General features: G+C 49.6%; 1 long non-coding RNA gene across 1 annotated transcript; it reads right to left on the reverse strand.

Moving 5' to 3' along the window:
* Positions 1–25,282: 25,282 nt before the first annotated feature.
* Positions 25,283–36,485, reverse strand: LOC115937132 (uncharacterized). The gene is made up of 3 exons (XR_004072454.2): positions 33,616–36,485; positions 29,835–30,609; positions 25,283–26,114 (listed from the first exon to the last, which is right to left on the reverse strand). It is a non-coding gene; the product is annotated as an uncharacterized LOC115937132 (long non-coding RNA).
* Positions 36,486–65,996: the final 29,511 nt, after the last annotated feature.

Consider the following 65,996-nt stretch of genomic DNA (forward strand, 5'->3'; position numbering starts at 1 on the left):
TACTGAAGTACCACAAATGCATAAAGCAGTTCTACAAACTAGAATGGCGTTAGATGTTTTAACTGCCGCCCAAAGTGGAACGTACGCTGTCATAAAAACAGAATGCTGTGTATACGTTCCAGATTACCACAAAAATATTTCTGGGTTTCCAACTGACATGAATACTCACACTGGCGCTTAGTAAACAATCCCTCTCTTTCCTTTAATGATTGGTTAAATTCCTGGACTGGAGAAGGATTTTTGTCAACGATCAAAGGACTCTTATTTAGGCTTCTTTTTCTTTTGTTATTCTACTCATGTTTTGCTGTTTTCTCCCATGTCTCTCCACCTGGTGCCAAGAGTCCTTCGCTGCCGTAACTTCCAGCCGACAGATGATCCTTTCCACTCAGGGAAGATCCACACAGTGCGGTCTCCCTTGGATTCAGCTGCCTCTGCCTTCTGTAACTCCTATATAAAAGTTCCCCAACTGACCACTGTTGACCCACAGGTAGAGACATCTCTATGGCCTTATTCAACAGGAAGAAGTTACAGAAGACAAGAACTTTCACCCTCAGCAACCTTAAAGATTTAAGGGTCAAAACTGTTCAGGGGGGAATTATGTGGAGAGCAAAGGCAAAACAACAACAACAAAAAACTTCCTTACAACCTGGAGCCCATTGACAAGTTCTCGGGACAGGCAGAGTGACCTTCTTCCAGCGTCTCAGCTGCCTCGATGTGAATACTCTGCTAGAGGCAAAAGGCAGCCTTAACTTGACGTTAGCCTGAACTCCGGGATCCTGTAAAAATCCCTTTGGAAACTTCCTTTATCTCTATCCCCTCCCCCACAAGGTACACGTTAGCAATCATCCTCTAAGCACATGACCCCCTGATATATATCTGAAGGGTCTCACAACTAAGGATTTACTAGACAGTAGTAAATCACCTTTTTTTCTAACAATAGCCCCTCAAGGTCCTAGAAACCTTACTCCCAAATTCCTTAGAGACTTTCACTCTCCCTAACCTCCTCTCAACTTAAAGTATATAATCAGCCATCCCTTCTCACCCCAGTGCAGCTCGTTCTGCCCAGGGGTCCTGTCCCTGTGTCTTAATAAAGCACCCTCTGCGCCAAACACGTCTCAAGAATTCTTTCTTGATTGTTCACTCCTGAACCCCACATGGTCCTGGTCGGCCAGATTAACCTTCCTCAATATTTTAAAACACAAATTACAAATAAAAGCATGTGCTTTAGAGTTGTAGGAAGAGGGAGGAAAAGAAATAACATGTGAAAGTATTTACATTTCAAATGTGAACCGTGAATAGAAGCATGGGAAGCATCGTTAAGTATGAAATGGGGGGAAAATGATGTTAGTGTGTCCTGGCATGGGGGGAAAGTCAGTAAGAGAAGCTATGGGAAGAGGTGTGGGTCTGAGTCCCTGACGACGGGTGGCCTGCGCCCCTTGTGCTGGGCGCTCTGTTGAAGATACAGCATTAACTGCCCTCCTTTCTGCTTGTTGCCTCACAGAGCAGAAGTGGCTCCGGATCAACATTTTTCACAATTGCTTTTTCTTTGTGTTTCCAGTTTCTATTTCAGCAATGCAAGACATTCACACGCAATTTGGAAAATGAAAGAGAAGGGAAAGCGTTTTTCCTTCAGCACCAGCTCAAGCAGTAGCTGAAGTCATTGACGGTGACTTTCAAAGACCCCCAAATTCCTTGATAATCATCCTCTCTGGTACTGTGAGCAGCTAGGATCTGTGGTGGTGGTTTCCCTAAAATCCTTGCACACGAGATTCTTAAAAAATGGCTTTTTGACCCTTTTTGCCACACTTTCCATGGTTATATTTAATTGCCCATGTTAAATATGTCCTTACTCAAACTATCTAGAGAGGCTTCTGCTTTTCTAAGTGTGTTCTCACTAATACATATTTGGTTTCAGGAGGGATTTTTGTAGGTATCAAGAACCGCAAAAATGGGAATTTGGGATTGATTATGAAACAGGTTCGATTTTAAGAATTACGTTTACACTGGTGGAAACTTGGATACTGGTAATTGCAAGCATGTGGTCACATTAATTGTCACCTTTAGTGGCCTGGGATGAAGCACCAAGGTAAGGCGAGGATTGAGGAGACAGAATGATGAGTAAGCAGTGACAGTGATGAAGACTGTGGGTGGGCAAACTGTCCCACCACCCAAGAGAGCGTAAAAACAGAAAGAAATGAGCTCAAGGATTTAGATTTCCAAAACAAACATGGTTGAAAAAACCGGAGAATTTCTCTATCTGTCCCGAGAAGGTCAAATATCTATTGTAGTTTCAGGTTCAGTGTTTCCAAAAATTTGCACCACATGAGTTGGTTTGATCTTTGAGTTTGCTGAAGTACCACATGAGTTGACTTGGAGTCTTGTCGGACCCCCTACATCATAATTACAGCAGTGGCAGGATGAAGTGAGACCCCGACAATGAGAAGGGAAACATCAGAGCAGTCATCGGGTCTAATTTACCAAGAGAAGCGCTAAACCTAAGTAGGGTGACTGCCTGCTGAACTAAAAAATAAAAATAAAAAAGGACCCAGAGTCTTCTAAAGTAATGGCAGATTATCCAGGATAAATAGGAAAACACCCAATATAACAAGAGAGAGGACGTTTACAGCTGAATTGAGAAAAGACAATCGGTGTCAACATTGAGATGAACCAGATGTTAAGGATTATCTGACAAGAGTTTTAAAGTAATCGGCCTACAAATTATTCAACAAGAAATTACAAATTAAAAAAATGAAAGATAGAAAGTCTTAACAAAGAAATAGAAATTGTTTTTAAAAAGAGCCAAATATAAATCATAAACTGGAAAATGTAATAACAAATACAAACATTGTCTGAATGTCTCACTAGCAGAGTGCAGATAGAGAACAGAATCAGTAAAGCCAAGGACAGAACATTTGAATTTACATAATCTGAACAACAGAGAGAAAATAGACCAGAACAAAGAACAGGGTGGGAAGGACTTTGGGACAATAACACAGAGTCAACATTGCTTCACTGGAATCCTAGAAGGATTGGAGAGACTGGGACAGAAAGATTAGTCAGAGAAATAATGGTTGCAACTCCCCAAATTTGGAAAAAGACACAAATCTATAGATCCAAGATGTTGAGCAAACCCTAAGCAGGATGGACGCAAAGAAGTAAAAACCAAGAACACGTCATAAACTTCAGAAAGCTAAAAGAAAAAAAAAAATGATAAGAGTGTAAGTCACGTCCGGAACGACCGCCAAGAAAACCTTTACAAACAGAAACCTGAAAAAAACACTATAAATGTATTTAGAATACTAAAAGGAAGCAATAATCCAAAAGAACGTAATAAAAAAAATGAGAATCAGAGGAAACAAGGAGGCAACAGATAATAAAGTGGCAGACATAAGCCCTAACTTACCGATAATTACATTAAACATAAACAATATCAATTTTCCAATTAAAAAGTGGAGCTGGGCAAGCAAATTGAAAACACAGCTGATTCTCTATTGTTTATTAGAAATCTATTTCAAACTGAACAGCATGGATTGACTGAAAGTGAAGAGATGGAAAAATATACTATAAAAATGTTAACTTTTATGCTCGGCGGGGGGTCTGCTTCTCCCTCTGATCCTCTTCCCTCTCGTGCTCTCTGTCTCTCATTCTCTCTCTCTCAAATAAATAAATAAAATCTTTAAAATAAAAAAAAAACGTTAACTTTTAAAAAAATGACAGTAACTATATTAATATTAGATAAAATAGACTTCCAAGGAAAAAATTACAAGAAAGAAGGATATTACCTAATGATAAGGGATTGAAACACCAGGAAGACATAAGCTAATGAACGGGTGTGCCCCAAATATGTGAACCAAAACATGCGAGAGCCAGAAGGGGAAATGGACAAATCCGCTGGGGTATTGTAAACTTCAGTACTCCATCTTGGCAACTGTTATATCTACTTAATTAAAAAATACCAAGGGTACAAAAGGTCTGAGAAAAACAATCAACCCATGAGATTTAATATGTATCTCAAACAAGAGCAGAACATGCAGGTCTTTCAAACACTCTGGGAATATTCACCAATATACACCATATGCTAATTCTGGACCGTAAAACAAACCTCAACAAATTTAAAGTAATTGAAATCATACACAGTGTGTTTCCCTAACCACAATGGAATCAAACTAGAAATCATACGGGACGGCAAGTCTTTGAGCACATGCACATGAAATAACGTAGTTCTGGATAGTCTGGAGGTCAAAGACAAGGACTCAAGGGAATTCTATGTATGTGTGTACAGCTGACCCTTGAACAATGTGGGGAAAGGGGTTGCCAGCACCCCCTGCAGGCAAGAATCCATGTATAACTTTTGACTCCCCCAAAGCTTAACTAAGTAATAGCCTACTGTGGACCGGAATTCTTACTGAGCACGTAAACCATCGATGAGCACATATTTTGTAAGTTATATGTAGTGTATGTTGTATTCTTACAATAGAGGAAGCCAGAGAAGAGAAAGTGTCATTAAGAAAATCATAAGGAAGAGGGAATGCATTTGCAGTGCCGTCTTGTATTTATCAGGAAAAATCCACTTATTGGTGGACCCATGCAGTTCAAGCCTGCGTTGTTCAAGGGTCAACTATGTGCATAGAATTGAATGGAAATGAAAACACAACATATCAAAATAGGTGAGATGTAGCTCAAGAGGTGCTGAGAGAGAAATTCACCGCACTTAATGCTCACGTGAAAATGGAAGAAAAGTCTTAATAAACAATCTAGATTTTTGCCTCAAGAAGCCGGAAAAAGGAGCAAAATAAAATTAGAAGTAAGCAGAAGGAACAAAATAGCAAATACAAGACTAGGAAATAAGGAAATAAAAAACAGGAAAGCAAGAGAGAAAGTCAATGAAGCAAAAATCTGGTTCTTTTTCTTTTTTAAAAAGATTTTATTTATTTATTTGACAGAGAGACACAGCGAGAGAGGGAACACAAGCAGGGGGAGTGGGAGAGGGAGAAGCAGGCTTCCCGCCGAGCAGGGAGCCCGATGCGGGGCTCGATCCCAGGACCCCGGGATCATGACCTGAGCCGAAGGCAGACGCTTAACGACTGAGCCACCCAGGTGCCCCAAAAATCTGGTTCTTCAAAAAAAAAAAAAATCAAATAATTGATTAGCTTTTAATAAAAATGACAAAAAACAGAGACAAAACAAACGATCCCCTATATCAGGGATAAAATAGAGACTATCTCTACAGATCTTGCAGCCATTAAAATGATAACAAGCTGACACTGAAAACAATTGCCCCCCCATAAATTCAACAGCTTAGTAGAGATAATTCCTCAAAACCATAAACTGCCAACACTCATCAAAGTAGATAGTCTGAATCATTCTATAACCATAAGAGAAATTAAATTTATAATCCGAGATGTCCCAGAAAAGGAAGGTCTAGGCACAGGTCATTTCACTGGAGAATTATACAAATATTTAAATAAAAACGTAGACTAATTTTACATAATCTCCTCCAAAAAATGGAAGAGGAAGAAACACCTGACAAGTTATTTTATATGGACCATAGTGTTCTGATACAATAACACCACCCATTCCCCCAGCCTCACCCTCCACTCAATGCCTACTCATTCTTTGGAAGGAAGACTCCCTGCCTCGCGGGACCAGGTCGAGCCCCTCTAGAAGGCTCCCTCAGCCTTTGCAAAGCTTCCACAGTGATTTAGTGATTCTGTATCTACTGGTCAGCTCGCTTGCACCCTGCCTGCCTTGTGTGGATGGCTCGCTGCACGAGGGCAGAGAGGGACCCCTCTGTTGGCATTCGGGCTATAATCTCCGTGACACAAGTGAGCACACCCATCCCACAAGTGTGCTTTGGCTCCTTTGGTGCTCTTCCATGCACAGAACATGCACAAATGAGGAGGAGAGAACCATTCAGATCAAGGTTACAACTGGGTTCGGAGCCCTACGGAGGCGGAGAGTGGGTAGATGGTCAAGTTTGTGCTCCTGGGGCCAGGGAGGGAGGCCTCCCGAGTGGAGGGACACTCATTGCTGCAGCCTTGAGAAATGGGTCAGTGCTCAGGACGGTGGGCGGGGGGTGATCACTGAGTTCAGGTGTGGAGGTTGGAATAGTCTAGTACAACCTGGTTCTTGCCTCCTCAGAAGCCCTCAATCGTCCCGACACCCAGCAGGGAGGGTCAGTGAACTGAGAGGCTCAGTTTACAGACCTGGCCTGGGAGATGGGGGCCCGGTCCCCTCTGCTCTGTTCTCTGGAGTCCAGGTACCGGCCAGGATCCCCTGGGGCTCGCTAAGACCTGCTGGGATTTGACACTTTGACACACCAATCCCAATGGTGGTGTCACCATTCCTGTCCTAGAATTGGGGAAACTGATGCTTGGAGGGTGGAGTGTTCACCTGGGGACGCACAGGTAGTCAGACTTGAAGCTTGAGTGTCTTCCATCCTTTCTTATTGTAGGACAAGGAGGTAACTTCTGTTTAATTTTTATAGGACAAGGTGAATTTTATTAGAAGTTTAAGGTCAATTTCTGGAAGACTACAGGAAATTGCCGTCATCCCTAGGGAGTGGGGATGGGTGGAGGGAGGCAGATGCATGCTTCATAGTCAACTTTGTTGACCATAATGTTTTAATAATTTTGCTTTAATCAATAAGTATATGAAGTTAATGCAATTTACAAAGGGGCCACCAGTAGGACAATGGGAATGGGATGTGTTATTTCTAAATCGGAGCAAAATACAACAGGAGATTGTAGTGAAAGACAAGTAAGAAATACATACGACCAGAAATACATGCAGTAAAAGATGGCCTTCCCTTTCCTTGACAGACACCAAAGTGAACCCCCACGAAGGGGGAGCCCTGCTGTGCTCGTGAACAGAGAAGCTCAGTATCCTGAGGAGGTCAGCTCTACTTACCTTGACCTGTACATTCAACACAGTTATAATCGAAATCCCAATGTGCATTTTCCTTGTGTGCATTGTGTGTATGAGCGTGTGACTGCAGCATTAACTGTAACATACATGGGACAGCGAAAGGATGAGAATAGTCAAAACATCTCAAAAGAATAGAAACAGCCAAGTGGCCTACTTGCCTTATCAAATGTCCCAACGTATTTATTACCAATCACAGGAATTAAGACAGAAAGGCATTGGCCCCGGGGATGGACAGAGAGACCAGAGGGACACAATTGAAAATCCGGGAAGCTTGATTTACAAGTGACTGGAGGACGATTCAGGAAAAGGAACGTGGAGAATTGCTTAGCCGTTTGGGAAAAAAGAAAGCAATTGACAGACACTATCACACACACGGTGGACATGCGTGTGGCGTGAGGGGAGGCAGGAGGTGGAGATATGGAGACCCCGCACCCACCACTCCTGCATCGCTGTCCCTGTCGCCACCGCCCACCTCCGATTCCCGTTGGGACAGCGGGGACCCACATGCGGAGTCCCGTCCCCAAAGCAAGCCCCTCAGCTGGCCACCACATTACTGAAGCCAAGGACAAATGACAGAATGAGACAAAAGATAAGGAGCATATGAAACTGCAAACAGCAGTTTGGACCAACAATAAGGAGACAAATAGCCCAGTAAAACAAGACAGAAGGCGCAGATATTAATACTTCTCCAAATGCAAATATCCTATCAAGTAAGGAAATACTCTCAGGCTCAGCAGTAATCACAGAAATAACAATTAAGACAATAACCAGACACTTTTGTGCCCCCCCACTGAGGGGGTAAGCATGGCCACGGTTTGCAGGCCTGTGGCCTGGTGTGGCCGGGCCAGCCTTCCACCCTCGAGGGTGACAACTCAGACCGCTCCTTCCCATCTCCCTGACAGCGGGATGCTGGTACAGGATGCAGGCTCTGCAGATGAGATCTGCCCCCCACGGCCTGGGACTCAGGATCCAGGCAAGCGAAGGAGCAGGCCAAGCTCCTTTCTGCACATGTGGCCACCGCGGGCAAACTAACGGGTCTAGAAGAAAAGCTCCCTCACTGCCACTGTGCACAACACTCATTGCTTTATTGTCCACTACCCCTGATGGAGTGCAGACGATCCAGGTTTATATTGTTTATATATGTGTCTTTGGAGCCTAGTAAGGGCCAGTTCATGTGGTCAGCCCCTGGGAATAATCTTTCATGAGTGAACAAGTGAGAAAATGTGGAAACGATGACATAAACCTAGGGAGGTTTCAGAGTTTATATTGATTTCCTCTTATTATATTTATCATCCTCCCAATGTGCCTGAGAAGTGATGACAATTCTCAACGCCCTGGTTTCTTGGGCAACAGCCTGGGGACTCCTTCAGCTGTGAGGTTCGTGTGTTAGGCGCTGAAAGCAGCCAAAGCACGAAGCCAAGCACGGGCCCTTCTGCTCCGGAGCACCCTGCCCTCGGCCGTTCCGCGCTGGGCTCGGCCAACGGAGCCCGGACGGCCCACCTGCTCGGTCCATCATGGCAGCCCAGCTACGGGCGTGAAGGACAGACTCTCTCTCTGGTGTCCTTCCCTGTAAACCGGGGTCGTTGTATTTACACCGAACCTCTCCTTGCCCCTTTTAAGCAAAGGTATTCTGTTTACCTTTGCAGAACAGTTGGGGCGCCTATGGCCATAAAGATGGCAGCTCATGAGTTCACGCCAGGCCTGTCCGTTGATTTCTCCCCATTGGAGAGAAAGAAAGCCCCCCCCCCCCCACCCAGCCAGTGACAGAGAGCCCCCAAGTGCGTGAGCAATGACAGGGAGTGCAGATTTATGACATTTTCCGTGGCCTGGCTCCCTCTTCTAATGGAAGTCTTTCCAGAGAAGTATGCCGTGAATGCTAACCAGGGGCCAGCAGCCCTAGGAAGAGCCGACCGGAGATGCTTGCTGTCCCTGCCCGCCTCCGCCTTCTCCATCTGCCTTCATGTGGGTTTTGGCATCCACAGCTTTGGCGAGAATGGTTTGGACATGGAGAGACCAAAGGCAAGTGGAGGAATTTGTTTCCTGGGTTGATCTTAGATGCATGAACTTCTCATTTAGGGGGAAAAAGATCAGTAGGTGTGTTTTATTTTTTCTTCTCAAAATACTTTAAACAATCACAGAACGATTTTCCTTGTGTGCTGGTTTCTGTGCTGAGAGGCAAAAGCCCCACTAAACATTCGTTTCTGTCTTCGTATTTTGTGTGTCCTGAGCACCAGACAGGTGGGGCTGTGCACTTGGCAATGCATAATTACGGTGATGCTGATGGCATTGAATCCTCAAGGCTGGGGCCATGGCTGGTTCACAGAGGGTGGGCAGAGCGCCCATCTTTCTCCATGTGGAGAGCCCCGTGTGCCTCAAACCAAGTGCCATGGTTAAATCTGGCTGATCGCCTGAGATCCTGCTGCATATTGATAAAGATACAGGTCTTCTGTCCTCAGATCCATGTTGGCCTTCCTGCTTCCAAGACGTTACTCCCAGAAAGGCATTTATTTTCACTGTTTTATTTAGTAGATATGCATGGATTGATACCAACAACATAGCAAGAGCTAGGGCAATCCCAAGCCTCTCTCTGCTTTGAAATGCACTCCTTCACGTAGGACTGTCACTTCTTCTTTCAAATATGTCAGCTCGGCATTGCTTTTCCCAGTGAGCACAGCTGGGTCTACACCCGCTCACCCTGAACTCCCCAGGTCTGCCCGCCTTTCATTCATCCCACTTCGTGCTTTTCCTAAACCAGCATCGTTCACAGCCTTCTGCAAGTTAATGTTCGCTTCTTAAGTTATAAAACACAAAGTCTCACGTCCAAGACCGCCAACTATTCACTCCTGAGTTTTTTTTTTTTTTTAAAGATTTTATTTATTTGTTTGAGAGAGAGAGAGAGAATGAGTATGAGCAGGGGGAAAGGCGTTGGGGGGGCGGGGGGAAGGACAAACAGATTCCTCGCTGAGCAGGGAACCTGATGCGGGGCTTGATCCCAGGACCCCAAGATCATGACCTGAGCTGAAGGCAGACACTTAACTGACTGAGCCACCCAGGCGCCCCTCACTCCTGAGTTACATCACACATAATCTTGAGTACGTGTAAATATCAAAGGGCTCTGGCACTTCCCAAATTAGAACCTCTCTGTTGCCTTCTTTCCCGTTCCTGTGTGTATCTGTCCACACGGCGGCTTTGAAGGGCAGACATTGCGGTAAGGACCGTCCCTTGTCCGGTCTCTCCCCCCGAAGTTGATTGGGAACAGATGAGTCCCCAGCTTCCCCAGGCCTCCTGAAACTAGGGTGGCTGTGGTAGGGGTGAGAACATGGGTTTCTCCTTATTTGGTGAATGCATCTTTAGCTTTGGGACATTGGCTTCTGGCCTCTGGGTCATGCAGAAGCTCAGGTGTGCTCTGTGCTGTGCCCATGACCCCGCACGACCCAGCTTCTCTCCCCCTCACTCCGTCCGAGGGAGCACCTCCCCGGCTCTTGCAGAAGCAGGGGGTCACATCTGACAACGCTGAGGACGGACGTGGGACAGAAATACAGAGAAGCCGAGATCAGACCCACAGGGCTCTCCTGGGGAATGTGGGTCAGCCCATGTGAGTCTCTGTCCCTGAAGAAGTACCTGGAGTCCGCCTCCCGCAGGGGGCACAGGCCCTTAGCACTTGGGGTCGGAGAAAGAGGACACGTCCCCCTTAGTTTACTTTACTTTCCCTGGCACCGACTTCCAAGCCCATCTCCACCCACACAGCCTGTTCCTGCTGCAGCCTTTCGAGCACGACACCTCCAGGCTCACACACTGACCACCTCCCTCCCCCGGGGCCGGCTGCTCTGTGCAGAAAACGCCAGCTGCCATGGCCAGCAGGCCCATCCCCAACTTGGGCCTCAGGTGTCCTGGCATGCTTTATGGAGAAGACACCGCCGTCCATCCTCCCATCCCTTGTCCCCAGGTCCCGTGACCGAGGGCTCATACACACACATTCGGACCCAGGCCTGCCGTGTGCACCGAATGTTTATGCCTCCAACCCCGAATTCCTAAGCCCTGACCCCCAGTGTGATAGATGCTGTGCCTCTGTGTTGTTCTGCAGAGTACCCGAATAATCCAGTTTACTCTCTTCTCAACAACCTGTTGTTAAGCAGCACTTACTATACGGTGGGTACAGTTTGCAGCAATTTAAAAAATATTAAAAAGCTGCATCTTCATGGCAGACCTACGAGATCCATATGACAACTGCCCCTAGTTTAGAGGTGACCCCGCTGAGCGATTCGGCCACCTCATATCCCGGCGAGCATCAACCTGGGACCCTTGGCTTTGGGGCTGATGGTCCTTGTCACAGCGCCGCCGTGTGATTTAATTTCAAATCAAGTTATATCCTCTGTTGTACAGAAAGAGTGGATGTGAACTTTACGTGCTGGCATCTGATGGCAATGGAGTTTGAGGAACCTGGGGATTTGTGAAGTTCAAACAGAGGAACGGCAGCTAATACCAGCCCCTGCACACCGCGGACGCTGGGTGTGCGGAAACCTCCGGCTATGGTGCGCTCTGCCCACCAACGCGGCCGACACAGTCTTTCACAAATGCCAAGAAGTGACTTTTCAAGTAATGATAAAAAAAAAATAGAGGGGCACCTGGGTGGCTCAGTCGTTAAGCGTCTGCTTTCGGCTCAGGTCATGATCTCAGGGTCCTGGGATTGAGCCCCATGTCAGGCTCCCTGCTCAGCGGGAAACCTGCTTCTCCCTCTCCCCCCCCCCCGCTTGTGTTCCCTCTCTCGCTGTGTCTCTCTCTGTCAAATAAATAAATAAAAAATATATAAAAAATAGAAAGCCTGAAATACAAAGCCTTGCAATTTATCTGGACAATTTATCAAACGTGGTTTATTTTGGGACACAGGTTTTGTTTGGTTTTTGCACAGAGCAATTGACCCCGTTCCTGTCCGAAGGCCTGGGACCCCCCCGACTGCACTTCTGACTCCGTCCTTTGGTGAATTCGCTGTATTTATTTCTGCGCAATGGGCCGGGGCCGGAGGCAAATGAAGGCAAGTCTATTTTTGTTTAGTCTAGTTTGGACCCAGGGACTCTTCTTCGCCGCCCTCCCTCCCTCCTCCTCTCCTTTCCTGAGGGTGCACAGCATCTGCAAATAAACTCTCTTAAGAAGAGCGCATGTAGGTTATTTTCAAGATAAGCATTTTCAACAAAGTGCAGAGGTAAGAGCGTTGGGGCTTAGCACAAGCTCACATGGAGACGCTGTAGGACTTGGGAGGCGTCGGTTCTTACGGAGGCAGCCTTCCAAATACATCGTGGTGATGCTCTACCCGCGTGTGGCTTTATGGAGGAGTCCCAGCACACATCTTCTGCAGGGCCCTGAGACAGAGGTGCCTTCTCTGTTGGAGCAGGGGAGGGCTGGCCAGAGGGGGAAACCAGTGAGCTCCCGGTGGCACAGTCAGGCATGCAAGAGGTCCAGTCCCAGCTTCGTGCACGTGTCACCGTGCGAGGTGCACTCAGCGTGGCCACCAGCCCAAGCACTGGTCCAGAGCCACGGAGGCTGGTGCTGTGTCCGCGGCCGTGTTTCCCTGTGTTAATGCTGTGCCCTGCACTTTTCATCTCCAGCTGATCGCACTCATGCTGGGAGGCTGTGTTGCCTTTTTTATATTTTGCGTGTGCAAATGTATCTTCTCTCTGGTCTTTGGAATACATGGGATACGTTGTAACAGTGGCGTGGCCCTCGGGATCTTCTGTGGTATCATCAGGCATCCGGGTGGTTCTCTGGCTTCTTTATATATCAGTGAATTTTTTTTTTTTTATCAGACGCCAAACATGGTGAGTTTTAGATCTTGGGGGAACTGGGTATGTGTTGTTGCTGGATTGATTTTTGAGATTTGTTCTGGGATGGATGTCATACGTGATTGAACACAGTTTGATTCTTTCAGATCTTTAGAGCTTCGCCATGTGGGGCCAGACCTGGATCTACAGCTAATTTCGGCTCACTTACTGACGTGTTTGGTGCTCACCAGAATGTAAGCCTTTTCACCCTGGCTGGTGGGCAACAGAACTGTCTCTGCCCATCCCTTCCTTGTGAGCTGCGGGATTGTTCCCAACCCGGGAACCTGTGCTCCCCTATGCGTGGGAGGGGCCCCTCTGCAGACCCCTAGGCCTCTGTCTGTGCATTCTTCCCTCCCCGGGACCCTGCGCACAGCCATGTGGCCTCTGGGCTCCCCGCCCTGTCCCGAGCCGGGGACCTGCTGAGGACTCGTGTTCCCACCCTGGGGAGCCTCTCTTCACCGCCGCTTCATGCATTTTGCCAGCTCCTTTAATTTTTTTCAGTTAGGAGGATAAATCTGGTCCCTGTTATTCCATCTCGGCCAAAAGTGGCTTTTTTTTTTTTTAAGCAAAAAACGATTTTTGGTCAAATATTCATACAATGTGTATCATCTCAACTCTATTTCTTCCTTCCTTTCCTTCATGTTAGCAGAAGGCATGTGCGGTCGTATCCCCTCTCCCCACGGACCTGAGGCACCTGTTACAGGTGGGACAATGTCCCCCAAATCCACGGGGTGGAGTCCCGACCCCCGGGACCTCAGGACGGGACTGTATTTGGAGAGGGGTCTTAAAGAGGCGATTGAGGTAAAACGAGGTCACTAGGGTGGGCTCTACTCCAGTGTGACTGGGGTCCTTATCAGAAGAGGACATCAGGATGCAGACATGCACGGAGGGACAACCACATGAGGACCCGGGGAGGAGACGGCTGTCTGCACACCCAGGAGAGGCCTCGGGAGGGACCGGCCCTGCCACACCTGGATCTCGGACCTCCAGCCTCCAGGAGGCAAGAGATAAACGTTTACTGTTTAAGGCGCCCATCTGTTCCAGCCACCCCAGCTGCCTAATGCAGGTCCCTTCCCTGGGCCACCGTCAGGTTCCCCCACCTGCGCGCCTACGGGCAGGAGTCTGGGAGGGGGTCAGGACTGGGCTCTGCCTGCCCAGCCAGCCTGGGCCATGGCATCCCTCGCTGACCTGTCCTTGGGGGCCCCTGTGGCCGCACCCTGTTGAGGATTGTGCTCTAACTCCAAGTCCCTAAGCCCACCATTCTGGCTTCTGCTTTGGCCCCATTTGTAACGGATCCAGACTTGCTTAGCTGCCCTGCCTTTAGGAGTCCCCGGGCTGACCAGGCTTTGTGAAGCCTGAAGTTCGTACAATGCAGAGGGGTCTACTTCTTAAAAAAGGTCACACAAGTACAAATACAAAATTACAAATTCAAAATTAGGTGCAAACCAGAGAATTTATTTAGAATGAAGAAGGAAATCACAGCACGTTTTTAAAAACCTGACAACTGCCCTATATATTTCTCTCAGTTCATTTTCATTTTTTTTTAAAATTCCGGTAGAATTAACATACAGAACTATATTGGTTTCCGGTGTACAATATGGTGATTCCACACTTCATACGACACCCGGTGCTCATCACGACAGGTGCCCTCCTTCCTCCCCATCACCTGTTTCCCCATCCCCCACCCACCTCCCCTCTGGTGACCAGCAGGGTGTTCTCTAGAGGTCAGAGTCTGCGTTTTTGTTTGCCTCTGTTTTCTTTGTTTGTTTTGTTTCTTAAATTCCACATATGAGTGAGATCATATGGTATTTGTGTTTGTCAGCTCATGTTGTTTTAATGCATATGCTTCCTATCATATCTGAATTTTATAATCAGTAGTAATTTTAAGAGCATAAAATTAATGTCAACTCACACATTAACTGTACACATCTTTACGTGCTGCTTTGTTGTTTTGAGCTACATAATTGTGTTGCCAAATTACTCCTACAGGGGACCAGATAGCCTTCCTTCCTATAGGAGTGTGTTCTGAATTCCAGTTCCTCAGGCTTTCCTGCATCGGGTGGAGGCAGCTTGTCGGAGGGCCCGTCTGGAACCAAGGGACTGCATTTGGGGGAGCTGACTCAGATGTTCTGGCCCATTCTCATCCGTCGGGCTGTGTAAGGCGCCGACCTCACACACAGACGTGGCTGGTGCCGTTTGGGGCTGTTGTCGGGATGCTGCGACTCCAGTCGAGACGGTCCGAAGTGTGTGTGTTTGTCCTTAACTGTGCCCATCGTGCGATCCAGTCTGTTCCTCAGAAGGAGGGACTTCTGCGAGCAGGAGCCGTCCTTTGTCCCATGTCCTGGAGCCATGCTTGTTGGAAGAGCGCTTGAAGTCCGCACACCTGCTCTGTCTCCAGGCATCATGGACCTCATCTCCTCTTCCCACAGACCCGGGCCAAGCGACCCCGGGAAGCGCTCATGTCTCTTGTGACTTCTGTCCTTCAGCTGCGGGTCTGGATGCCTGGTCAGAGTCACTGGGGACGCCCTCGTTTGACTCCAAATAGCCCTTCCTGCTCGGGGACGGCCAGCAGGGACCTAGCTGCAAACAGCTTGGGCGATCCTATAGAACTCAGCTGATATCCAGTCCATACTACCTCCCACTTCCTTTTGCTCGAACCCCCAAGTGCCCGCTGTCCTACCAACACAGCTGACACGATGGAAGTGTGCAGAAGTGACCTCAGGGTGCAAAGATTCGGGCTGCCTGACAAACGCAGTTAACATAGCTTCCTTGGCGAATTTTGCCAAATCCACCAGTACAAATCTCAGTGAGTGTACTGGGAGCGGCCCGTGCAGGGGCGGGTCTCTGAGGCTGACATGTCACAAGCTGCCTGGTTCATCTGCCCTAAGGAGGTGCCCTACGCCGCAAGGGACAAATGTCCAACGTGCAGCCCACTGTGCGCCCCCACAGAGAAGCCTGTGGGCAGGGGCTGGGCAGAGGGGCCTCTTTCTTGGACCTCAGACAGTCAGCCTGCCTCAGCCTCCAGGGCGCTCGCTCCAACCTGAGAGCCCCCCGCCCCCCTCCCAGCCCTGGCAGAGCCCCCCCTACGGCCCTCCCCAGAGCTCCTGCCTCAGCTCACGTCCCCGACTACAGCCAGCAGGGCTGGGCCCCTGCTCCACCTCGCAGGGACTGGGGGGCTGGAAATGCCTTCAGACAAGGCAAACATAGACACAAAGTAGCTCCTCTTTAGAGATGAGGATAATTTTCAGTATCAACTGTATATGTTGGCCTTGGAGGTTGACCTCATACTTCCCCGTCTTTCCCCCTCTGCCAGCAACCTCGTGAGGTCGTCCTAGTCAGTTAGGGCCACCTAACAAACACCACCGAAGGGGTGGCAAATCTCTCAGTTCTCAGGGCTGGGGTCCAGGATCAGGGCACCCACAGAGTTGGCTCCTGGCTGTCAGATGCCTGTCTTCTTGCCGTGTCTTGACAGCAGAGAGCAAGAGCATGACCCCTTGGGGGCTGCTTTTCTTATAAGGACTCAGAGCCCACCATGGGGGCTGCCCCCTTGGCTCCCAAAGGCCCCACCTCAAACACCGTTACACTGGGCTTGGGGCTGCAACCTATGGATTTGGGGGCACACAATTCAGTGCATAGGACCATTTCACAGACTTGAAAACCAAGGCTCCGAGAGGCTCATAGGTGACCCGATGTCCCACGCTTGGGGGTGCAGAGCCTTGCCTTAAATTCAGATGCTCGGTCCAGCCACAGACTCCAGCGAGCCTGCCGTGAAGCCCCTTATCCTGGATGTAAGGTCCCCAGGGCAAGGCTCTCGGCTCTGCTGTCGGAGGGCGCCAGGCCCCACGCGCAGGCGTGCTTCATGAATGCGTGTGCACCCATCAGTCTGCGCACAGCCAACTCCCACCCCAGCTGGAGGATTCTGAGAAAAACATCATGATAAAAAATGTGAAATGTGTGCAAACTATGCACGAAGTATGACCTTCAGCTCTCGACGTCAGCTCATTCGGAAATTAAATGTGAATTTTATTTCCTTCCCCTCTTCGCTCCTTCTGATATAAGAAAGGCTCTGGCTCACCAGTTCTGGGAAACGCGCCTCCACGGTCGGTCCGCTGTGTCCGGTGTCATCCACGGTACATCCCCTCAGGAACAGCACACTTTTTAAAAACGTGACGTCATGAAAGCTCCTAAAAATGCAGGGTAACCTTTGGCTTTTTTGGAAGTACACAAAAAAGCTGCAGTGCTCCAGGGAAGGTTTTTATATGAAAGTTCATGGAATTTGAGGACAACCAGAATTCATTTCTTTTCCTAGAAATACCAAATGCGGCAGCCACATAACACACCTATTAAAATGAAGATAGATTTTGTTGGTGAGTCTGCGGGGAGGGACGTCGTGGAAGGTGACCTTTTTAGGAGGGAGGAGAAGCTGCCATGCGCCCGGAGGGTATTATATATACGTGGTGACAGCAGAGAGCGGTGTCACCAGGAAGCGGAGCGTGTGTAGACCGTGGGGCAGCCGAGGGGCTCATGCACGGTTCCTGAGCTTCTACCCGCTGCGTCCTCCCGCGGACGCCGCCCCGGAAGGTTGTGCTGTGATGTCCAACGTCCCTGTTGGTCAAGGTCAAAGTCCTTCCTCTGTGATTTCGACCAAAGCAATGAAATAACCTTCCACTTCCAAGAAAAGCCTCTCTTCCCCCGACCCCACAAACACCCACATATGGAGTCGCTCCTTCCGTCCCGGGGACCCACCAGGTCTTTGGAATTCGAAGGCCAGGAGATGCTAAGGAATGTCCTACTCAGAGAAGGGTGGCTGACACTGGATTGAGTCATAGCAAACAGGCTTGTTTCCAGGAGAATTCTCAGTGCATAACGCGCTGATGTACGGTGGAGCATGGGGCTCAGGCGTGTTGGAGAATTGAGCAGACTATGCATTTAGGGGATCCCAGAGGTGACATGCATCTTGCCCCCCCATCCGGGCCTGTGATGTGAACACGACTTAATGCTGCGAGGTAAACGTGGTCGCTGGGCTCAGGGCAAGGCTGCGGGCATCCCCACTGAACGTTCCTCCCCCATTTGTCCTTGCTCACTGGTCACTGCCTCCATGCCCACCTCCCTGGAGGTCAGAGGAGTTCCCAAGACTGTGTTCAATTCTCGACACGGGTTAAAGCCATAACGTACGTGATGAGTGTTTGGGGGGTGATGCTTTGAGGAGTGCAGCTATTGTTGCCCCTAAATCCTCCCCATGGCTTGTAGCCTTCGGTGGGCCTGCCCACGGGAGCTGTTACCGCAATGCTCGTCCCTTCTGTTCATCGCCTGGAACTGCCCTGCGTCCCTCCTTACTTGTCTGTCAGTCCTTCGTTTGTATTGGTGTGGACTCGTGGGTGTGATTTTTATTCTCTGTGCTGTAATGCCTGGTTTGTTGCAGCTCTCCCCACTGGGAGCTCTCTGCTGGGCTCCTGCGTCCTCCTCACATTCGTGTGCTGTGGTATTCTGAGCATGGACTTACTTTCTGGTGCAGCGAGCTGCCCTGGGCTCACCTGGTACTTCTGCACCTGCCCTCGCATCAGCCATTGCTCCAAGGAGCCCTGATTCCTCTGTGGGAGGACAAGCTTAGGTCCGATCTTTGTGCTACAGAGTTTATGGGTTTTAATAAAACATCGTCACGTGTCAGCCAGCCCTCCCCTTAAGATTCCCGGGCAGCCCCTTGTAATAAGCCTCCCGCCCACCCTCTCCAGCTGCTGATGACCACTCCCGTGTTTCCCTCCCTTTCAGCCATATAAGGGGAATCATTTGGGATGGCACTTTCCACGTCTGTCTTCTCCCATTTAGCAAAATGCACTTAAGATTCTGTTGCATCAAGCAACAGCCTGTTTACCCGATCACTGGCACTTGTCCGGGGCGGGAACCCACCACACCTTGTTTATTTACGCCTCTATGGATGGGCGTCGGGCTCGTTTCCATGCCTGAGTGATTGGGAGGGAAGCCCCCGTGAACTCGGGCACAGGTTTGTGTTGGAAGCTGTGTCCGTTGCTCCTGAATACATACAGAGAGAGAGAGAGAGTGCTGGGTCACATGGTAAGTACGTTTGCTTTTACAAGAAACTCTCAGACGATTTTCCAAAATGGATGCATCATTTTGAACTCACAGTAGCAATAACTGTTCTTATTGTTCTACATGCTCACGATCCCTTGGTATCACCAGTATTTCTTATTTCAGCCATTCTAATAGCGTTAGATACACTATAGCTTTATATGTATATAAAGCTATACATATATATCTATATGTAGCTTTAATTACCACTTCCTTAGCGATGAACGACACTGTGGATATTTTCAGGTGTTTTTTGCCATTCTTTATTTTCTTTGCTGAACTGTTTGTTCGGATAGTCTGCCCATTTTAAAATTGGGGCAGGTTGCATTCTTATTGTTGAGTTTAAAGAGATCTTCATACATTCTAGTAATAAGTTTTTCATTAAATGTGGGATTTTCAAATATTTTCTCTTAGTCTGCGGTTTCTCTTTTCATTTCCTTGAAAGTGTATTTTGCAGAGGAAATGTATGTAATTTTGTAATCAGTTGTCAATGTCAATTTCTTCTTTTATGGATCATGTCTGAGACGCCACACCCGGAGACGCATTTCCAGACTCAAGGTCACACAGACTGGCCCCTATGTGTCCCCATGTCTTTTGGTTTTACATTTTACACTTAAGTCTATGATGCAGTTGGACTTAATTTTTATGTAAGGTGTCATGTTTTTGCTAAGGTTCATTTTTTTCTAGAGGGAGGTCCAGTTACCCTCATACCATTTGTTGAAAAGATGACTTTCTTCATTAGATGATCTTTATATCTCTGTCAAAATTCTCCTTCCAGACTTTCTGCTCTGTTCCACTATCTGTATGTTTAACCTTTCACCAATACGCCACTGAAGTGTTACTACGTTGTTGCTCTCATATTACTGGAGTATTATTGAAGTGAATTATTTGCTTACTGTAGTTGATTACCGTAGTATTTTTTTTTCTAAAGATTTTATTTATTTATTTATTTGAGAGAGAGAATGAGAGACAGCACAAGAGGGAAGAGGGTCAGAGGGAGAAGCAAACTCCCTGCTGACAGCAGGGAGCCCGATGTGGGACTCGATCCTGGGACTCCAGGATCATGACCTGAGCCGAAGGCAGTCGCCCAACCAACTGAGCCACCCAGGCGCCCCTGATTACCGTAGTATTAAAGAGAGTCTTGAATTTGGATAATGTGAATCCTCCAACTTTGCTCCTTTTTAAATGATTCTGACTCTTCTACTTTCTTTGCATTTTCTGTATACATTTTAAAATCAGCTTGTTACTCTCTACCAAAAAAAATTGCTGAGGTTTTGAGTGTATATTTTAGTTGACTTTATTGGTCAAAGCAGGGAGAACTACAATGTTAACAGCATTGATCCTTTCCATACATGAGTACGATATATATCTAAACGAGTTTAGGATGTTTTAAAGGAATTTCTTTTATCTGTATTGTGCAGTGTTCAGTACTGCAGAAGCTTCATATACTTTGTGAGATTTATACTTAAATATTTCATTTTTTTTAAAAAGATTTTATTTATTTATTTGAGAGAGAGCGTGAGAGAGAGAAAGAGCACAAGAGGGGGGAGCGGGAGAGGGAGAAGCAGACTCCCTGTTGAGCAGGGAGCCCGATGTGGGACTCGATCCCGGGACTCCAGGATCATGACCTGAGCCGAAGGCAGACGCTTAACCCACTGAGCCACCCAGGCGCCCGGTTTTTACTATTTTCTACTATAATTATAGGACTTCCTTCCTTCCACTTACTTTAGGTCAAATTTGCTCCTCTTTCTATAGTTTCTTAAGGTGGCATTTTAAACTATTCATTTCTGATTTTTTCTTTCTTTTCTAGTATAGACATTTAAGGCTAAACCTTTCTCACTAAGCACTGCCTTAGATGATTTGCAGAAATTTCAGTGTTTTGTGTTTTCATTAAGTTCAAATGATTTTTTTCCCTGGAGTCTTCTTTGTCCCATGGGTTATTTAGAAATGTATGTTTTTATTGCAAAACATTTATGTATTTTCTCACTTATTTTTGGTATTACCATTTCTAGCTTAATTCCATTCATTCCATTTATATGATCTTGTTCTTTGAAGTTCGTTGAGAGTTGTTTTATTACCCAAATATGATGTATGTTGGTGAATGTTCATGTGGGCTTTAACCATAATGTATATTCTGCGTTGTTAAGTGGACTTTTTTATTAACATCATTTAAGTTGAGGTGGTTGATAATGTTGTTCAGGGGCTGTGTATCCTCTCTGACTTCTTGCCTACATATTGTATGAAATAATGCAAGAAGGGTGTTGACATTTGACCCGTAACTGTGGATTTGTGGATGTCTCCTTTCATGACTACCCATTTTTGCCTCATGAATTTTGAAATTCTCTTATTTGGTGCCTATATGATTCGGATTGTTTTCTTCTCTTTTTTTTTTTTTTGTTGAGTCAACCCATTTTTTAGGTAATGCACATCTTTATCTCTGATTTATCTTCCTTGTTGTGAGCTCTACTTTTTCTGAGATCAATACAGCTCTTCCAGTTTTATTTAACATTTATATGATTTTTTTCATTCTTTTACCTTTCTTTATGCCTTCATATATGATGTGTTTCTTGTGGATGCCATAAAGATAGATTTAGTTTTTTTAATCCTGACTTTTGGGATTTTTTGGGAAGTCTTCTGTTATTCCTTGTTGTCTACTTTCTAGATTCCTCTTGTCTTCTATGATTTTCAAACAGTGTGTCTAGCAGCAGATTTCTTATTATGTGTCTTATATTGCTGCACTGATCCTCACCATCTGTCTTTTTATTGGTTCTGGAAGACTTCCAGCCTTGAGCTCCTGATGCTACCTCTCCTTCCTCTTATCTCAGCCCCCATTCTAGGTCTCTGCTCAGGCAGCTTCTCATTTTACTGAGTGACTGTGGACAAATCATGGCATTGAATTCATTCTACTTTCCTCAAAGTGCAGCAAGTGGGTTGGTGTTGGGTCATTGCTGGGATCACAGGGGGAAGCACCTTGTACTGTCTACTCTCCCCCAGTCTGTTAAAGAAGATTTTTAGGGAAACATAAATTACTGTTAGGAATAAGAGTAAAAACATCAAAACAACTTCTAGGGCAGTGTAACTTCAGAAAAAATACACAACCTTTTAAAAATTAAAATAGGCATTTTTCGTGTTCTACACTTGGGTGTGTCTACTCCCCTAGGTAAGTGTGTGGAGGTCTCCCACCCCCCAGCTTGCAACAGCCTGCCGAGCTCCTGCTTCTGCAGATGCTGCATCTGAGGGGGCTCCAAGCAGCCTCCCTGCACAGTTAGACCCAGCTGCACACACATGCCTCACTCAGGAGGGTCCCTCCGTGATCTCTCGAACGGACTGAAGCCATGATCCAGCAGAACCCACTTCTAAACCCTATAGAGCTCCATCTTCCCTGCAGCCTCCTCTCTGTGCATGCAAGACACTATGACATTAAACACTTGATGTTGCTAGAATAGCTAAATAAAACCCTAATTATTTCTGCAGTGACATTTTGGCTTGTACAAGCATGATAGCAAAAAGCCATCTCCTATATGTGTCTTAACTGGGACAGTGAGATAATTATATTCAACTATTTCTGCTTGTCGAGGAGAAGAAGAAGAAGAAGAAGCAGAAGAAGAAGCAGCAGCTGCCTTGCTTCCTTCCTTTCAGAAGGTTGAAATTGCAACATGAAAATGTAAAGAGGGAGTTTCTCTGTCTTTGTCTTTCTGCAGGATATCTTTGGCCACGGTTCTCACCAGCTGGTCTTTAAAGTACTTAGGTGACATCTGCAGGCTGGACTCTGTGCCAGACAAGGGATGAGGGGAGGGGACATTCACACCCAGCATGTGGAGCGACGGATGGGAGAGGTGTCCCAGATGGTGCCTACGGTAGGACTCGGACGTCAGTTCTGACAGCTCAGGTCACCTGCTCTGGGTCGTGCAGAAATGTGGTGGAGCTGGTTCGGAACTTGGACACGCGGCTCCAAATCCAGTGTCTGGACACAGAGAACACACCAACATCGTTGACCTTACCTTCGCTTGGCGTGTTCTCTTTAAGGACTTATTTCTGGGTAGCAGAAAGAGTGCCTTTTCTGGGCTCAGAGCATCAAGATCGGAGCCCTGCGATTGCACTGTTTTGTGGTGTGATCCAGGAAACTGACTTCCCTGTCCTGGGCCTTAATTTCATTACAAAATAACCTTCAGATGCACTCCCGACCACGTGGCCAGTGGTATGTATGCCTTATGCACGAGACAGCCGAAGCAAACTAATTTTGACAAGTTCTGTCGGATGTGGGGTGCACACACCGCACTCAGATCGAACCTCTGGGGTTTCTAAGCCTTACAATTTTTCTCTAGAAATGTGTGCTTCTGGCAGAATCCCCCAACCACAGACCCGACGACAGATTTTGGTGGGAAGGAGCATGTTATCACTTTTCACTTTGCCCACAAATAGTGATAATAAAACCACCCTGACTTTTCCTGAGCTTTATTGTGGTTCTTAAGTTTCCCACAGACAATGCACCCCTTATTGCTTGCACCCAGGGGGACATTCCCACTGCTTTGCCCTCAGGAGAGCGCGGCACGTAATCATTTTGTACGCTTCCATTTTGATTAAACTGTGAATTGCGGACTTCCCAGGCCAGCTTTCTACCCCTCTGGTGCTGGGTGAGCAGCAACCCCCAAGTCTGGGACCACAGCTGACCTGCAAATTGACTTCTCTCTTCTGTCTGCCGAGCAGGGCTCACCTTCACCTCTGTGATGAGAAGACATGGGCCCCTCACTCTGCTTTTCCTCCGGCAACGTTCAGGCCCAGCAAGGGCAGAGTCAGCCGTTGACTTTGTAAACTCGACCTTCATCAGGCAAGATTTTCTAACCGCTGCAGTAGGAGGGTGCTAATGTTTATCAAATACCCATGGGGGCCATCGTTCCCTTCTTACGATGCAAAGTGGAACCTTTGGTTTTCAGGGAGTCTGGGTGAGCACCGAAGGGACCCCCAGGACATCCAGACCCCAGGCTTCAGTGAGGCCCCCATTCACAGGCTGGATGGGGAGCACATCTCACCCCAAAGGTACCTCTGGGAAGAGCCCTGCGTGCTTCAAGGCGGGGTACAGGGTGTCGATTTAATCTACAAAAGCCGCGCTCCCGCTCGGGGCCAGGGGACCGACCCACCCCACCCAGTGGGACGGGCACGGGGCCACCATTACTCAGACTTCTCCTCCCTGAGGAGCGTCACCCCAGGATCGCTCGACACGCCCAGGCGAATGCACGCGGTTCCCAGGTGACATCTCTCAGGGAGGCCCCGGGAGGGATTTTGTGTGGGGTGGGTGGTGAGGAAGATTACCTGGGGAATTACTGATCCTGGCCTCGTATTGTCACCACCCGGACGAGTGTGTCTCTCCCCGATTGCCCGCGGATTCCACCAGGCGCCAACATGACGCAGCCGCGTGCCCTGATTTTATCTGGCACAGCCTATTTGTTCTAAGAAAAAGATGCCCAGATGAATTAACTGGTGGATCGCTCTTTCCTAAACTGCGTCGTTTGAGGATCCTGAACCCACTTTGCCCTGGCCTGAGGATAAAGCCCCCGCCTGGCTTGTCCATCCTCTGAGCACACCCCACAGGCTGTTTTCAGTGTCATTTGTGACTTCACACTAAAACTTGCTGTGTGATGGCGGTGTACTAATAGTTTGGGGAGCACTGAATCAGCTGGTCGTGCCCCAAGGGCCCAAATCTAAAAATAACAAGCGTGTGTAAGAGAGAATTCCTGACACGGAGAACAAGCTGGGTCTGGCTGTGGCAGCTGGGATTACCCATCCTTCTACTGCAAAGCAGCGTTCCTGTCCCTAATTAACAGGGACTCCCCTGGCCTCCGTCAGCAGGGCTCATCCCCGGGGACCCGCAGGGCCGGCTCCAGCAGGTCAACACGCGTGCATCCCGAGGCGCTCGGGATCTGCCAGGGACTGCCACTCCGAGGGGCAGGGACAGGGCTCCGTGCTGTGTTCCGTCCTCTGTCACTGTTGTGTCTCCATTGAGCAGCACCTACTGAGTTCCTGAAACTCGGACTTTCAAAATTGGGTTGGAATTTAAAAATGAAAGAGCCTCATAAATGAACAGATGTGAGAGATGCATTTTGTGTTAATTGTGTGGACTCGGTTGTTATAGGCAAGAGTATGCTTTCTAAACGGCACAGTTGTAATGAAGTCATGCCTACACGTGCTGGGGCCCCGGGCTTCTCAAACAGCCAATGTCAAGTCTTGTTTAAAATAAGTGAGTTTGGGGGGTGCTTGGGTGACTTAGTCCGTTAAGTGTCTGCCTTCAGCTCAGGTCATGATCCCAGGGTCCTGGGATCGAGCCCCACATTGGGCTCCCTGTTCAGTGGGGAACCTGCTTCTTCCTCTCGCTCTGTGATCTCTCTTATTTCTCTCTCTCCAATAAATAAACAAAATCTTAAAAAAAAATAAAATAAGTGAGTTTGGAAATAGGATCTGTTCTCTGTCTCTCACCTTATTTATTTTCCTCTTATTTTATCTGATGAAGTTTCAAATTCTAGCTGCAAAAAATACTGCATTTTTTAACATATCGTTTTTAATGAAGACATTCACTTGAAGTAGAAGCTTCAGGTGTAGTGAAATGTTGCATGAGGCAAGCACGCCTCCTGGCCGGCCTGCGGCCCCAGCGTCCACCCTGGCTCCCGCCTTCTGTGTGGTGCACACAGAACTCTGCAAGCGTCAGGAAACTGAGGGTCCTGCTCTGCTTCCTGTTTTCTCGTCAGTGAGAGTGCACAGTTTGCACATTTCTCTCATGTGGCTTCTTTCGGGGAGGATCTCTGGGGGGATTCTCATTTCATCACTTGGAGAGTATTTCATGACTATATTATGTTTCATTGTTTCAGTGAACTGTAATTATTTAACCACTATTTATAGCTTGCTGCTGAATATTTACAATGTTTCTCCATCACTTCCTGCCACACGGAGTCCGTGGGTGTGGGTCCCCCTGCACTCACAGTATGTGTGCCCCCGCGGGTTATCAGTCGTTAACAGAGAGCATTTCCAGTAACTTCAAAGCACGCGGCATCACCGAGCGTGGTGGTGTGTGCAGTGTGAGCTGCACACGACAATTGTCCTTGCTTCGATTCCGTCATTGTGAGCGAGGTTAGGGCATTCAGCGGACCCCAAAGGGGCCTTCTGTGAATTGCCGGTTGACCGTGCTCTGCTCGCTTTCCTTGGTTGTCTCGCGGCTCCCCCTTCGAGTATCCGTCACAGCGCGCCCGCACACGGACAGACGCTCTAGCTCTCTCTTCCCCTTTTCTACCACATCTGGCAGGAAGAAATGACAACATGAATCTTATTTATGGAACTGTATAGTTAAGAATATTCCTGGCAGAGGGCGAAGAGGCACAGGGCCTGCGGCTTGCCTGGCCCACAGCACGTGCTCCCTGCTGCCCACTCGAAGCGCTCTGCTTCGTAACGGCTGGACTTTCTGTCCCTGGGCATGGCTCTGAACCCAAGGAAACTCTGAAAGGCAGAGGGAAGGAGGCAAGCCAGACTGGGACCCCTCGGTGGGAGGACGGTATAGCAGGATGTTTGGTGCCCCTCACGGAACAGAGGGGCCACCCAGCCAGGCCTTTGCCTGACTCACCCTGCAACAGAAGGCAGACCTGGCAGGAGCATCCCTCACCGGGACTGAACGGGAGGTCGGCTCAGAGCATCGGGCAATCCTGTACCACTTCAGGGAGACACCGATGGACAGCTCTGCAGCCAGGGGAGGTGTCCTCCTTCCCTAATGGGCTGGAGCCCTATTTTCTACCTGGAGACACCAAGGTGGGCAAGGAAGAGAGTGTGCTATTCACAGCAAGCAGCCTGGTCCATGGGACTGTCCCCTCAGCCCAAGCTCTCCACGCTGTTCAGACAGGAAAGGCGGACCAGGTAGTAAAGTCTCACTTCACCTCTTCCTCCCACGGCTAGACTTGGGGTAAGCACATCTACTCTTCAGGCGGCACAAACGGGGGCCAGTGGGAACGCAGCGGCATCAGATAAACCAACAAGAACAAACACAGAAGGCTCTGAAAATTTAACTGCCATTGGAACCACAGCCCGCAAAGCGGGCCAAGAGGGCTGAGCCAAAGCAGGGTGACTGCCCGCTGAAGCAATAGAATAAGTGGGACCTGGCGTCTGCTTACATAACCAACCAAATATGCAGGACACAGTAAACATTACCAAGAACCAAGGAAATCACAGCACGGATGAGAAAAGACTGTCAACGGATGCCCACACCAAGATGAATCAGTCCCTGGAATTACCTGACAAGGGTTTTAAAGCAGTTTTCAAATTAAAAAAAAAAAGCTACCACAATCTATTGGAAATTCTTTTGAAAAAAAATGAAAAAAAAATCGCAGCAAAAAAAAAAAAAGGCAGTTCTTAATAACAATGACAAAACAACAAAAAGCCAAGGGAAAATATAGAATTGGCAAATAACAAATAAAAAGAGAAGCGTAGTGGGGGGTTCAATAGTGGAGTGGGGATGGTGGAGGACAGAACTGATAGACTTGGGGGTGATCAATAGCAATCAGTCTATCTGAACAAGGCAGTGTTTGGGTGATGTTTGTATCTGGTGAAGTTGACTTCAGAGCCAAGATAATCATCAGCAGCGGAGAGGGATGCTGAATAATGATAAAGGGAAGAATCTTCGGGGGAAAAAAACAACCTAAAAGTGTGCCCCTCAAACGCAGGAGGCACAAGCTGATGGAGACGGAGAACCTGCCGAGTGACCCCTCGAAGCTGGAGACTTGGTGGTGAGTTTCAAGGTGGACAGGGTCCCAACAACACAGGACTCCCCCTTCCCTGGACACAAAAGGACGTTGCACGCACAGCAGGGAGTAGACACTTCTCCAGGTGCCCGAGGACCACGCACCAGGCAGGATGATATCTTGGCCCCTAAATCAACTCCAACAATTTCCAACAATTGAAATGAGGTAGTGTGTTCTCCGAGTGTAATGGAATAGAATTTTAGATCAATAACAAAAGACATCAGAAAACTCTGGGAAATTAAATAATGTTTCTAAAAAAATGTATGAGTAAAGAGAAAGTTTTAAATGAAAACACACACAGTACTGGATAATTATGGAAGCACAGAGTGTCCAAGTTGTGGGAGACCGTAGAAGGAGAGCTGAGAAAGGCCGCAAGAAGTTACCCAAGTTCCCGCTCAAGAAACTAGAAAAATAAGAGTGGCATAAACCCAAAGCGAGCAGATGGAAGAAGATGATAAAGGTAAGAGCAACAGGTCAATGAAATTGAAAATGGGGACATATTAGAGAAAAATCAACAGAACTAAGACCTATTTTCCCCCCAAATCAGTAATTGATACTTGTAGCAACACTAACAGAAATAAAAAGGGACCACACGTAAATCACCACTATCCAGAACAGAATGGGGCAGAGCACAATGGATTCTGCAGCCCTGCAGGAAAAATACTATGGGGAAATATAGGAAATACTATAGGAAATATAGGAGAAATAATACGGGAAAAATGCAAATAATTTTATGTTCATAAGTTCGTACCTTAGGTAAATGCACTGATTCCTTGAGAACCACGAACTACCAAATCACAACCAAGATGAAATAAAAAGTCTGAATAAGCCTTTGACCATTAAAGAAATTGGATTTGTCATTAAATGCTCCTGGAAAAATAATCTCCGGGGCCTGATGGTATCACTGGAGAATTCTACCAAACATTTAGAGAAAAATTGACATAAATTTTATAAAACTTTTTCCGGAAAGTAGAAGAGATGTAGTACTTCTCTACTCAGTGTATGAGGCAGCCTTGCCTTGGTCGTAGAACCAGAAAAGACGGTGAAGGGGAGAGAGAGAGAGACACAGAGAGAGACACACAGAAGGAGAGAGATAGAGACAGAGAGACAGAGACAGAAAGATAGAGAGACAGAGAGAGATACAGAAAGAGAAGGAGAGAGACAGAGAGACACACAGAGAGACATATATAGAGAGATAGACAGAGAGAGACAGAGAAGAGAGAGACAAAGACAGAGAGAAACAGAGAGAGACAGAGAGAGATACAGAAAGAGAAGAAGAGAGACAGAGAGAGACAGAGAGAGACAGAGGGAGATACAGAGAGAGACAGAGACAGAGACACAGAGAGAGACAGAGAGACATATAGAGAGAGACAGAGAAGAGAGACAGAGAGACAGACACACACACACACACACAGAAGGACTGGCAGGGAGAGGGAGAGAGGAGAGCACAGACCATTTGTCACGAACACAAAGGTCTTCAACAACATACTAGCACACCAAATCTCACAATGCCTAAAAAGAATTACATGCCACGACCAGGGGTATTCATTCCAAGTATGCACGGCGGGTCCAACAGTTGGGAATCCAGCAATGCAATCCACCCATATCTTCAAGCTAAAGAGGGAAAATCGCGTGATCACGGTAATTGCTGCACAGAAAGCATTTGACAAAATCTGAAATTCATGGTGGAACTCTCAGCAAAGTAGGGATGGCGGGAATGCCATCATCTGGAGAGGAACATCTGGGAACCGCCTAGAGCTCCCGCCACACTGGGTGGTGACTTTCCCTGAGGACTCAGCACGAGAGGGGGGTGTCCTCACCACTCTTATCCAACACAGTACTGGACGCTCTGGTTGGAGCAATTTAGGTGAAAACATGGAGATAAAGGAACCCAGACCACAAAGGAAGAACCCAAAGTGTCACTGTTGCAGAGGACATGCTTGTCTTCATTGATTATATTGATTATAAGGACTCTACAAAAAGCCTCCACAAAACTCCTGGAACTAAAGAAGTGAATTCAGCAGGGCTGCAGAATACAAGATCAGCACACAGAGAAATCAGTTGTTTAAATACACATTAAAAATAACAATGCCATAAAACCCCAACACCATTTATAACTGCTCCAAGGAACGTGAGATTGTATGTGCACTTAACAGGTGTGAGATCTGTACGACAAAAATGACAAAACGATGAAGGAACAAAGACCAAATTAAAGGGAGAGATGTCTCACGTTCGTCGATTAGGAGACTCCATGGGGTGAAGACATCAGCTCTCCCCAGCTCGACACGTGGGTTGAACGCGAATCTCGTCAAATCCCAGGCCCGTATTCTGAAGACGTCAACTTTTTCTTTAGTCCCCATGGAAGAGCGCAGGCCTCCGAATAGATAAAAACCTTGATCAAGAGGAATAAATGAGAGGAAGCAGCGTATCTTACAGCGTCTTAGGACGTGGCTGTGATAGCCCCGTGTGGTATTGGCAGAAGGACAGACAGACACAGCAAGGGAAGAGCACGGACAGCCCAGGAACTGACCCGAGCAACACAGCCCCACGGGTCTTCGAAGAGGAGCAGAACCCATTTAGTGGAGAAAGGACGGTCTTTCCAACACACAGTGGGCTGGGGCAGTGAGGTGTCCATATGGGCAAGAGACAAGACAAACAGTGAAATAAATCTGGACTTAGCTCTGGGCAGGAACCTCCGGTGAGTGACTGGAACAGGATCCGGTGGGTTCTGACGAAGGTGCAGGGGCATATGGCACCTCTGGGTCATGCTGGAGCGCATGGACGGCTCTGCGCACGCCAGGTCTCACTCCTGACGCGGCGGTTCGCTCCGAGTGCCTCGCGGGCTTCGCCGCACACTCAACGTCAGAAAACTTCGGTAAGATTCCGTCAAGGACGTCTTCGAATCGAGGGCTCGGAAAGAGCTCTCGGACGCGGTCCCGAAAGCACGAGCCGTTAAAGAACGGGCGGAGTGGATCTCATCCAAGTGAAAACCGTGGCTGTGGACACTGGCCAACATGTGACAAGGGATTAGTATATACAGCATGCAAAGAACACGCAAACTCCAACGGCCGAGAAAAGCAAGCCAATTACAAAATAGGCAGAGTTACGCAGAGACGTTTCGCTGAAGAGGGTAGAATGACAGCAAAGACAGCACTACGCCCTTGGTCGCTGGGACACGCACACCCAGCTGCAGTGAGCCGTCACCACACCTGTCTCGGAACGGCTCAGGTGGAAACAGAGACAGCCTGATGCTGGCGGGGCTGTGGGGACACGGGCTGTGCCACCCGCCCCTGGTGGCCGCGCTCAGGGGTGTCTGCACTCCGGGAAACCATCTGCCAGGTTCTCTGGGGACGAAGGACACAGCGGGCGTGTGACCGACACTGCGCTCTTGGCATTCATCCCAGAGGCGTGGAAACGCGTTCACACACCCACGTGCGTGCGAATGTCCGAGGCCGTTTGCAACGGCCACCTGGGAAGCAGCCCCGCCGCGCGCCGACGGCGAGTGGGGACGTGCCGCCCGCGTCTGTGCTCTGGAATACCGCTCGGCAGTAAAGAGCACCCCGGTGACGCCACACAGGGATTTTCAGCAGATTAGGCTGAGTGGGAGAAAAGTCCCAAAGGTCACACACCTTAAGATCCTACTCACGTGGCGCTTTTGAAATGACAGAATTCACAGTGGATGGCCGATGACTTGTGTGCCAGGGGACACGGCCACGGGGACCGGGGAGGGTCAGCACAGGGGGTGCGCAGTGTGGACTGTTCAGCGTGTCGACGGTGGAGCTGAGCACACAAAACTACCCCGGGGGGCACACTGCGTACAGCAGGACACGCACGGACATGCAGACAGACGCGACCCTCTAACACACCCTCTAGGGCTGTGAACCCGGATCGACGCCCTGTGCGAACCTGAATGTCCTGGTGTGACGTGACGCCATATTAGAATTCTGCCGCATATTTGACAAGATATTACTACCCAGGGAAAGTGGGTAATGCGTACGTGGGATGTCTCTGCATTACTTCTTCACCTGTGGGTGCATCTACAAAATCTCAGGAAGAATTTCAGTGGAGAGTGGGTTGGAAAGCACAGCAGTCCTGACCCAAGAAGAAGAGCGCGCAGGAAGAGAGGCATGCGGAGTCGGGACGGTGTCCGTCCCCGGCACGGGGCCTCCTGGCCGCTTGGTGCACCGTGCTTTGGCTGTTGCTGTTTGAGCGTATTCTGGGGGCTGCCTTTGTACAGATGTGTCAGGAAGCTCACATTTTGGAGTTTGGAACGTGCCCGCGAGGTCGCGCTGATCCTCCAGTGTCCGGGGGCTGGGTCTTCTTTGCGCCCCGCCGCAATGTCCACGTGGACCAGGGGGAGTTCGTGCAAGGAGATGCTCTTACGGAAGGGCCAGGTGGGATCGAGAGCCCACGTTTCCGGCAAGCTCCCGGTGAGGCGGGCAGCTGGGGCAGTGGTGTCTTGTCAGCTGTGACCATGAAGACCCTCACACAGTTCGGAGGGCACTCGAGAGAGGCCAGTCCCATTTCCCCCACTGCCCTTCCTGGCAGCTTTCCCAAAGCCCTAGCCGAAGATGCTTCAGGGCGGTAGGGGCTGCCTGGCTTGAACACGCAGTGCGTCCCGGGAGACGGGTCTCCTGGTGATTGGCGGTGGACACGGGGTTCTTCAGCTTGGGGTAAGGGTCTGTGGGGAAGTGGGCTTGGCTCAGAGAAGGTGTGCACAAGGAGAGAAAAGAAATTTCCAGAGGCAAGATGAAGGGATAGGGAAGGACCCGGGACTCAGGTGGGCCAGACCCCGGAAGGCGGTGAGGTCTCCATTAGGAGACGGTGGTTATATTAGCCTCTGACGGCTGCTTTTCCAGTTCTACCCTATGTGTCACATCATCCAATTTAGTTCTGACACTAATAACTGGGGATCAGTGCAGACCCCGTACGTCATCCTCCGGGGCTCATCCCCCAAGACTGCCCTGTGTCGGATGCCGGCCACAAACCTCGTCCTCTCCCAGCTGGGTGCTGCAGGGCCTTTGCACATCCCAGCATCTCGACTGTTGTCCCTCTCTCACTCCTTGTTACCAGGCAGGTGAATTTGGATTCTGCCTTCTGTTTAAGCTCGCACACATCAGAGATGCTTCTGTTGTCTTGGATGGTCAGTGTTCATTCGGATGGCTTCCCACGCCCACCGCTTTCTCTGTTCCTTATTCCTTCTGGTACCTCTGGCCTCCCATCTGGGACTGCTCTGCTCGGCCTCAAGTGTGTCCTTGAGAATCTTCCCCAGTGGGAGTCTGCTAGGCACGCTGTCTCAGCGTCTGCCTAGAAGACTCTCTATCTGCCCCCATTCCTGGGAGATGTTTTTGCCAGGACTCTGGTCTGGCCGGCATCTTCCGTGAGCTCCGTGCAGACACCCCACCTCTGCCTCCCACACAGCCCTTTTGAAGATTTCTCTGTCTCTTTGATTTTTATTTTTTTGCCTGTATTTTGACCAGGCTCTATCTTGGTGGGAATGTCTTGTGCGTGTCCTCTTGGGGATTTGAAAGGATTCTTGAGTCAGTTCTGGAGAATTCTCAACGTTTATCATCATCCATCCAATCCCTGTGGCCACTGCCTGTCTGTCTTCCCCTTGTTTCCCAGCCTCTTCTCCACCCTCGCTTCCCGTAGCTCCTCTCCCTGTTCCTCCCCCCTCCTTCTTGGTCTCCACGCTCCACCCCATAGCTTCCTTCGTCCGGAGAGATACTCACAGGACTCCCACTGGCTTCTCTCAATTACCCCAGAGCAATGCCCCTAGGGGGGCGTTTTCATAGACTGAGAACGTTTTCTCTTTTTCTCCCAAACAACTCAAGTGCTGACATTGGGGACGACACGTCGTGTGAAAGCCACCTTTTGGTTGCAGTCCTGCAGCAATTCCCCTCCCAGCACACACACACACACACACACATGTTTATATACATGCACACATGTGCGTACACCCCCCCCACACCCATGCACACACACAGCTCTGCCCAGGCCTGGAGCATTACCTGTGGGCCCCTCCTGGGCGGGACAGAGACACTGACTCTCCTCAACCTGGGGGAGGCCCTCATGGACCCCCCAGTGGGCTCCCTTCCTGGGCTGTGATGTCAGCGAGCCGGCGCCGCGAGGAGCCACATTTAAGTTCTGGGCTTTCGGAGTAAACACGGCCTCTGAGTCCGAGGTTTCTTCCCTGCCCTTGTGTCTCTGCCTTCCTCCTCCCTTCTTTGCACCCGGTCTTGTCGTGCCTTACGTCTTGTAGACTCTGTGATGTTTATCCTGTCTTTACATTTAATCCAGCATTTTTAGCTGTTCTCGGCGGGAAAATGGGTTTCAGTAACCGAACCCACTGTAGTTCTGGAAACAGACGTGTCACGCCTTCACTGTGGATGCTCTCGTCATTGTCCTTGGTGGTGCTTCCCTGTGCTCACACGCGCCAGTGGGTGGGCCGGGATTTGGCTTCCGATACCTTTGGAGATGCCTCTGCCGGGTTAGTTTCGGGCGCGTACCTGCCAGGCGTCAGGACGTGTGTGTGCAGGAGTCAGGCGAGCACGTGTTGAGTCCCAGCGGTAAACACAGCACTACGGCGGCTCCGTGTGGGACGGGGAGCGTTGCGAGGAGGATGTGCTTTCGGCCCAGGCTGTGTTTAGTTAAGGGAACAATGCTAAGAGGAGATTTTCTAGAAGCCAGCTCGGGAAAGATCCAGGAAAGAATGTGCCAAGTCTTGTCGTTCTAGATGCTTTACACATGCCGTCGGCCCCCACCCGGCAGGAGGTGTGTGTGCGAGATGGAAGACGCCAGCATTCTCGAGCTGGTGCCTCGGCCCAGAGCAGCCCCGGGCTCACAGCCGGCTCTGTTTCCCCAAAGCCCCTACCGGGTGCTCCTCCAGTCACGAGCCTCTGCTTGTTCATCAAGCGCCTTCACGCACGCTGCTGTCTCGTGGGAACCAGGTATCACAGGAACGCCACCTTACCAATCACGAAGCAAAGCTCAGGGACGTGCGGTCACCGGGAAGGTCGCAAGCTTATAGCTAGACGTTCTGCGGGTGTGGCGAGGAGATCACGTCTGGAGCTGCCATGCTGTTCCTGGTGGGCTCTCGGGGTTTGCGGACCCCCAGGTGTTACCTCACCCACGACGGCATCGCCTGGAGCCCTGTGTACCCGAGATCAGGGGATGCCCCCCGGGGCCACCTTGCACCTGCGATGGGCATGACAGAGTGTTTGTACCAACGAGAGGGTCTTTCGCCCCAGAAGGGCCACAGAGAGTCACGAGGGCACCACGGGGAGTAGAGGCTAAGGCTCCGTGCATCTGGGCAGGCTCCGGACGCAGGATCCCCAGGGGACGGCCAGCTTCCAGGTTTCTCTCTGCATGGTCTTGGTGGGACAGTCACCCTCCTCCATTCCCTCGGCAGTAACCTGGGGCATTAACTGCCTACTCCGTAAGGTTTCTGTTACAGATTTAAGTGAGTCAGTGTGTGCAGAGCATTGAGAATCCTGGCTGGCAGGCAGTCGGAGGATGGCGGACATAGACCCCCCTGCTACCACCGCTGGCGTACCTGCCGATGCGATCCCCGAGTCGAGAGTGGTTCTGAGTGTGAGCTCAGCGCACGGATGCGAGGAGCACCTGTGGTCCCTGCTGCCCACGGGCGGGTCTGGTTGCCTCCTTTCAAGGGCGAGGGACAGGGGGTCTGGCAGGGGAGCGGCCGGCGCTCGGGCAGCCCAGCGGCTCGGTGCTCAGTCGGGCTGGTGCCCCATCTCTATGGGCCCTAATGCGGGTGTGTTCCCTTGTGTTTCACAGGTGCTCTGCTCACTGCAGTGGCTGATGGGACACAGTGGCCAGCAAGGGCACCTTGCAGGCGTGTGGGGACACTTCCTGAACCGATGAGACGCATTCTGTTCTTCCAGGGGGAATCAGTGTTTTTAGCCATAGCTGAGACTGTTGGCTGCTGCCTGATTTCCACGTTTCCTCTTGCCCTGGAACACAACACACTGTGTCCTTCAGGCGGCAGTGTCCCCAGCCAAAGACCCAGTGTCACTGATCTGAAGTAAGTCATTAGGTGGCGATTTCGGATCCTTTTTCTAGAGGTCCTGGCAGCTGGGATGTCTGTTCTTCTACCCTCACTCCTTCTTCCTACCTGGAGCACTGATGCAATGGCTGGGGCTCCAGCAGCCACCTTGGAGTATGAGGCAAATGGGAAGAAACCACATTCTAAGCGCAGAAGGTGCCGACTCACAGATGAAACTGTGGGGCTGGCCACCAGCCCTGGACTTCTACCTCCAGACTTCTTTTCTGGGAGTGAGAAACTAACCTCTGCATTTTAGAAACCGCTTAGTTGAGTGTTTCTTGAAAGCCAAACCTAATGTTTCCTGAATACTTTAGCCAAGAAAAATGCCCAGGTTAAGAGTCAACAAGAAAAGCTGTATTTTCTCTTTCTTCTCTTTTAGCGCATCCTAAGATGCAGAGAAAGTTTGCTCAGCATGGTCCACAATCCAGGGTACCCCGCAAAGCTCCCACGCACATCACTGTCATTCATTTGATCACTTCTTGTTATGATGTGCTTTTATTGTCTCTGAGGCCAGTTCCTTCTGGGAGACACAGACACTCATTCCGAGCCCGGCGGCTAGGCGTCTCAACAGAAATGCACGTATACACACACGAAATATGAATATGACAGAATGTAACTCTTCTGATGTCTATGTTATAAAAGTTTTATCTCCTTCTGACCTCTGGGAAGGCAGGCTCCGAGCCAGCATGGGCTTGTTGGAGATACCAGGACGAGAATCTAGGCGGCTCCAGACCAGCTGTCTCTCTTAATCCCACACAGACCTAGAATCTTCTGCAGAATCCTAGACTTCTCGTTTCACGGATATTCCCCAGACATCTCCGTGCTGGCCTGGCATGGGAGGGACAAGCCTGCAATGTCAGATACACCCACGGCTCTCACAGTATTTGATTCAGCCCCGAAGAATGCTCCAAGGTCCGCGTGTAGGGCCCTTCGACTTCCCGTTGTTCCTGGAGAGTCACAGACGGGCCACGATTCCCTCCACCCTCCCTCTCTGACCGATGCCATTCATTCCTTTCACGGCAGTGTGCAAAGCTGAGGTTAAATGTTAGCGATTCTGTCTGAGGCAAAGACAGACCTTCCGGCGTGGGAGGGGGCGCTGCAGATAATTGGATTTGTGGAACTGGATTTGGTCATGATGTTAAATTGTCTAGACAACACACATCTGGCTTATATATCGCTCGCTGTATTTCTCTTGGCCCCTTGAAGTCCCTGTCATTGTTTCCATGATGGTACGTGGTGCATCTGTGGAGCTGGGATGGAGGGTCTGGCACGGAAGGGGCTGGTAGGTCCTGCCTTCAGGAATGCTTGCGTTTGCTTCCTCCAGCCCTCGGAGCCCACCGGGAGTCTGGGCCACAAAGACGATGTGGGGAAAGGGACTCAGCCATCCCCTCATGTTACATGGAAGGAAAGAGTCTGCAGGAGAGACTCAGGTCTGGCCAGTAGATGAACCCAGATCTGCGCTCCATACAGCTCAGCTGACTCCGGACACCTTATTTTATTTACTCTCTGGAATCCTGGTGCGTAGGGATTAACCGGTGTATGGATGAGCAAGGTGAGGTTTGCCTGTGTAACTAAACTGTCCAAGGTCACAGAGCAAGGGCACGTGAGTGTGGGACTCAGTCGGCACCGACCAAGGCTAACTATTGAACAGCTGCTGTTTTTAACCCAGCATCTGTGGTTTTGGTGGAGACAGAAAATGATCTTCTGATTGACTTAGAAGGATCTTTCCATCTGATCCTAGACTTGTAAGGTTCTGTATTCCTATGTACTCATGCATCCAAATTATTTATTTACTGAAGTAGAGTTAACATGCAGTGTAGTATTAGTCTCAGGTGTACATTATAGCGATTCAACACTTCCCTACATCACCCGGTGCTCATCACGATAGGTGCACTCCTTAACCCCATCACCTGTTTCCCCATCCCCCACCCACCTCCCCTCTGGTGACCAGCAGTGTGTTCTCTAGAGGTACCTGTCTGTTTCTTGGTTTCTCTCTCTTTTTTTCCTTTGCTCCTTTGTTTCTTAATTCCACGTATGAGTGAAATCATATGGTGTTTGTCTTTCCCTGACTTATTTCACTTAGAATAACACTCTCTAGCTCCATCCACATCATTGCAAATGGGAAGATTTCATTCTTTTTGATGGCTGAGTAATATTCCATCCGCACATATACGACCTCTTCTTCATTCATTCATCTATGGATGGACACTCGGGCTGCTTCCAAATTCCCTCATGCACACCGTGCAGGGAGCTCTGGTTGCTCACCTCTGTACCCCAGCTCTGTGTCCCCCGCCCCGGTCCCGAACCAGTGCTGTCACTTGCCTGCGTGTCTGGTGATGTCTGGGTCCCACTGACGTAGGTATCATCACCTTCATCTTTGCTCCCTGAATCTTAGAAAGCACAGCCACGGGGTTTACGTGGTAGAAACCAAACTGGCAGCACCACAGTGGAAAACTCAGTGAGTAATCCAGACAGACTTCTGACCACGGCACACTGCGTCCTCGGACGGAGGTAGCAGGTGGCCCGTCAGCGGGCACGGCAAATCCTGGCCGCCAACGTCCGCGGTCGGAGGAAAAGACAGTGTGAGCAACCACGGAAGGCGGGTGATGGATGCCCTTGGTTTGGCGGTAAAATCATTGCTGCTTTCAGCCCTGATTCTGTCCTTCCCTCCGGTCTTCGGCACTGTTGCTGAAAACAGAACTTTTCTCACGGGAGAGGTGAACGTTTCCTTTTGGCGACTCCTGGTGACTGTCTGTAGCTGGAGGCTCTCGGGCACCTACAACTCAGAAACAGCGTGGTGGCTCCCGCCTCAGGGTTGGTTCTACTGCTGCGTCCTCTGTTCACGTCAGCTCCCCTGGTAGCCAGCTGGAAAGCACGAAGATCTTCTTATTGACGCTTGGGCGGCTTCTAGAATGTTCTGTCAAGAGATGACAGCAACTCTGGATGTTGTGCAGGTGGTTCAAGCATGAAGGAGGGACGGTCCAAATGGCCAGGGGGGAGGGTCAGTGCTGGAAACCTCTGTTTCCACCTAAAACTAGGGCAAGGTCACTGTGTCCAGGGTCCGGGGCCAGGAGGGCCAGCAGAGGCAGGAGCCGTTCTAGATGAAAACCCAGGAGTCAGGGCCCAGGGTACCTGCGCCATGCCATGTCATCTGCCTGAAGTGGTCGCGTCCCAAGCAGGCCACAGGTGCCGTGGCCGCCCTGTGACCCTTGGTGGCAGAGGCCCCCTATCCCCACGGCTCCAGAAACACCAGGGAATGAAAGTCAACACGGAAGCTGTACCTGGACGAATTTAATTCCAGAAGGAGAAGGCACAGGTATTGTTTGTGGATGATATCACCATCCTCCTGGAAAACTGGAGAGAAATTTGAGGACAATTACATTGATCAAGTTTAGTAAAACAGCTAGTTGAAAATAAATATTCAAACATAAATAACTTCCTCATGTCTTTGTCATGATCCACTGGACAACGAGGCAATAAAATGATTCTTTTCACCAATAGAACGATACACGATCAGCAGAGACACGTAAAGTATAAATACACATTTCTTTTTTTTTTTTTTTTTAAAGATTTTATTTATTTATTTATTTGACAGAGAGAGACACAGCGAGAGAGGGAACACAAGCAGGGGGAGTGGGAGAGGGAGAAGCAGGCTTCCCGCAGAGCAGGGAGCCCGATGCGGGGCTCGATCCCAGGACCCCGGGATCATGACCTGAGCCGAAGGCAGACGCTTAACGACTGAGCCACCCAGGCGCCCCAATACACATTTCTTGAAAAACAAATAGGATCTATATGAAAAGAAATCCCAAAAGATTTGCCAAGTCCTGTAAAAAGCCAAGGTTTCTTGGTTACGTCTATTATTACTTTGAGGATGGCAGGAAGCATCTGGCAGCGGGGGCGGGGGGGATGTGGTCAGCATGCCCAGGTCGGGACGGGGAGCGGGGGGCAGCGTGACTGCAGGACAGAATCAGTCCTCGCCTGGCAGGGTCTTGTTAACTCGGGAGGGACGGTCCCCTCAGTGTGAAGAACAGTGTGGCTTCAGTGAAGAAGTGACATCTGATTTCTGGGTGTGGCTGCGGGCAGGTGCAGGAGACGACGGGGAGAACATTTGGAAGGAGGATCCGGAGGTCCCAGGGGAGACCAGGTGATGGTCTGGCCCAGGGGGTCGGTGAGCAGGTGCTCCTGTGATGTGCTCACCTGAACAGGTGGGTTAGATCACCAATGACACCAGGGACAATGGTCAACCTGCACAAATGAATTTATTTAACATTACACCATGTACCAAAATAAACTCTAAGTGGATCGGAGATTCAAATTTGATGGCAAAAATACCTGGAAAGCAACGAGAGAAAAACGCATGTTGATATAATCTCGACAGGATGGGAAATCTCTAAATGTTTCTCTAGGTCTCTATGTTGCTCTAAATCAGAAAACACGAGATTAACTATATGAATACATTTTAAAGTAATGCTTCTGCATCACTCAAGATAATACAAAGATAGCAAATATTATAAATATGGAAAATACCCTCGCAACATGTGTATAAGAGACCTGGGGGTGGCAGAACTCCACTTTCTACCTGAACACAGAGCCAACTGGGCAAAGTCTGTTTCCTGAGCGCCGTGGTAGCTGTGAGCACCTGGTGATCGAGCTCCATCCAGGAAGGGGGCACGTAGGGAGGACTCCCAGCAGAGGTTCTTGCAAGAGAGGGAGCAGGCTCACTGTCCTTCCCCGCTCCCATGCTTCCTTCTGCTGGTGTCCTGGAAGGTGGATGTGATGGCTGGAGCTCCAGCATCCAAGCTGGCCCACGAAGAGCTCCTGAATGTGGGAGCCACAAGCAGAGGGCGGTGGAACAAGAAGGCAGGTAGGTGCTGGGACCCTGGGGCCACCGTGTGAGTGGTCAGGTGCCTCCCCCCAGAACTCATTCAGTCCACAGAGAGTTAAATTCCTGTTTTGATGGCGCCACTCACATCTCAGGTCCTTCTGACACTCAGTAAACAAGATGACTAACAGTGGGCTTAGTAATCTTTTTTTTTAATAAAAATTTTATTTATTTATTTGGCAGAGAGAGACACAGCGAGAGAGAGAACACAGCAGGGAGAGAGGGAGAGGGAGAAGCAGGCTTCCCGCGGAGCAGGGAGCCCGATACGGGGCTCGATCCCAGGACCCTGGAATCATGACCTGAGCCGAAGGCAGGCGCTTAACCATCTGAGCCACCCAGGCGCCCCTGGGCTTAGTAATCTTAAGGAATTTTGTAGACTAATAGCCACAAAGCAAGTCTGTATGGAAAAACAAACCAAAACGAGGAGAAAAATTCAGAGAATTATAACGGTACAAAAGTACTCTTCATAGCTAAAAAACTTCAGTGTAAAGCAAAACCGCGTCTTTAAGCAAGTGTGTAAATCCATGTTTAAGTGATGATTTCAAGGTCAGGAAAGACCAGTGCGACCTGACCTTTGTCCCTAACCCACCGTCGGAACTGTCCCTGTCTTTCCGGCTCAACTGTCTGTTGAACTCTCTGGCCACCTGCTCACCCTTGAGCTCTGATGGGCCCCCCCACCCGTCCTGCCACTCAAGGATGATAGCCCCGACCTGCAGGTTCCTGCTCCTAGGACGCCTTCCTCGGTCCCAGCGCGGTTTAATAAAGATCACTGGACATATTTAGACTTGGATGCTTCTCGGAGGCAGGAGAAAGAGGAGGTGAGCCTCCAGGCCAGCAAGAGAGAGACCAGCAGGAGAGTCGGGAGTCCAGGTCGGTACGGAGTCGAGGAAGACGTGTCCACACAGCCCACAGGGGTTATTTGTGGATCAGATAGGAGGTGCGCTGGAGGCAGAGTCAACAGAGGGAATAAGTGTCCTTAGAGAGAGAGAGACGAGAGGAAGAGCAGAACCAGGAGCAGGATGGAGAGAGGGGCAGATACAGTGAACAACATGGCATGGTTGTGGGATGACACTGAGGCTGGGAGAGGGACTGGGCGGGGGGCAGAGACCTCAGGCTGCGGGAGGCTCCGGGTGGGGGCTCCGGGAGCGGAGGTGGCGTGGCCCTGCCCAGAGCCACTTGGCTTCTGTGGAGAGGTGGATGTGGCCACAAGGCCCCAAGGCCCTCATGCACAGCATAAGCATCTTATGAGACAATGGCTGGGGAATTTGGGGCAAATGTTCCAACTGGTTCATCTTCCCGAATCCTAGCACCAAACTTGTTGTGTGTGATTGAAAACATCTGAGCCATAAATTCCAGGGTAGAGGAGCAGGCCTATGAAGAAAATGAATAATTTCATTGTTATGTAGCTAAGGGAACAGAGGCTCACCATACATTTTCTGTGTTTTAAAAATAGAAGCCAAAACGTACCATCTTCGGTCAGAATCGTACCAGAGAAGGGAAACCTCCAGAGTCTGGAGACATCCGCGCCCAAACCTGGCTTTGGTGTTGATTGCTGTTAAGGTGTAGGGCGGACTACCTGTAAACGAGTTTTATGGGCTGTCAGTGGGGTAATGAATGGCCCCCTGCCAACCTAAATGGGTTGTTGTCACAATAAAACCAGCTAATGAGCACGGAAGGGCTGCAATCTGTAGGACTTTTTCCAGGGTTTCGTGCAACCTAGGAAAACCAGGGCTTTTCTAGGGATGGGATTTTTGAGACTTTGGGCAAAGTTATTACTCTGGGAGGTGAGGGTGAAGAGCACTATCTCTCCTCGAACCACATCGTGAATGTTTCCAAGACGCATGAATATCACCATATGGTAGGAGCTGGGGGTTGCAGATCAGCGCCCCCCTGCACCCCCCTGTGCTCTAGAGAGAAGAAAAACACAAGATGAGAATTTCCAGAGCAATTTAGCATTGCACATAGATTAAACAAATCAGTCTACATCACATTTGGAAATTAGGACAGAAACCAAACCTAGTCCCACATCCCAGGTAATTTGGGGGACACGAACGTCAAGGAAACAATGAATGACATTTATACTAAAACACACCGAAAACACAGGTGCTGTGAAATATGTTTTCATCATTGAGGCAATAAAAAAAATCCCATATACTTTTTAAAATAAATTTGACTATATGTTTATATGCAAAACCTTCTGGAATATAAGGAGCATTACATTGAAATGTACAGGGAAATGCTTTGGTGTAAAGGGTATTCTGACTAAAAGGGGCATGTTGAGGACAGGTGCAAAGCTGAATGAGGACTACTGAAACTGCAAGAAACAGCTTGACAAAAGGTATGGATTGATCAATCTCACAAAAAGAGGTAGTCTATTTATGCAAATAGCAAATTATTGCCTAATACTTAAATAACTGTTATGAATTATATTGGAGCATTGTTTTGTGCTTTAGTAAAGGTCAAAGCAATAAAACTACCATGAATTCATGGTGAGGTTTGTACACCTTAGGGAGCCTCAGCATTTTCAGCTCATGTGCCTTTTTGATAAGAAAAAAAAGTAAAAGTTAGGGAAAAAGCACCTTACTTCTCTACTTGCTTGAATTCTGAAAGACACCTCCTACTGCACGGTGAGATTGGGGACTCATCTCGTGGTGGATTGCTTTAGTGTTTTCACTCCCTGAAGCTTTCGTGAAGCTTTACTCCATAAAAGTCATCTTAAAATGGATATTTCCACGTTCTCTAACCATGGGTTATATCAAAACATCAAATATGCTATTTTGCATTTCGTTTTTCCCTCCAAACATAAACACACACTGGACTCATGTGCCACGTAGACCACGGGGGGATCGTGAACTGAGAAATACATTTTGAAGAACTGTGTGTGTAAGGAATTCCCAAATCGTCCATTTTTATTTCAGTGAAATAAGTTTTTTTTAACTTCAATTCTAGTTTATTTATTTTTTTAATTTAATTTTATTATGTTATGTTAGTCACCATACAATACGTCATTAGTTTTTGATGCAGTGATCCATGATTCATTGTTTTCATATGACACCCAGTGAAATAATTTGATGGAAATAACAGAAGACCAAAACAAAGAAAAATGCAAACCAGTCACCTCCAAGCACCTTCCTGTTCCTCGAGCTCTCAGTATCACCTTTGCCAGCAGCAAAAACCAGGGCGTTTCTCGGGACCATGACAGGTGCTGTGTCCAGCCTCTGGGATGGTCCTACCATGGTCCTACCCGGGTCCTACCCGCACACCACGGCTCTTCTCAGCAAGGGGCTCGCTGGGTCAGGGTCCCGTCTGCCCCCATCCCCCAGGCAATGGCATGCACTCACACCCCTTTCTCTTCTCATCTCTTCTGCTCCCTGTCTCCTTCCCTCTGCTGCCCCCTCCCTCCTGCCTCTCCACACCCTCACTCACTGTCACCGTGACTGTCCCACTGTAGGGGGTCCCTTAAAATATGCCCAGAGGTGGATCCACATACACTGAGGACTTACACAGACGCACCTCCTCTGGTTTATTCGGAAAGTCGATATAAAACACACCATATCACAGAATATGCTAATTAAGCCCAAGAATAGATTCAAGCTAAATTGCTAAAACGATGGGTTTTAATATATATATGTGGCCCGTCTGAGTCATTTTGTTTCATCTTGTTGCTTACCTGTATTCTTAAACATTTCTAAAGCGAAGATAAGCTATGTTAGCGTGAAGAAAACCCTGCTTCCACACACGTGTGATCACGAGCTGGCTGGTGTGGGTGCTGCTGATTCTGCTGAGACGTACCCACACGTACTCTGGGTGCTAGAACAACAGGGGTGCTAAGCTGGCTGGGGGTCTACAGAGATGCACAGGCACATACTGTGTCCTCAGAAAGAAAACCGTCTGCTATGTGTCTGCTCGGCTGGCCCACCGCGCTGCAGTGACAAGATCCCTGAGCTTTCCTGAGCCTTAACTACTTCCCCTTGAAGCCTCTCCGAGGGCAGAGCTGGTCGACCCGGCCCGTGGCAGGAAGCCATGTGGCCCAGACGTGGCCCGAGATCGGTGGGCAGAGGCGAGGGGCTCGGACCCTCCTTCTTACCCACCCAGGGGACATGGAGACTAACAGTCAGCTGCTCAGTCCTTGTCTCTCAAGGAGCGTGAGGATTTTTTTGAAATTTCATTAGCACAGCTTTGCTTAATTTGACTTAATTCCCTTAGTTTTACCTTAATTTGACTCCAAGTCAATTATGCTTGGATATCCACGGAAAATATCCACGGAATTTTGCTTCCTCTTTTTATATTTGAAAACCGTCGTACGCTGTTTTTTTCCCACGACATACAAATTGAGTTAGAGACGAATTCATCCCTAGTTATAACCACAACGAGGAAACGTGCCGCGGGCTGTGGATTCCGGAAAAGTGAGTGTGAGCGTGGGAAAAATGGTGAAGGGGGAACCACCAGCCTCCACAACGGGCGCTGTCAGCTCAGCCCCCACTTGGTGGAACTGACGGTTCGAGTCCTGCTCCCCCACGCCTCCTGAGTCAAAGTTAGAGGAGGTCTTGCATTCCCGGGGACGACGCAGCTACAAAAGTATGGAGTCTGATTTTCAGTGTTTCTTTGCGAGGGAAGTGAGTGCTGAGCTGTGACGCCCTGTGCAGCTAGACGACCTTGAGCACGATCCTGGCTGCAGGTGGCCTCCTTTCCCTACTAGGTGAACCCGGGCATCCCCACCCCTTCTGTCTACACAGCAGGGCAGCAGGGAACTGAGTGAATGAGGAGTGTCAGGGGCCGTGTGAAATTTCTCTGCACAAGGCAGGGACTGCAGGTCTCTCCCTGGGGATGCAGTGGAGACCCGAAGAACCATAGCAGAATGTCTAATGCCACAAATCTGGAAGATGGCGGAAACGAACTTGATCCTAAGTTCAATGCTGTTTCTACCACACCGTGTTCACCATGAGCACGTCTCGTGGGATCTTCAGAAAGTGACACACTGGGAGGGACGGCGGCATCACCTCTCTACTGAGCATCTCACGGGTGACGGAGGGGGTGGTCTTGCTGGACAGGGGTGCTGGAGAAACACTTCTACTCCTACCACAAGGACAAACCTGGATAATGTGCTGAGTACAGACTTTTCTTGGACCCGGGAAAGAACCAAGGTCATAGCGCAAACAGCCAATAAGAAACCAGAGCCTGAGCATTGCTCCCTGAGCAGGTGCACCCGATGCCACTAAGACGGGAAGAAGCCTGAACTAGAAATTTTGAATGAACCTCTCAAGTCGCAGTGTGGGCTAGTCTGGTGGTTGAGACCCTGAGGATTTCAGACATAGGGGTTCCTGCCCTCACCCCACTTGCATGCTTTTACTTCAAAGACCCCAAAAGATGGGACACCGGGGGAATCCCAAGAAGCCTCCCTGGCATGCTCAGTAGCCATGTCTCCCCAAAGACCCATCACTCCTACGTCCTCTGAGGACCATGGGAAGGCAGCAAGCCTGGGCCTGTGGGCACTTCGGAAATCCATTCACTTGGAGGAAGACAAGAGGAACCAGCTCTACCCTGGGAAGTCCCAGGATCCGCTGGCCCCACGTTACACCTGGATGGGACTCGGGAACGTTGGTGAACGCCATGCCAGGAGGCTCAGCTTCTAGACACCCGCCGACACTGAGACTTCGTGGGACTGCAGACCCACGTCCCCCCAGCTCACCCAGCAGTGGGATGAAGCAGGGTGCCGCCAGGGACATCTCTCTCGTGGACACACGGGGGAGGCCCCGCTCTTGAAGACCTGAACAGGAAGCCCCCACCAGAAGCCCAGAAGAAGAAAAAATGTGGTCGAAGCACATCCAAGCATCAGAAACATTGATTTCGTTACCTGTTGTCCCATACAAAATATACTGCTTTCAACAAAATATTACAAGCATTCAGAAACACACAGAGAAACGTGGTCTGCAAGGACAGAGCCAGGCTCCAATCTGGAACCTTCAGAGAAAACAATGACCCTAAACCTGTATGTTCTTCACCTCGGAGCTTCAGAGCAGGTGAGACTGAGCAGATGAACCTGAAGGGAGAAACAGAGGAGCGTGCGTGTCCAGGACTGTGACAGTGCTCTCCACGGTGATGCAGCAGGAGGGGAACGTCGTCCAGGGTGTCCTTTCCTGGAGCAGTGTCGTCCAAGGCTCCCTCCAACTGAAGGCAGAGACCCTCCTCCCCCGAGTGTGCACGGGGTCACATTAGGGACCGCAAGGCACACCTCAACAAAAGCACGAAACCCATACAGGCTATGTGCTCAGACCACAACAGAATTACACTGGAATTGGGAACAAATCAGTAACAAAATGATATCTGCAAGACACTGATGATTTTGAAAGTGGTTGATACGCTTTCACGTTACCCATGGGTTAAAGAGGAAGGCTCACGAGAAATTTAAAAAAATGCAATAAGTGAAAAATGAAACTATAAGAAACCAAAACACGGATTGAAAGGAATTTTTTAAAAATCGAAATAAATGGAAACCTATATTGTATTCTTTGATTGGAAGACTCAAAAATATGAGGATGTCATTTTCTCCTGGTCAGATCTACGGACTTAGTGTACTCCAGATGAAAATCCCAGGAAAGTTTTCTGTGTAGGTTGACAAGTTGGTTCTCAAATTTAGATGGGAAGGTGGAGGGGCTCCTTAGGCAAAGCAGTTCCGGAAGAGTGTTCCGCTGCAGGCCTCACACGCCATCCAAGATGCCCACAGGGCTGCATCTTTGCAAAGGGAGGGATGCACTCTTGGGTGTGTGGGGGGGTCATGATACACACACAGAACCCATACCAGGACAGCCCACTCATGTTTCAGCAAACGCTACTCGAGGGAGGACCTTAGTCTTTGCAAGCAGTGCTGCTGGGAAAACCAGGCATCCAAATGCTGGAAAAACTGAGCCTTGCCTCCTACACAACAGTAACTCAGAATTCACTACCGACCTCCACATCAAGCATGAAATTACAGAACGCCTCCAAGAAACAGGAGAAAGTCTGTAGGACCTTGGATTTGGTGATCAGTTTTTAAATACAACATCGGAAGTAAGATCCGTGGGAAAAAAATTTGATAATTTCACACATCTGAAAAATGGCATGTTTCTGGGAAAATACAGAACATGTAATGCTCAACCATAGCAAAACAAACAAAAATCAATAAAGATGGGGAAAATACATGAACGCATGCTCATCCAAGAGGCTCTAGAGAGAGAGGAAAGCACATGAAAAGAATCCCGACATTGTTAATCATCAGGAAAAAAATAAACCATAATTTGATCACACTGCATGTACCTATGAGGAGAGCTGAAAAAACTTTTAGAACATGATGATGCCAAATGCGGGGCAAGTCGTTGAGCCGTCTGTTGACCTTGGACACATGGAGCTTTTGAAGAGAGAAATACTCACGCACAAAGCCAGTGCATAATCGTTTCTAGCAGATTTATTCATCATCACCCAAACCAGCGGACAATCCAGATATTCTCCAGTAAAGGCTGAATAAACAAGTGTGGTGCATCCATACTCAGCAATAAGAAGGAATGCCTACTAATTCACACAATAGCAGGGTGGTTCTCAATTCTAAGCCAAAGAATCCGGACCCAAAAGGCTAGTTTCTATGATTCCACTTACATAACATTCTGGGGCGGGGGGAAGGACAGAGGGACAAAAAAAACCCAGATGAATGGTTGCCAGAGTTTTGGGGAGAGAGGACAATCCCAAAGGCAAATTTGAAGGGGATGAGCTGTCCTGTGTAGTACGATGGGGTGAGCACAGGAATCTGCACATTTGTGGAAATTGTAGAGCTGTGGGTCATGAAGTGCATCCAGGGAGGGGCTCCCCACCCCACCACGCAGCCCTCCAATACCCAGTGGGCCCCCACAATCAGCCTTGACCCCGACACCATCTACCCGGAGACACAGTCAGACCCACAGGTTGAGGGTTGATCCCCTAGCACCGCCCTCCCCCACGCCAGCCCCACGTGCAGGCTGTCACCTGGGTTCTGACCCACCAGCCACAGACCAGAGGTCCCCACGACCCCTCCCTGGGTTTGATGAAGCCGCTGGAGCTGCTCACAGAACTCAGGGAGATGGTTTACTCCCTAGATCACCGGTTTGTTATAAAGGGTTAACTCAGGAACAGACACAAGAGCTGCCCAGGGCGGGGTCTGGGGAGGGGGCGCAGGGCTCCCATGCCCCCCCTCACACACACACATGGCCCATCTGCTCACCAAACCGGGAGCTCTCCGGCCCCCATCCTTTTGGGATTTTATAGGGGTTTCATTGGTAGAGCCATGTGGTGTAGACAGAGGTGTAGGGTTCACTCTCTTTCTTTAGACCATTTTGGAAATACCGCTGCTGCGTGTCAGTATTTCCTCGGATGGTCTACATCTCTATTATCCATTATGCACACCAACAGGGACAGCCATTTGACAGATGGAGATTCTCCACTGGCCTCTCTCATTCAGGAATATATTTTACTGGAGACATTTCAGTTCATATCAACGATTCTCATTCTTTCTCAGCAGCTGCTTAGACTTATATCAAGTGTTTATATAACACGATGCTAAATCAACCAATTAATAGGATAATTACCCTTATACACAATCTTATCTTACGTGTGTCTGTGGCATAAAGGGTGACTCAAATTCAGAGTGTCCACACGCTTGGGCTTGGACAGACGTCAGCCCGCCGTCCCCTGCGACAGGCAGTGTGGACCTTCTCTGCCTCCAGCACCAGCTCAGACCTTTCTCTCAGTCTCCCTATGAGCACGGGCATTGCAGACACGAGAAATGCCGCTTTTGGTGCATCTGGCAATGTCGAGCTCTGATTAACCTGGCAGGAACAGAAAGATATATCGTTGTGTTTATGAGTTTGTCTCGAATTTCCCCAAATGGCTTCAATCAAACCATCTCTGAAGCAGAGGACGAATAAAAAAACGCACAAGAGGGACTCTCTGAGCTTCACTGGTCCGGTTGACTTTGGGCTCTCTGTCAGTCCAGGGGGTCTGTGAAATGTGTGCAGAAGGGGCTATTCCTTGTGCTAAGTGCTTATAAGTAAATACCCCGAGTGGGAGCGAGATGCCCTCAGCCTCGTCCGTGTTTCCGCGAGCCCTCTGCAGGCCCCAACAGAGCCGTGGGTAATGTGTGCGTTGACAGATAAATATCGACTGGGGACGGGCGCAGCCACGTACTCTGGCTGAGTACGCGGACGCATTACTCACCGTCACCCCGGAAGGGTTAGCAGCTCTAGGGAGAGCCGGTGAAACAACAGGGCGTGAAAACCCGGGGGGTGAGTCAGCGTGAAATCACACCCCTGATGTCACCCTGGCTTCCGAGGAGTTACCCTCCATTATTCATGCCCTGGCACATGTGACCCCCTCTGGGGAGATGCCCCGGCCCTACCATCCCTTCTCTTGAAACTGCGTCGTGGGGTTGAATGGTCTCCATGGTCGTTACTTCTGATGTTTGCGGGGAGTGTTTACGGAATAGGCGGGATGTGGAAGAAGTTGTGCAAGTTAAAAAAATCTTTCCTTTGGGGCTTGATGGTCTAGAGGAGGAGAAAAATGCTTCAACAGTTAATTACCACCTAGGACAGACACCAAATTAATGCTCACATGCTCACATGCTCACAATGCCGTGAGAGAAGAAGACTTGAATAATTGATTACGAGGATTACGGGGATTATGAAGGCATGACGGTCAGGGATATTTATAAACGGGAGATGAGGGTGGATTGGATTATTTAGAAATACATGGTTTCAGTCACCTGTGAGAAATAAGGGGCATTCCAGATATCCGTGAAGAATCCAAATTAAAAAATCAACAACAACAAAACTCCCTTAAGAGTCTCCTGGAAGTGTTGGGATCTCACCATAGCTCTGGAAAGAGGCTCCTGGAGGTGGGTGTTTTAGGCACACTTCCCAGAGGAACCCCAGCGATCACCCGCTATGGGATCTGTATGGGTGGGTAATGGCCTCCCCCGAGTGCACTTGCTGCTTCATGATGAGGTTCTAGAAGACTCTGCCCACAGGGTCTCCCATCACCTTCTAGGTTTTCCCGCTCTGATGAGGCACGCTGCCCTGCTGGAGGGACCCGCGTGCCGAGAACGGAGAGTCTGGTCAGGGGCCGGCATGGCAGTGGGTCTTGCCAACGACCTGTGAGCTCGGAGGCGGGTCCCTCCCGCATGGAGCTTTTGGATGACTTCAGCTGCGCCTACATCTGTAACAGACCGGGGACCTCGGGTGTGTCCCGGGGACTGTGCTTTTCGGAGGTGCAGGACTTTCAGTGTTATGAGTAGAACTGTCCTGGGAAAACCATCCCCAAGGCTTTCCGGGTTAAAATAGGGAAAACCGCAGACTGTTTCAGTGCATGGTTCAACCCTGTGCAGAGGACCCAGCTAGGGTCCCTGAGCCACAGGACCCATGTGGTGATATTGTCGACAGTCTCTGGTTCAGAGAGGAGAAGCACCAAGCTTGGCTGCTGCTGTGTGTGAGGCTCACTCTGGTGGCAAGGTGTTATGGGTTCCAATCAATCATCGTCATAACGGATACGCACACTGAGTACAGAGCGTGCAGACCACACGCTCCGTCTTTCAAATAATCCACCTTCCTCAAAGGTGCATAATTTTTGCATTTCAGGAATGGGGAAATAAGGCTCAGGAACGTGGAGGAATGTGTTTGTGGTCACCCAGGTAGTTAGTGGGGTAAAAGGATTTGGACCTCAGTCTATCAGTGATGAGAGGACAAGAGAGTCAGATGTTAGGACCAATGACGTTTTGGGGTGTTGAGCTATGAATCATATCTTCACGTAGCCTAAATGTCCTTATTATAGAGATGTATACGGAGGCTGGTGTTCATCTTTTCCCCATTATTAACTGAAAGTATTTGTCTTCAACGAGGAATCTGGCGCCAAGTTGAATGTAAAACCTCGTGGCTGCCTGGGCCCCTCGGAGGCTCGCTGAGCAGTGCTCCTCCCAGGCACTGTGGAGGTGGTGGGACGTGAAGGCTTCCCTGGGGATGCACACTGTCCTGGGGGGAGAGAACACAGGCCAGTAGGGACAACAGCATTAACGTAGCCAGGCTGCAGCTAAATTAAGAAAAAAAGAGACCCACCAAGCACACGAAATCGGACAAGTGGAGAACCGAAACTGTCTCCAGGGTCATTCAATGACTGTGTGCCCTGCCGTGTACACACAGACAGGAACAGCCTGCGGGATTTAGGGAACTGTCATCAGTGCTCAAAATGACCCCCGCAGACAGATGTGAGGTGGGAACGGAGCCCTAGTGATGGGAAACATGGAAACCTTTCAGATCTATTCCCAATATGCACGAGGCCAGACAGGCTCATGGGTGAATTTTATTTTATTTATTTATTTTTTAAAGATTTTATTTATTTATTTGACAGAGAGAGACACAGCGAGAGAGGGAACACAAGCAGGGGGAGTGGGAGAGGGAGAAGGAGGCTTCCCGCCGAGCAGGGAGCCCGATGCAGGGCTCGATCCCAGAACCCTGGGATCATGACCCGAGCCGAAGCCAGACGCTCAACGACTGAGCCACCCAGACGCCCCCTCATCTCCTACTTTCAAATGCTCTCCTCTATCCTTTTTTTTTTTTTTTTTAAAGATTTCATCTATTTATTTGACAGAGAGGGACACAGCGAGAGAGGGAACACAAGCAGGGGGAGTGGGAGAGGGAGAAGCAGGCTTCCCGCAGAGCAGGGAGCCCTGATGCGGGGCTCGATCCCAGGACCCGAGGATCATGACCTGAGCCAAAGGCAGACGCTTAACAACAGAGCCACCCAGGTACCCCTCATGGGTGAATTTTATAACAGAATAAAATTTATGTGAAAACATGTTTACACTAAAAAAAAAGGAGTGGAATTTAAATAACAGTGTAATGACACATTTTATCTCACATCAGCGACATCTAAGAAGTTTTATAATACTTTGTGTTATTTTCAACGAAAATTTAAAACCTGTTCGACACAGCAATCCCACTCCTTTCAATTTATCTTGTAAATTCCACGCACGAGTGCATGGAATTGGGAAGTTCTGTTTGGAATAGAAAAGGCTAGTGATGAGCTGATGATATGTGTTAGGGAAAGTCATCATGACGTGTGCACTCTGAGGACACTGACAGACACCACGGACACCGACGTCAATGCCAGGAGGGATGAGGCATGCTGACCTGGTGATGATGTGACCACAGCCGCAGGGAATATACATTTTGCTTCTTTGTTGAAATACATGTGATGTGTAACATTGTGTAGATTGAAGGTGTACAACCTTTTAAATGGATACATTTATATATGGTCATATGATTGCCACCATAGTAATAATTAGAACCTCTATCACATTATAAAATGATCAATTGTTTTTATTTATTTGAGAGCTAGTGAGAGAGAGAGCACAAATGGGGGGAGGGGCGGGGGCAGAGGGAGAAGCAGACTCCCCGCTGAGCAGGGAGCCCGATCCCAGGAGCCTGGGCTCATGACCTGTGCTGAGGGCAGACGCTTTACCGACTGAGACCCCAGGCAACCCAAAATGATCCATGTTTTGAAAAGCAGGTATCTGCTTGTGTTTGTGAGTATCTCTGATACCATGTTTTTTTTTTTTAAAGTAGATACAAAGGTGGAGGAAGGGCTGGAGGCAGAAAAACAGACGTAGACAGATGTAGAGATAGAGGTGGGATGGGGTGGGGTGGGGAGGGTATGCGGTGGCTGGAGAGACCCCCAGCATGCAGGGGCCCGGAAGGCTCTAGAAGCCATGCAGGGAGCTCTAGGGAGCAGGGCTATAGGGGACTGAATGTCAGCTGCAGACTTTAAATTATGAAATATCTCAAGTGTGCACACATAGGAAGCCTCGCACAATAAGCATCGTTACTCGCCCTCGCTGCTAGCACAATAAAACATGCCCACGACATCGCGCTGCGTGGCCTTCAATGTCCGCTTCTCCCGTCTTCCCTCTCGAAGGAACCGCGGCCTGGAGGTTTGCACGTGCGTGAACCCGTGAGGGTCCGCGTTGCCACGTGTGTGTAGACTAGCTGTTGGCACAGTCCTCACACCTGCCTCTACAGCCCCACCCCTGCCAAGAGCTTCCTTCCGGTTATCCTATGCTTCTTTTCCTCCCTCGTTTATTTTTTCTTCTATTTTTCATATCGACACATGCATTTCTAAGGCATCCGTTCTCAGCACATCCCACGGGATGAAGAAACACCAGTGTGTTCAGGCCACCTCCTGCAGCCACTGCTTTGGAGCTGTTCCGTTTGTGGCCGTGGACACTCTGGAGCCCATGTCCTTACGTCTTTCCGGGAGACTCAGGTGGAGGAGTGGTTTGTGGGGCTTTGTGGCAGCGACACTTCCTCGTTTTCTCAGCACTGACAATGCCTCCTCAGTTTACAGAAAGGCTGCCCGCACTCCACATTCGCACCTATGCTTTCTCTTGTCCAGCGTTCACGAAACAGCATCACTCCCCCCTGCCGTGGCCCCAGTGATCACCAGGGCTGGGGTTTCGTGGTGGGGGTTGCTACTGCCTGGCCACGTTCGGGCTTTCTCTGGACAGGCGCACGGATCTGTGTCTACACTGCGCTGTGTACCCAGTTTTTACCCTTTCGGGTGAAGGCTTGAAGAGTGGCTCTATCCTTTGAAAATGTGCATGTGGTTCAGCACCATCTTTGGGAGGCAGGAGACTTTCATGTTGAAAAACCTTAGTAGCCGGAGTAATATCTTATTCAACTAATTCCTAACTTTTATGTATCAAATGCTTTTTTGCATAAACTGTAAGAAATCATGTGTTTTTTTCTCTTTAATCTCGAAAGTGGTGAATCCCAAGAATAGAAGGTCTGATTTAGAAGTCGCCTGGCCTGCCTGGGAGGACCTCAGCGGGGACACCGTCTTTGTGTGTCACAGTTGGCTTGGTTCCACTGAAACTCTCAGGGTACGGCCGTCTGTGCCCACAAACAATGCGGTCCTCCAAACACTCGACTCTGGATTTATACCGTAATTGTACTACCTTCTTAAATTTCTTCTGGGAATTTTTCTATTTTTTTTGTTTTGTTTTTGGAAAAGGACTGTGTATGTTTAGGATTTTACGTCCTTGCATTTTTTATACGACTCACTCCATCGGACAACTGCTGTTGGTGTTCACTGTGATTGTCTTAGTGTCGTTTCAATTAGTTGCACGATTGTTGGTCCCTGTAGGTTTTCCGTGTCACCTCCAGCGAGTTTTTGAAGTTATATTTCTGGAGGAAATTGTCCAGTCCTCTCACTTACAAATGTGTTGCAGGCTGCTGGGGGTCCGCACAAGACGACAGGGCTCCCTTCCTGTCCACTGTTCCCTGCCGCATGCAGCCACCAAACCCACAAATAATGAGACAACCCAAGGATGCGTGTGGTGCCCCAGGACTGGAGGGCGCCTCCTTTCTACTTGTTAGTAGAATTGCTTTTATTGGCTTTATTGGTGTTATTATTGGTTTTATTTACAGCCCACACTCAGATAGATTACTGATATTTTATACATTTTTGGGGGTTCATAATTACTTTTGGAATATAGACAAATGTATTGAAAATATACTCAAGTATCTATTAATGTATATTAAGGGAAGACAAAATGAAGGAGAAAATGAGTAAGTGCCACATAAATCGTATCAGACTCCAGAGACGGCGGAGGCGATATTCAGGGGGACAGAAAGGAGAATGCTCCCGGGTCGGTGAAGTTCCTCAAGCCCAGGACAGACTGCCCCGCTGCAGGGTTCCCCGCCCCGGGTGTTCTCCGGCTTCGTCAGGGCACATTTGCCATTAAAAGAGCAGAGCAAGGTGCGCTGTGCACGCAGTCTGCTCACCTGGGCCCCCTCGGCCCGGAGAAATCCTGCTTCGGTGCGACTTCCCGCGGAGGGGCTTGAACGGCAGGAGCTAACGTGCCACGCGGCCTGACGATGTCAGACGTGCCGCGGTGAACGTCGATCAAAGGAGCGGGCGTCCTCTCTCCACTTCTGGAGATGCTGTGCCGCGAGCAACTGTCTCCAACAGCGAACGTTTCAGCTCGTGATGTCCGGCTGCTACTTTTATCCTTCAGAAGGCGTGTATTTTGGTGCTGCTGTGTCCGGAGACCACACCATCGCCAGGATGGCTTCTCCCGCGCACACAAGCTGTGTGTTCACTTTGCCATGTTTCCCGGAGGCTGTGGCCACACGGGCAGGGAGTTGTGCCCCTGCCCCCCGTGACGAGGAAGACCTGCGTGGTCTTCTGTGCTAATCGTGAGGCAAGGACAGAGACAGACAAAGGAAGGTACAAGAAACACAAGTGAGTTTGGCAGCAGCCTGGCTGTCATTGATTATTTTTAGACATGGTGTTTTTAACGTAGTTAATCTGGTGCAAGCTATGTTGAAACAAGTGACTCGGACAGTTTTATTGCAGAGATCAAAGGGAAATCTGCACGTATTCATGAGAGATAAAGCTCCTCATAAAAACAGAGTTTAAATTGGATGCTGACTTTCAGTTCATTTGCATTTGCTCAGTGAGCAAGGACTAACCCATGGTTTGTAATCTCAGCACTATTTCAACAGAGATGGTCCTTTGCCTGTTTGCCTCTCAAGTTTAACACTGCCTAATAAGCACCTGTATTTCTTCCAGTCCATCTCTTGTTCACCTCAGTGTTTAACGTGATGATGTCGAAATATAAAAACACAAGTTATAACCATTTATTTGCAGCTGGATTTGGTCACTTGGCATTCTTCTTAAAGACATCTATTTCAAGGACGCTAAACAGATCCACGTGGGGACCACCTGTGCGGTCCGAGGGTCATTTCGACAGCCCAACACTGGCCCCTAGTGGCATGTGTTATGGCAGGAAGTGCCTCCCAGAGGAAGCCCCGCACTGAGCGCAGATCCCCTCACTTGCCAAGTGGTCCTCTGGCGTTGGCCATACACATTTTCACATGTATTTCATGGAATACATGAGTCACTGAGTCGTAGTCCTTAAGAAACATCAGGAAAGATAAAACATTCAGTTGGCTTCTAAGAAAGCAGGTACTGGTTTATGAGCTTATCTTCTGCAGAGTGGCGGGTGGTAGGAAACCAGCTGATGACTTTCTCAACGGTCTACACCATCTTGTCTAACGTATTTGAGGAGATACTGTAAGGGACACTCTTCCCCAAAACCACACCATTTTGTCACGTCCTAGAAGCATTGAGGACCCACCAAGATAATGGGACGTCTATCACTCCATACATTTAAACCTGTTGACAGGTGACTTCCCCACACTGTGAGGTGCTGGGGCTGGTGGAGAAGGAAGGCTTGAGCCCCCCGGCGCCCTTGGTTTCCAGGAGCAATGGGGGCCAGGAACTCTCTATCCCACAAAGTGTGAAGGGGTCAACCCGGATGAGGATGACCAGTGGTCAGAGGGGAGAGGACTTTGGCTGAGGGAAATGAGAGGTTTCAGGAATGGGAAGGGTCAGGAAGTGTGGAGCCGGGATGGAGGGGGAAGAATGTGTGGATTGAGGAGGCTTCCTGGCCACAATGCCAGTGGCAGGAGACCACGGGTGTAATGTTTATGCTGGACCGAGGGTCGCGGGAAGGGGGCACTCAAGCTGGCACCTGGTGGGTACATGGCAGGGGACCCAGGGGACTTCCCTCCCTGGCTGGCTGCATACTGTGGCTTCAACCCTTTTCCAGTTCCCTCTGACCCGCCGTTCCAGGACTATCTTCTCTATGCCGAGGGCAGCATGGATGTCCCCGGATCACAGAAATGTCAGACATCTGTCCTGTTCCAGATCATGTGAATGAACTTCTGCTTAGGGGGGAGAACATCGTCCTCGCTGGAGAGAACATTGCTCTGTGATAGGATTCCTGGGAAGATGGGTCCTGTCCGGGAGGAGGAAGGGTTCTCGGTGGCAGACTGACATCCTACAAGGATGGCACTCAGCAAGATCAGGTTTCCCTGTTCTAGAACCCTCTGTGAGGAAGCACTCGTCCTTTAAATTTAAATTTTCAGAAAAGTCTCAAGGCCAATACAATAAATATTTATACAGTTCTCATCAGAATTCACTGTTCCCAATTGTCTGATCGCAATCAAATCACTTTGTTCCTGTGGCTCTTGGGCTGTCCTTTACTCCAGAGCGGCCCTCTGTGTCTTGCGGGGCCAGGAGGGCTCTTCTACGGAGTGCGTCAGCAGGTGGCTGCGAGCCCACCGCCCGGAGTCCATCAGGCTGAAGGTTTTCGGTGAGGACACTCCAGCCCTGTTTCCCTTGGCGCCACATCGGGAGGCGCGGGAACTTTGTGCGGATGGTTGTCAGAGATACCAGGTTTGTCAGTTGACTAAGGTGCTCCCTGTGAATCGTCCACTGGGGGGAAGCTTCCCATCTTCCTTTACGATGGAAAAGCCGCCTGGGAAGCACTTCTTGGAGGAACTGTAAATAACCCATTTCTGCAGAACGTTGCCTTCACTGGTTTTAGCAGAAGCTGACGATCCTTTCCTCAACCAGAAGCTAGATTGGTGGCTGAGAGCTGGTTTTCAAATCGTACCTTTCTTCTGCGTGTATCAGCCAGCTTTGTAGGGAAGGACGTGAAGCCGCAGGGTGGGCTGGTGCTCCCTTCCTGCTGCCGACCAGGTGCTAATCTGGTGAGCAGGAGCGCATTCCAGCACCCCTTCGGTGCCTGTGACGCTCCCGGCATTTCCTTGCCTCCCGTACAAGATATGTTCGTCAGCCTTGGCTTGACGTTTCCACGCCCCAGACGTGGAATGCACCCCTTCCCCCGAGTCTGGATGCTGGGTGTGCCCCCGGCTGCCAGCACCTGGAGGCTTCTGGGCTTTGCCGTGGGAAGAGCTGGGGAAATTATGTGCAAGCCGATAGGAGGTGAACCAAACGTCCAAATAAATGCCACCCGCTTGATTCGGCCCCTCGAGGTCCCTCCGCGTCTTTCCTCGTGGCGCATCTCTTCTGTCCTTGCCCACGGGGGTGGGGAGCTCCCCCACACCCGCGCCTTTCTGCTGGGTGCCTCAGAGAGTTCCAGATGTAGCGCAGAAGACCCCCCATGACACATCTCTCACGGCTGTTGCATGGCTTCTGACAGCTGGGCCGTTCCTTGGATTTCCATCTGTGACCTCACCTTCTAACGGAGAGGCCAGATCAGCCACTCAGTGTGGAACAAAGTGGACGGGGCCGTAACCCCCGGGTGGGGGTGAGCGGGTCCTGGAAAGCATGCGGTCCTGACACGGCTGTCCAGCAAGCAGCCAGGGCTGGTGACCAGGGACCCACAGCACACAGGACGCCCATCTGAGCCCCCAGCCTGCTCCCTGGCGAGATAGCTCACGGGGGGCTGCCGCCCGCCCCACACGGTGGCAGCGGTCACAACCGTGGTCAAGGACACACGTTAGCAGTTGCTGGGACCCGTGATGTGGTGAGCCCGCGCTGTCCTGTGTGCCCCACAGAGGGCATCAGTGGCCCTCAGCGCGTTTACCCAGACCTGGGTACAGACGTGAACAGCATCATCCTCACGCCAGGAACGTTCTTTCCCAGTGAAATTTGAAAAAAACATCCTCGTTCCTTGGAAGCTGTGGGTGAATGGAATCTCATCCCCAGTGAACAAAGACAACAAGGCAATATGACCCAGTTCCAAGCCACTGTGAGTGGGCAAGTTGTCATCTTGCCTCGAGGGGAAGGCATGTCCTCGGCTCCTGGACAGAAGGCAGCGAGCCTACGGGCTGTGCCGACCTCATGTGCACACCTGCTTAAGGAGGCCTGGTCTGCTGCCCATGCTGGACAGCGCCGGGGGTCCTGCCGGGGCGGGGGGGCGAGGCAGGTGCCACCCCCTAGCCTGCAGGGACTGTCCTTGGATGGAGTCCAGAGACCGCAGCCCAACTCCACCTCCAGCTGGGACTCTAGGTGTGGACCGCATGCTCCTTTTTACTCACATGCAAAATCATCTCTATGCACAAACTTCAGTTTGTTCGTCTGTACCAGGCACGTGGTGGCCGAGGACCCCGCAGGTCCTCTCCAGTGTTCCCGATGGTCAGACTCACGTCGGCCTTTGTCTGAATGGCTCGTTCACGTGGACTCAGTGCCAGACAGCGTGGACTCTCCCACAGCCAGCCCATGGCCATCCACGCCCCTTTGTGACCCAAAGTCTGAGCTGAAACGACCTTGAGTTCCAGGCATCGCTTCCTGGATCCCCATGCAGGACTGTGCGTTGCATCACGGAATCCTGTAGAACAGGACAAAGTTCACAGCAGCTGATAAACACATGGAAGCAATTTTCCCCATTAAAGTGTGCACTGCATGCATCTACTCTTCACCCTGAAAATGTTTACTCCTTCCCCTACGTGATTTCCGTGGGACCCAGAGTCATCCCATCCAGAAACCAGTGTTGACAAGCAAAGGCAGAGTCGGAGAGGCTGAAACATGAGTAGATTCGGGTGTGAATCCTGTCCAGGTCCCAACTTAGTAACGGTGGACTACAGGGAGCATTTTAATCGGCTGCCTAGAGAAGGCTGGTGTCCAGCGTGCGGACAGACAAGGGAGCTTCGTGTCCTGGAGGGTCATCTTACCTCATCCCACGGGAGGCTTGTCTGTGGTGGAGGGTCCCGCCTGCACCGTGTGTGACCAGAGCCCTGGGCGGGACGCCCCGGCCAACGTGAGTGCAGACAGATGGATGGACAATTGCCCTCATTTCGTAGTGAAACAAAGTGAAGCAAGGAGCACCTGGGTGGCTCAGTCGGTTAAGCATCTGATTCGTGGTTTTGGCTCAGGTCGTGATCTCAGGGTCATGGGATCAAGCCCCGAGTTGGGCTCTGCACTCAGTACGCAGTCGGCTTCTTCCTCTCCCTTTGCCCCTCCCCCCACTCATGCTCTCTCTCTCTCTCTCTCTAAAATAAATAAATCTTAAGAAAACTAAGTGAAGCAATTAATGCCCCTGGACCTCACTCTTCTCACCTATAACATTTTTAATAATTAAAAATAATAAAATACTATTTAAAAATATTCAGACAATTTTAGTAATTTACATTCTTCTTCCTGGTACCCTACCTCAGTGACGGAGGGGTCGTCCTGCTGTCCTGCCATCAGCAGGCGCCCAGGCTTTATCCACTCAGCTCCCAACCCTGTTCCACAGCCTCGGGACTTCACTCTTCCTCCTTTGTTCTGCCCCCACCTGCCCCCACCTCCCACTGCCCGCTGGTCTTCCCGCTTTCCTTTCTGGTGATTGATCGATCCATGGAGCGGTCTCTGAGCTCCTGCAGAACACAGCCTGGACACAGCCGGACTTAAAGCAAGTCAGTGCGAGAAAATCAGTACCTTCAGATCCCAACATCTGAAAAAAAAATTCCTAGAAAAGTCTTTAAATCCATGCTGGGAGGAAGTCTGCCCCGGACCCCCTCCTCGCACACCTGCCTGAGCGGAGAGAGAAGTGGGGGTTACAGGCTGGGGGCAAGAAATAAGGATTGGCCGGTCCTTGAAATCACACAGAGCAGCTCTTGAAGCTCATGTCTGCATTCCCACCGCACGTTCTATGCCCCAGAGAGAATTTCTCTTACTAGTGTGACACATATTCTAGATACACCCAATCTCTCTCTCCCTCTCATCTTTGTTCTGATTTGAACATGGTAACAAATTGTATTCTTTAAGTTACCTTTTTGATGGGGTACTATATTACCTGCAACCTTTTCTGCCTACAAAGGTCAGTTACTGACTTAGTGGCTGCTTATTACACCATCTGACCAATGACAGTGCCTGCATTTATGTATCACACCTGTATTCACAGACATTTATTAATTGCCATTACAAACAATGTAGCAGCAAACATCCTCAAGCTGCTACACCTGCGTGTTCAAGCTGCTATTTCTAGATTCACAGATCTGGAGAGCTGGCCCTGTGGTTCCTAAATTGTACATTTAATCTGGACTGCAAAATTACTTTCCAATTTATATTACCCACCAGAGTATGACATTTTCTGTGTTTTGCTCACTCCTCTCCAGTAATGCCTCTGTGCAGTAGGCATGCCTCGGAATCCAACAGTTGTGATGTTAGGAAGTTCTGCATCCTTTAATGTATTTTGCCAGCAGTTTGCATGTCCATCCTATGAAGTACCGATTGGGATCATGGCCACATTCACACCCGTGCGTGCATGAGTGTGCACAAGATCGCAGAAATCACATGTATCGTTAAATATTGCCATTCGTGTGTTTGATAATCCATCCCGTATGACTTATTTGCCTCATCCTCTGCACCGAGATTTCATTCTTACCTTGCAGATCCTGCTCTGCTGGACACTCCAGGGTCAAGACGCCCCCTCCTGCATCAAACACACCGTGACTTCGTGGTGGGTGCCCACGTCCGGCTTGGTGTAATACGTCTTTTCATTATTCTTTATTTTCAAAGATTTTTGGGTAGTTTTGCACATTGAATTTTTCAGCTGAACTTCAGAATTAAATGATTAAATGAAAAAAAAAGATTGGTTTTAGATTTCTGAATAAACTGAATGACGTGTATTTGCGTGTTGGAAGAGTTATTGGTGTACGTGAGACACCTTTCGATTCAAGATATTCCCATTTACTCAGGTTTGCCGTGCCCTTCAGTGTAAAAGGAAGTATGGTTTCATGGAGTAGCTTTACTCAGGCTAGGATCATCGCCACCTGTGACTGTCCCCTGCGTATTCCTCCATGGCCTTCGGGCACTCCTGCAGCAGCCAGACCAGACCCCGTCCATGGGAAGTCAGCCCAGCTCCCACCATGAGTGCTCGGCGGTGCTGCCGGGCTCAGGAGCTGGTGACCGGGTCAGAACCAGGGAACCCCTCTCTCCCCATCCACAGTGACCACAGGCAGACATCCTTTGAGGGGAAGAAACTCTAAGATGACCTCTGCATGGGGCCGTGGCCAGGAGGGACTGGTGGGAAGGCTGGGTGCTTGGCAGGATCAGGACGATGTCTCCCGAGGGACCAGGGCTCAGGGCGGATGGGGACACGCAGCAGATGTTCTGTGGAGTAGAGGCTGTGGATAAGATTCTGAGATGGGGATGAAAGCCAAGGGGCCAGACCAGCAGAAGAGGCCAGAGAAGGGTGGGGACAGTGTCACCGAAACAAGACTGCCATTTAGAGAGGGGATGAGCACACATCTAGAGCATCCACTTGGCTGGGGGAGGGTGGGGGAAGCCGGGGTGGAGGTCAGTGAAAAGGAAGTGTTTGCAGGTATGGACACAGGGCAGGAGGGGCTGCAGGGCTGAGCTGGCTGTCTCTGCTGTGGTCTGAGTGCTCGTGTCCCCCCAGATGTACATGTTGAAATCCAAATCCTCAGAGGCGATGGCATGAGCAGGTGGGTCCTTTGGGAGGAGTATAGGGCATGAGGATGGAGCCTGGTAATGAGGCTGCAGGGCTTATAAAAGGGACCTCAGAGAGCTCCCTTACCCTTCTTACCTTGTGACGCCACAGCAGGAGGACGTCCCTCTGTCTGTGAACCAGGCAGCCTGAGCAGACTGGCGTAAGCTCCAGTCCACCTTTCATTTATTTTCTCATTTAAAAATGTGTCTTCTTGGCATTGTGTCATATCCCAGAAATAGAGTAAAATGTAAGATATTCACAGGTCCCTGCCATCCTGAAATTCCCATTCAGGTGTCATCAGACACCGGGAGAAAGCATGGATCCCATGAGAACCTGTCGGCAGACACCTTGAGCTCCATGGTTTCTCCTTCAGAGAGGTGAGCACACTGTTGAATGCAGTCCCGTTATTACTGTGCATTGCCAGGCAGCCAAAGCAAACCAGTGCAGGACTGGAAATTCACATAAAACCAGCAAGCCCTCAAGTGTGGGTTCAGAGACCTAGAAATAAAGTGATCGGGCAGAGCCCAGGAAGGGCAGCAACGTCCTGATGCAGCGGCCACGGGTCCTCGTGGACAAGGTTGGTCGGTGCATAATTGGAAGGGTTTGGAAGGAGGGGCTGATGTCGCATATCCATTTAAGAAGGAGAATTTGAGGGGCGCCTGGGTGGCTCAGCCAGTTAAGCGTCTGCCTTCGGCTCAGGTCATGATCCCGGGTCCATGATCAATCCCGCATCGGGCTCCCTGCCCAGCGGGGAGTCTGTTTATCCTTCTGTCTTCCTCCCCTCACTCCCTCTCTTTCTTTTGAATAAATAACTGAAATCTTAAAAAAAAAAAAAGAAGAAGGTGAATTCGGCATTGTTTGGGGGCACTGCTGGGTCTGTGGGGAGGAGAAGTCTGATGGAAATGGGGGTGTCAGTCAGGAGGGAAGGGCTGCATGCCTGTTTCCTGGGGCTGCCTGCACACATTCTCACAGCTGGGCTGACCTGAGCAACAGGACTGGGTCCCTCCCAGCTCCGGGGCCACGGGTCCAAGATCAAGCTGTGGGCAGAGCTGTGCTCCCCCAACACTCTGGAGAAGGTCCCTCCTGCCTCATCCCACTCAGGGATCTCCGGCGCACCCTGTCCTTCCTTGGCTTGGGGCCACACCGTGCTCTGCCTCGTGTCTCTGTTTTCTCTTTTTACGAGGACATCAGTCACTGGATTAGGGCTACTCCAGTGCAGCATGGACTCATCCAAACTTAACAAACAGCATGTACAAGACCCTATTTTCCAATGAGGTCCCATCCCGAGGTTCTGCGCGAACATGAGTTCTGGGGGTGTGTGTGCACATTTCCTGAGCACGGGACCGTGCTCATGTATGTATGCAAATCTTCAGACCACAAGTTCTTTCATAAAAGAAGAGAGGCTTGGCGATGGGGGGGTCCAGAAGAATGATCCTGTTTTTACTGTTCTTCCCAAAGGAAGTGTCACACGGTGCATAGACCTGAAGCCTCAGCTTGAAATGTGGCCGAAATTGAGGATTCCCAAGGCAGAAAGTGTCTCCTCACTTACGTCCCATTCAAGACAAAATGTATCTGAAAAGACGGGGAGTCGGATAGGTTTCCGCAAGCGAGGAAGCTCTGCAAGTTCAAGGCAGGTGCCGCGCATCCCACCATCGTGTGGTTCAGCGCTGGTCAAGTTGTTTCCGAAGTTCCCAGATATATACTCAGAAGAGAGAATCCAATTTTGAAAACAAAGAACTTGTTTGACGATTTTAGTGATTATGGAGTATGGACATTTGAGGAACAATACAAACAGGCTCAGAACCTACAGAATGAAATAAACACTCACGGGTCCATAGTGACATAGATAAATAAGTGATTGAATACATCAGTTGGGGTGGGGAGGGAAATCTGTATGGGAGGAATCCAAATAGTCCATGTAGGTACGTCCTCTCCAGGAGGGGGGGCGGAACTCCCCACTCCCCAGTGTGGGCGGTGCCCCGGGGACTTCCTCCCAGGGTCAGCACGGACATCAGGAAAGGGACATGACAGACATGACTGGGGTCAATGTGGACAGTGACCAGTCACGGCACCCCTCCATGGCCGGAGGGGAAGGATGTTTCATCTCTGTGGTCTTCCTCTCAAACGTCCACACCCCTGTCCAGCCATGAGGAGACCATCAGAGACATTCCAGAGGAGGGAAATCCCGCAAACGTCCCTGACCAGCCCTCCTCAAAACTGCCAAGGGCGACAAAAGCAAAAGAAGTCTTAGAATCCAGGACCGCCCAGAGGAGCCCCAGGAGACTTGACATCTGGCTGCAGTGTGGTGTCTCAAGACAGGATCCTGGAGCAGAGAGGGGACATCGGTAAAGACTCAGTAAAGTATGGACTTTAGTTAATGATATGCATCAGTGTTGATTTGTTAATTGTGAAAACTGCATCCCGCTGGGGTAGGACCCTGAGTAGGGGGTAAGTGGGAACTCTGAATGTCCTTCACCATGTTTTGTGTTTAATCGGAAATATCTTTAGTTAACCCTTGCTCTGGGAGGATTTTACTGGATATAGAAATCTAAGTTGACATTTTTTTTGGGGGGGGGACAATTTTCCCCTAATTTTTTTATTATGGTAAAATATGTACAGCATGAAATTTACCATTTTAACCACTTTTTAAATGTGCGGTTTGGTGGCATTAAGCACGCTCATGTTGTTCTGCGGCCACCACCGTCCACGTCTGGAACGTTCTCATCTCCCCGAACGGAAGCTCTGTCCCCATGAAACCCCAGCTCCCCGTCCCGTCCCCCGCCGCCCCCCACTCTGCTCTCTCCTCTGTGGATCTGACCGCTGTGGGGACCTCGTGCACATGGAGTCACGCGGTGTGTCCTTCTGTGACACTCAGCCTCACATCCTCCAGGTCCATCTGCTGGGATCTGTGTCTGAACGTCCTTCCTTTTTAAAGGCTGACTAATATACTTGTCAATCTAAAATCGTGTTAAAATAAAAACCTCATTTAAGAAGAGTGAAGAGAAGGGCGCCTGGGTGGCTCAGTTGGTTGAGCGACTGCCTTCGGCTCAGGTCATGGTCCTGGAGTCCCTGGATCGAGCCCTGCATCGGGCTCCCTGCTCGGCGGGGAGTCTGCTTCTCCCCCTGACCCTCCCCACTCTCATGC

The sequence above is a fragment of the Leptonychotes weddellii genome, chromosome 12, assembly GCF_054177405.1.
Source record: "Leptonychotes weddellii isolate Sample4059 chromosome 12, ASM5417740v2, whole genome shotgun sequence".
NCBI lineage: Eukaryota > Metazoa > Chordata > Mammalia > Carnivora > Phocidae > Leptonychotes > Leptonychotes weddellii.